This window comes from Agelaius phoeniceus, chromosome 3 (genome assembly GCF_051311805.1).
Source record: "Agelaius phoeniceus isolate bAgePho1 chromosome 3, bAgePho1.hap1, whole genome shotgun sequence".
NCBI classification, from domain to species: Eukaryota; Metazoa; Chordata; class Aves; order Passeriformes; family Icteridae; genus Agelaius; species Agelaius phoeniceus.
The window spans coordinates 108,970,099-109,042,187 of record NC_135267.1 but is presented as its reverse complement, the minus strand read 5'-3'; the positions used below and the strand labels follow the sequence as shown (position 1 = coordinate 109,042,187).

Below are 72,089 nucleotides of genomic sequence, written 5' to 3'. Positions count from 1 at the left end.
AGTTTTATTTCCCTCTGCAGATTTCTGACAGTCTGGCAGTTCTGATAAAACAGCCCTTCATTTCTTAAAGAATATTGTGTTCTTTTAATTATTTAAAAAATATGAGAATTAATAAGAAACAAGTTGAAGGCTGTAAACTGTATGCACTAAGGGCTCAAGAAAACTGATCAACAGATTGACTTCAAGATACTGAAGTACCAAACAGTTTTGCCTTTAAAAAATTCACTTTGCTGGATCATCACTTAGGTGAGGGGGTAGTAACATCTGATTATTTCAACTCAGTTTTTGCTTTATTAATGGCATCTTGAACTTCCTGTGGCTGGAAGTGTCTCCCCACAAGGGAGAGACATACTACAGACATTTTTGAAAGAAGTTAATGAACTCATGTACTGCTGGCTTTACCCAGCATTGCTGTGGAACAGTTTTCACGAAAAATTAATGTTCACCTCTCAGCTGCAAGGTTTCAATGCTGCAATGAGTGCCTTCCAGTCAGATTTTGATGCCTCATGAACCCAGGAGATAACAAGAATTTGATGGCTTTGATGTCACGTCCCGCTTCATTACAGCACCAAATGTGCATGTGCTGATTATGCTTATTTTTAAATTTTGACCTGCACATGCCAAGGTATTTACAATGCAGATAGAGACTAAAAAATCATGCAGTTTTCAAGCAGACATGCATTTTATTTCTCCATATAGTTTCTCAATTTAGTTTCTCCATATTTTTTTTTGCTGGCAATTAAAAAAATTAAGCATTTTGATTGACCATTGGTTGGATTTCTTACAGTGATTCCTTATAGTATTTGGTCAGTTCAGTCCTTAATAAATCATTGATTATTTTTTTTACTTTGACCTGTCAGTTTTGATCCTTGTGCCTAAACAATAGGCAGTTTTTAACCATGTTTCTAGTCAAGAAAAATGAATGGTGTCTTCAGTCTTCCCCAGTTTTCCTTCCTATTTTAGCTCTCCCATCTTGCTATGCTGTACAAGTTAATGAAATGAGTGAGGCAGAGTCATGCCCTCTGTATTTCCCAATGATGTTACACCTCAGGCTTTAGCAGAATGAGCCTGGGGTGTAGCTGGAAGAAGTCTGTCCCTGTAACAGCTGATTCTTGGCAGAGATATGAGATATCACTGTTAGAGGTATTAATAACTTCTGCATGGCTACCGCCACCAGAGCTGCTTCTGTATCAGGAAAATGTTTTACCTATATAGAATTATTGGTGTACATGCCCTCTCAAGGCATGATTGAAGTATTTTTGGATCTGGCTGGTGTGGGAAAAGAGTTCATTACTTGTCATTTGGAGCTTGACACTTCCACAGATGAGCTAACTCTGCCCTGATCAATTCTGGGGCACAGTTGGTTGTTGGATTGCTTTGAACCATCTGTTCAGTACTAAACAGAGTGAAGAACATGCAGGTGATGTCTGAAAGGGTGTTGATTGTGGGAGTATGAGCTCCTGTTTGAGTGGCAAGAAGTGGTGAGGAAAGAGCAGCACTTTGGTCTCTCAGGAAGTGAGGGGATCAAGGAGGAGAGGTTTGAAGGGTCAGCACAGCTTTCAGCTGTCTCAGCAGCCAATTCTCAAAGCAATTCCCTGCAGAAACTGCTTCAGACTGTTACAAACCCAGTTTATGAAGTAATACCACAGGAAGGGAACGGGCCGCTTCTCAAAACAGGATTGTTATCAACCCTTCCAAAACAGGCTAAAATTCCACATTAATGCTGCATCACGATCCAGCAAAACTAAAATTCCACATTAATGTTACATCAGGATCCAGCAAATCTAAAATTCCACATTAATGCTACTTCAGGATCCAGCAAAACTACAATTCCACATTAATGCTGCATCAGGATCCAGCAAAACTACAATTCCACATTAATGCTACTTCAGGATCCAGCAAAACTAAAATTCCACATTAATGCTGCATCAGGATCCAGCAAACCTCTTCAGGACAGGGTGAAATTTAAGGTATGGTCATGCTTGCATATCTTACACTTTATCTTTAATCCAGGGACCTGCTGCCACTGTGGATATACCCAGAACTAAAGAAGACTCTGTGAGTTTGGAGGATATCCCAGAAGACAAGCTCTCTCTCTCCTTCCATTTCCTAATTTCAAGGGCCCTAAATTGTGGATCCTAGAGAAATAGGATAAGGAAACTGAGCCCAGGGGATCAGCTAAGTTTGCAGCCTCATAAAATTATATTCAGCTGTTGTTTCCTTAACTCCTACAGGAATGAACAAACCTGGCAAGACTTAGTACACTGAATTTTAAATCCCAGACAAAAGACACTGTAGCCAATGATTAAGCCTCTTGCAATTTGAATGTGAAGCAAGGCAAGACCTTCACCTCTATTTTCTCTACTTCAGATACTTTCCTTTTACATAATATACAACAGCAACTGACACTTCATGCAGATTTATTCTTCTATGAACTGTGTTAACATCACTGAAAATGTAATATGCAACAAAATTTCAGTGGACCATTCTGAATTTAAGTTTTTGCCTTCAATAGCTCCCAAGATTTAGAATAGAATGCATTTTTTTTTTCCCCTAGAGAGAAGCTATTGGGACATCAGTCCTTTTTTTAGTGGGAAGTGGGAGTATTTACTTTTGTGAGACACGGGTAGGAAGCTGGTAACATGTGAAATGAAGATGATGGAGATGGAAATCCTGGAAAATCCTGAAAAATCAAACCACTTTCTCCTATTGCACATCTGTCTCCTGTCCACCACGAAGACCAAATCAGAGGAAGGAGGGAGCAGCTCCTCCTTGACACTTTTAACCAGGTGTCAGCAGAGAGCAGCATTTGCAAGAGGTGGATACAGAACAGGCTGGGGTTTGCACACACTGAGCCAGATCCTACCCCCACTTTTATAGATGCTGATTTGCAGCAATCTATTTTGATCTATTTTTTTAATCTCATATATAGTTGCAGTTCATAATGAAGTTTATAACACTTGACAGGTTTACCAGGTTATCTGTTATCATGGCTGGGTGGGCTTTGATGATGCTGTGATTTTGAAGCATGTTAAGGAAATGGAAAAGGGAGACCTAAACTGGGAAACTGAGACCTAGACTAAGAAAATCTGAAATCTCAGTGATACTTGCAAATCAGGATTGAAAACCTCTGTTATTTCTTGGTTTTCAATGCTTTTTTCCCTCTGTATTAATATTTTGGTGGTTAAAAAATACAATGGTATTTTTACAGTTCATACAGTTCAGGTCTTGCTGAACTGTATTTTTTAGATTACTATTTTTGTCTGGATTTAGGATTTAAAAAAAATCCTCAAAATATCTTTTCATGCTCCTTTATACTTTCCATCGATAGTGTATATAAAATATAAGGATTAAAATGCTCAGAAATTCTTGCTTTTTCTCGTTGACCTCCTTACAAAAATGTGTGGTTTTTTTATCTAAATTGTGCTTATTGCAGTAAGTGCACTTGCCTTTATAGTTTCCCATGATTAATTTTTTCAAAGCAGATAAATGCTTAATTTGCCACTTAGTGCACAATTAACTGTTTTTAATTTGTCAACTACTTTTAATTTGCAACGCTGCAGAAGCAAATACCCAAACACCACCTGATTTCTAATGAGGCATGCTGATCTCAGGGATGCAGCTCACACTGAGGGCATGGTGGCAAGACATTGCTGCAGATTTAATTCAATAATTGGGTTTCTTTTACTGTCAGGATGAAGGATATCCTCCTAGCTGTAGTTCCATTATCCTAAAAGTCTGACTGAGAGTTTACTGTTACAATTATACACTGTGCAAGTAAAGTTAAACACAAAAGTGTGTTCTTGAATCCTTGCTAAATCCAGGAGCCCAGAAGTCCAAAATCAGACCATTAAAACTTGTGGCCAGATTTCTGCTAATTCTGGAGGAGCAGGTTAGCTCCTGGACTAACAAATTAAAGAAATAAATTAAAAATAAATGAAAGAAAGTGCTGCTGCATGTGCAGTTCTGGGCAGATCTCTGGGCCTGGGCAATGCAGCACCTCAGAGAGGTTAGAGGTGATGCAGGAGTGGTCCAAACCCAAAATATTGTAGTAGAGTATGGGAGCCTGTGGAGACTCTCTTCAAGTGTTAAAAGTTGTTTTTGCATAATTTCTTTTTTGCCCTTTGGTTGGATGACTCTGGTATCCACAGGATAACCCTAGATTTACAGTATTTTTATGTAGGGCATTTTAAATTTTTTTTTTAGGCTGACTTCTGCCTGGAAAGGTGTTACATGAGTACATTTTGATTACATATTTAATACCTGTACAGTGGTGGGAGTGAAAGTCATCCTCCTAGGAATCTTGTAAGGAAAACTTGAAAGGCTGCTGCCTTTTATTGTGAGGCCTTTTCCTGCAGGAACAAGAATACTCAGTAACAAAAGATGGGAATTTAGAAGAAAAGTGGTTTTGCTTAAAAGCCAACTACAGACCTGCTATTGTTGGTGCTTTCTGACAGAACACCTGATTTTTTTTAGATTGGGTTAAAACCATATATATGGTATTTTAGTGCAAATTCTCTACTTTAACATTTGAAGTTTCTATGTAATGAATTTTGAACTAATTGATCCCTTGCATCTAAACTTACATGAAAGCTGTAGATATGAACTTCTCAGCTTGTGAAAAATGAGGTTTTGTGGAACGGAACCTCAATTTTTATCTGCTCTGAGCCATGAGAATGGACTGCATCCCATACATCATAAAGTATTTGATCAGTAAGGACCTGAATTCTGCCTTGAATCACAATACTTGCTGCTAATAGTCTTGTCTAATAATAGGTGACTTGAGAGGAAGCTGAGAGGAGGAATCCAAGCATGGAAATTGAAGATGGAAGTATTTCTGGGGAGTGATTAGGCTGTATTAAAGCACAGTTTAGGAAACAGACAATCTTCATTATTTTCAGTAGAACTTATTTAGTATTTGTGTATTTTGCTCTCTCACCTCTTTTTGGAAAGCAAAGCTCTTTTTAGCACAGAACTGTGCCATCCACTTCTACAGTCTCCTTCTCTACTCCTTTTTTTAGGTTTTTCTGACAAGTTTCTGTAAGAACTCCACTCTCAGTGTGAGACTGTGAAGAAAGGGTTTATGGAACAGTTAGCTCCTACTCCCAAAACCAACCTGTATCTTTGGTGATAAATTCTCCATTCATAGACTCAAATACAAGAGAATTTTTAAATACCACAGTCCTTCTTTCCAGGCAGGTTTGCAGGGGTCTTATAACTTGGAATAACTTTTCATATTGGATGGAATGTTATCACACGGAAAATAGAATTAAAAATGTGTAATAATGTATAATAATTCAATATTCAAAATATAATTCATAATGAGGGCTGCTACTGAGGAAGATTCTACTGACCTACTGGGCTAAGTAAGATGACAGCAGACCAGTGGTGCAGTGCTAGGTCTGAGATCAAGAATAAATTAGTTTTTAAAAAAAGCAAAAAAAGCTGTGCAGTTTTGACCCAGGGAAGGGTAAACATGCAAACATCAAGCTTTATTCTAGTGCAAACAATGTAATTTCTAGGACCACGTTAACATTTGGCCAATTTATCCTTCCTCCAAGGATTCCAGATCTGAGTTTCTCAGTGTGACAGTCTCATGATGGAGATGAGGACTTGCTTGTCTATTCTGGGCTGTGTTGTTTCTGCATCTATGAACTGCTGTGGGACAAATTTGTCCCAGATATGTGCAAGGAAGTGACTGTGGTCTCTGCCAGATAATCAGTAAATTTATTGATATCTAGATAGTAATTGCACACTGTTATCTAGGCAGTAGGTAATCACTGCTCTGTTATCAGCTCCTCCCTCACTTTCTCCCATCTTCCTGAAAAGTGGCTGCTGGTCCTGTTCTTTTTGATTAGTCCCTGAATAAAAACATGGAAAGTTCCTGGACAGCTTGGAGGCTGAATGTCTCTGAAAGAGCCACGCTGAGAATGCTGAGGTAGCTGTGACATCTGGCTCAGACTGCTGGCATGCCAGCCAGGAAATCTGCTTTTTTTTGGTCAAAGACCTGAAATCACCCTGCAAAAGAACAGGCTGCTAAATGTGCATGTACCAGGAGAAAGAAATTATGGCAAATAATTACCAGGAGAAGAAGGAAGATGAGGAATAGAGTGACTTTTTTTGCTATGTATTTTTTACATGACCAGTGCTCCCCCTGTCCTTCCTTTTGAGCAATGGAATTCTGGCCTGGAAGAGAAACTTCCTGAATTGTGTATTGATCTTTCCTGCCCCTGTAGGAAGTGCATTTATAGCCTGAGTCTGCTGCTAGAAGGTGGAGCAACAAGAAGGTGGCAGAGATGCAGAGACTTGTGAACAAAACTCTAAGCATGCTGCATCAGAACTCACAAGACAGCAGCTCCAACCATTCCCTGATCAAAATATTTGTCCTTATGGAAGTTTGGCACTACTGTTCTGCTCTCTTTGTCATTTTAACTAAATGGCATTATCATTCCTTTATTCAAGCTTTAGTCAAACTTCAGAGTGTCAGTGTGAAATTCATAGGAATTAATTTCTTTCTCAGTTTGCAGGTACCAGCAGCACAGAAAATGCCCTCAGAATTGGACAACCTTGTCAACCTTGTGGTCAGCTCAGCTGGCAAACCATTTCCTGCTGGCAACTGGAAGGCTGCCTAAACATTATACAGAGATTAGCAACAATTAGCACATAATATGGTAACTCTTAATAAAAAAAAAAAATTAAAAATAAGAAAAGGGGGAGGGGGGGAAGCCATGTATACTGTGATTTTCAAATAAGCACCACTTAGTGATCTTAAGAATCTATATGAACATTTTCCATTTTATGAGAGCTGAGCTTTTGCCCTAAAAGGCAGAAAATTCCAATTCTTTTAAAATAAACTCTTATGGCTTTTGATGGCCTTGCCTTGTGCAGGATTCATTTTGTCTTCTGAGTTTCATTTAAGATGTATCCACAAATGCTGATGTGCATCAGCTCTGCAGACCTGAAACTCGGTTTCTAGTGATCTGCAGGGCAAGTCTAAGGATATACTTCAAACAGTATTAACAAAAGGAGAAAGATGAGTTTGATTTTCTTTAAAAGCATGGATTTCACATTCTTTGCTAGACAAACTGCTAATGTTGGACTCCACTAAAATGTTCTGTGTTGCAATTTTTGAAAAAGCCAGAAGAAAGAAGCACATATTGGCAACAAAGCTGCAGTCAGGTCTCTGGACCAGCTCTAGGGATTTTTTGTTTCAGAAAATGAATGTGTTCCATGTAACACACTGAAATTCTTCACAGGAAAGTATTTTGCCAACATATTGGGAAAATGTTGTTGGTCCACAGCTGACTATGGCTTTCTTTATTACTGAAACATGTTTAAAACAGCAAATAAAAGCAGACAGCTTTCATTCCACAGAAGTTCAAGAGGCTCTGAAAGAGCAAAACTAGGAAGAATATTCAGGAGAAGAGGAAAATTTAGTAAGTTGCTATGCCAGGAATTTATTTTGAGCAGACAGTATTGTAATCCTCCCATGGATGGTTATGGAGCTATTTGCCTCTATCTCTCAGCAACTCCAGGGAAATCAATAGCTGTCAGAAAATGCCCTTTGCCATCTGTCATTACAGGTTATTCATAAACCTGATGCAATGCTGAGGAAGAGACTGGGCAATCAGATGACTAAATGCCTGGTGCCTTGAATAGAAATATTAAATAATAATTAAAACTGTCAGCCATTAATGCATCAATACAAACATGCTCATAGAATTTTTTTTCTCATTTTCATTTCCAGATCTCTGGAAGAATATTGAGCTGACAAAGACATATACCACTGATTGATTATTCATGCCCATCAATGTCCTCATTTCTCTGGGCTGGAAGACTCAAGCTGAAAGCAGCATAATGAATAATTTTTATATTCATAGAGCAAACTGTGTATTTGTAATCCAGTAAAAGGTTGCTGCTGTTGGAATAGATCATCCACAGGGAAAGGGAAGGATCCAAGGGTACCTTGCTTTTATTGTCCACACATTTGCCTCAGCTCTGCTCCCTTTCCCCCACAGTATTCAGTGGAGCTGATGGACAGGAAAGTTCCCCTTAAGAGTATCCAGGAGACACCAGCAACATTCCTCATGCAAGGTGATGAAGAATAAACACCCCCACACGTTCCCTCAGGCAGAAACACTCGTGCATGCACAGGGCAGCACCAACAGCCTCATCCTGCTCCCCTCCCTTCCTCCCATCAGGAGGAAGTTCCATTAATGGAAAATACAAACATGCACGTCCATCATGGCCCCAGCAGCTGGGCCTTGGATTCTTCCAGCCCCATTTCCCCCCACAGAGAGAAACAGACAACAAACTGGTGCCAGTCAGCCCCAGACCCTGGGCTCTCACTGGAAGCTGGCTTGGACCTCCTGGTGGCTGCAGTAGCCACCTTGTGATGCTGATCTCTGCAGTACATGACCCAGACTCACAGCCACCTCATTGCTATGGTAAAATCAGGGAGCCCCTGATGTCTGGGAGTGATTGGCATCTGACTCTAAGGCTTTGGAATGCTGAACTCTCACTTTATTAAAACTATATTATATTACATTATACTATACTATATCATACTACAAAGAATACTAAAGAATACTAAAGAAAACTTGTGACTGTTCCAGACAGCCAGGACACAGCTTTGAGTGATTGGCCAAGGAAACAAAACAATCCTCAGCAGAATCCAATTGACAAATCACTTCAGGTAAACAATCCTCCTAACACATTCCACGTGTGCAAAAACAACAGGAGCAGCAAATGAGAAAAGAATTGTTTTGATCATTCTTTTCTCTGCTTCTCTCTGTTCAGAGAGCATGTGAATACCTCACATTGCCAGGCTCCCGAGCCCTTGGTCCTGCTTGAGAGCTGCTGGTGATCACACCTGGCACGTGCACCCAGGCAGCAGCTGTGGGCCCCCATCCCTTCCACTGGACACAAAGATCCCTGTTGTGACCCATGGTCCCCACCTGAGCTGCTGGCACTGAAATGCACACACACAAACACAGAACACAGTGCCCTCCCTCAGCACAATAGGCAGAGATGGAGTTTAGTGTCTGTAATGTGTCACAACCCTCCCAGGAAATAACCTCTGAGTTGTTTGGGTGTCCCTGTCATATTTTCTGAAAAATCTCTTTGCCAGGATTTGTTCTCCTGGGAAGCTGAGAGGCCTCAAAGAAAAATGCAAACAATAATTATCTGATTGCTTCTCCTGTGTTTTGCTGCTTTGGAATGTGGTTGGAGATTGTTTATCCAACATGTGAATTGTTTTGACTTAGTGACCAATCCCTGTCCAGCTGTGTCAGGACTCTGGAAGCAGTCACGAGTTTTCATGATCGTACTTTGTAACCTTCTGTCTGTATCCTTTCTCTATTCTTTAGTATAGTTTTAGCATAGCATTCTTTAATATAATGTAAGTACATAAAATAATAAATTAGCCTTCTAAGAACATGGAGTCAGATTCAACCATTCCTCCTTTATCTTGGGGACCCCAAAAATACCACATCTGGGCTTCCCCATCTGCCATGGTGCTTCTGTGCTTTGTTGTGCCATAGACATGAGCCTTGGATCACAAACCCCTAGACAACCTGCTTAAAGAACCCCAAAAGTTCATTATGTTCATTATGTTCAATACATTATGATTAATGTATTGAGTAAATTCTTACTAGAATGTTAATGATTTATAGCTGCTTACTCTAGAAGATGTATATAAAGGTCACTTCCTGAGATAGAGTTATTTTCATGTAGAAATCTGACAGGTTCTCCCTGATATTACAGGTGTATTCTTAAAGGATTTCACCATTTGAAATCAATATAAAGGACAAGGAAAGGGGGGTTTTAATATCAGGAAGTAATCCCTGAATTAGCAAAACAGACCAGTTCTGCATAAAATCACCCAGCAAGCGAGTGATCAGGGACTTACTTTTCTCATCTCCCAGGAACACAGTTTATTTAATTTCTTTTGCTGACAATTTTTTAGTTAAATCCTGTCTGGGTCGCCTCTTTTCCAGTCTTGATAATTACTATGGGCATTTCTAATATAAATTACATCCTAAATTGTTGAATGCAATTTCAAACTGTTGGTGTAATTAAGGAGCTTCAGACTCACAAAACATTAATTAATCATGGAGTATCTGGGCAGTGTGTGTGTGTGTGTGTATGTTCATGCTCAAAATAAAGCAGCTAGAAAATCTTTCCTTGGTAGCTGTGGTTTCTAGACAATTCATTACAATGATCACCAGTTCCTGAGTGCAAAAGGCATTGTTTTCCTGGCAAGTTTGCCCAGACCAAAAAAAAAAAAAAAAAACAAAAATACACCAAAGTGCTTTGCAGCATCACATTCCCATTCCCAAGAGCCAGCAGGAGAGCAGCTTTGTGAGGTGGGAATGCTTTGTTCCTCACCCAGTGCACGGCTTCACACACACAGACACACTCACACACGATATCAAACACAGCAGGACCTGCCCTCTTCCCCTCCTTCAGCAGAATAACAGCTCTCATCTCCCTGCAATCCTGGGAATAAGGGAATTCTTTGCTCTGGCTGCATCACAGCACCCTGCAAGTACAAATTTCTCCAATGACTAAGGGCTGTCTCATCAGCCTCCAGTAACGTACAGCAGAAAAAGCAAAATGTATGAGAAAATTTATGAACTGTAAGGCTGGAGGAAAAAAGAAAAAAAAAGATTTGGTATGAAAAAACTGCCTCCAGGCTAAGTTAAGCAGAAAAACATGAGGGTCTTTCTGGCAGTAGAAATAGAAAAGTAAATTTTCTAGGCTGACCTGGACATATTTAACAAAGCCACAATGCTTATTGGAGAAGACTACAGGAGATGTGGTCAAGCTGAAAGTGATGAAACTGAAGTTGTACCTAATTTTGTAATTTACTGTTGTTATTCATTGAAAATGATAGGTTTCTCATCCAAAATATCACCCTTATTTTATTGTGATATTGCTCACAAAGAGGACAATATATTACTGCAAATATGCAATTAATCTTCATTCAAGATGATTAAAGTGGTTCAACAGCATGTTTTTCTTTGAAAAACAAGAAAGTTGAGTGCAAGCTATAACAAATGATTTGTTTCACAAACACTAGTTAGACAGAGACCACATTAATTAAAACAATGCAGAGGCCTGTACTCACATCTCATATATAAATTGGTTTAAGCCAACTGAAATTGATATCTCAGTGCAGTCCAGTGCCAATTAAAATATGAACATGAACATGCAGAGCAGTAGCGGGGGTGTGACAGCCTCTGTGTTAATGAATTCTAAGAGCAAAGGCTATTTTTTACTTGAAGGACCCTTTGTAGTTAAGAGAGAATGTATCATATGAAACCCATAAAATATGCCAGACCACTGTGAAACCACTGTATTTCTCACAGACCCTCACAAATTCTTATCAGCCCTTTTCCCATCAAACAGCTTTTGATAACAAAACAGCACCAAGTGCAGAGTAAGGAACTGCAGACCTGGCGTGAGGAACAGGACAAGGGGGATTGTTTTTAAACTGAAAGAAGGTAGGTTCAGGTGAGATATTAGGATGAAATTATTTGCTGGGAGGGAGGTGAGGCACTGGAACAGGTTTCCCAAAGAAGTTGTGGATGCCCCATCCCTGGAAGTGCTCAAGGCCAGGTTGGGTGGGGCTCTGAGCAACCTGGTCTAGGAAAAAGTGCTCCGAGTTGGAAATGGATGATCTTAAAGGTTCCAATACAAACCATCCTGTGATTAATATTAGGAAATAGTTTTTATGACAAATGACCATTTTATGTAAAGCTAATTTCAATTAGTTTATGTGTCAGGATATATTTTGCTGGTAAAAGAAAAAAAGGGAGTTTTAACAAGCCACATAAGCATCATCAGTTTTGATAGTTCGCATTTTGTGGTGGGGAAAAAAGATATCAAAACTGCAAGAAGAATAAAACAATTCTAAGTCAGTCTGGGCAAAAAGAACAATAATATGCAAAAGGTAAATTAGTTGGCTCAACACCGCCTCTAGGAACATAATTCTGCATTTTTAACAAAAGGGAAATCTAGAATATTAAGGCTTCTCCTCAAGAAGGTAAGAAATGGTAGCATCTAGTTGTCACTGATGCACAGAAGCACAAACCCCTCCAAGAAGTGACCACTTTCACTGCTGAGTCCCTTTAATTCTTTATGTAAAATTCAGGCTATGTGGAAATTAATGAACATAAAAACAAAGGAAGAAAAAAGAATAGTCCAAAAAAAAAACCCAAAAACACCACAAAAAACCCAGAGGCCCAAGTCTGAGCAGTGGCAGAGCTGAGCCTCATTTGGTTCTCTGAATTGTTCTTCTGCCCCAAACTTCCATCTACAGATCCTTCTCAAGCAGGGAAAGAACTTGTGAGGAGCTTGTGCCTGCATGATTTCTGTACAGCCTCTGAGCTGTTAAACCTGAAATCAGAAACACAATCCCCTAAGGCTGGAAATCCTGATAATTTTGGTCCTGTTGCAGGTATTCAGATGCTCTGCACCAGTGGCTGTATGATTGCCTCCATAAATAGCTAATCAGACCCATTACACTTAATAAAAACAAGTCAAAGTTTAAGTCACTGTGGAATACCCAGCCCTTGGCTTCAATGCATGAATGAGTTTGAAAGGAGCAGGCTGTTACAATAAAAATAACAGATTTAGCTACTAGCTGGTTTTTCCTGGGAAGAAAGCATGACAGATCAGTTTGGGCCTAGAATTTTTGATGGATTAAAAGAACAACTTTGGGTCTTATCTTCGATGTCATGTAATGTGGGATTTATAAGCAAATTTAATTAAATAACAGATACAGAATGATCAGACTTCAGTCATGACAGCAACAAGCTCCTGCAGTGCTCATAATTATCATTTATTCTGTGCCATGCACAGGTCTGATTAGAAATTGAAATGAGCAAGCTCCAGTTCAGCACTCGGCACGATTATTTCGCTCCTGTGCTCTGAATAATTGCAATCTTCCCAGTCTCCACACTTGGAATTGTGTTTTCTTGGAACTCAGATGAGCAGTGAGAAACATATAATGGACAGACAGAACAGATTTATTTATGATTTCAAATTCCCTTTGCTACCTGTCTGCCCTTCTCCATTATCAAGTGGATTTTTGCCCCTCTTCCATCAATTAATTTTGCCTGATTACCTGCCTGCTTTTCTCCCCACCTTTACTCTTCCCTCCTGATTCCAGAGCACAGATGCTGAATAAATGCCTTTATCACCAGGTCCTTCTAGTTCAGTGAGACAATATGAAGACCCACCAAATATTTATGAGTTCTACTCAGCTGTTGTGGTAATACATAAGTGAGACAGCAGCTCTTGGAAGCAGCAACTGCTGACCCTTGCCAGGCAACTCTGAATTCCACTTAGGCAGCTTTACATGCCAAGAAATAAGTCACAGTCTGTTGCACACGTTGGTTTGTGTACAGATTTTGCCATTCACACAAGTGTTCTATCTAACAGTTAACTCCCTGTATACAGCTGCATTTAGGCATCCACTTAATACAGACCACAAACTTAATTCCATTTCATGTGTGTTATTTCCTAAATAATAAAAAAAGGACCCTTTGTAGTTCTCCTCCCAGCAAACTCTGATGTTTTGTTAAACATGTTTCCTCTTATTTGATTTACATTATAATAAAGCTGTCAATGTTAGTGCAGCACTTGAAAGGTCTCCTGATCCCTCCTCCTCCTGGAAGCCTCAGTCTGGAATATGAAGCACAGCATCTGATTTAGTATTCACTGTGTGCATGGAAACATTGACCTTGTGCCTCAAGTGGTTTTAATATTTCAGAGACATGAGGATTAAACTCCATGGGAACATAGAATGGAAATAGTGGCAGGGCAAGAAGTGATGAATTAAAAAAGGTAAAAAAAAATAATGTCCTATGTGATCAGACATCTAAATTAAAGTAATTTTACTGTCAAAACAATCAGTTAACTATGCAAGTGATTAGGCAAATGGTGTCATTATTCTTTAAATCTCTCTGAGAATGTTTGATGTGCTTAGTGGATAGCTGATAGTGATAGAATGATAGTGATAGCTCAGGGCAAAGCTGATGGCTTTGTTCAGCTCCTCCACAACCTGCTGCTCAATGCCCAGTGTGCCAAATGTCAGCACTTCTCGTGATGACCTGGATCATCACCGTCCTCAAGCAGGCAGCAAATGCCTCAGCAGTGAGGTGGAATTTTTAAAGAAGTTGGAGGGACGTATTTTGAAGTTCAGAGTTTGCCTTCTTGAATCTCCATCATGAAGCAGGGATGAGACCCAGTGTGTGGTGTGGCAGAGACCAGCCCTGCTCCTGTGTGTCCCATCTCTGGCACAACACCAACACAGGCTGGAAGGCCCTGAGATCCTATGAAGTCTTGTACAGCACATGGTGGGTTGTGGTGTTTCAAGCCATTTTTGATGTTTTAGTGGGTTTTAGCATGTTTTGTCAGGTTTATCAGAGCATTTATAGCTTTTTTGTGTTTGGGGGTTCTTTTGTGCGTGTGTGTTTTTTACCTTTTTTCCCATTTTTCAGTGGTTTTAGCAGTACAGCTTCTTCCTTTTGCTTTTCCCAAGCTTCTTAGAGGCAATAAAAACAGCAGGGAAGTGAAAGTGTCCTCTGGCTACATCAGGCTAATCATCAATTAACTCCTATGTGAAGATGAGCCAGCATATTTTCCCCAAGATACTACCAAAGCAACAAAGAAAAGTAGAGAAAAACATTTTCAAGAACTGCATATCTTTTAAATTTATGAACAGAAATTTACATTTGTTTCTTATTTTTTACCTCTTGTCTCTAGCAAGTGTTCATAAACTTTTCCCTCTTCAAATGACTGGAAGCAACTTGGAAACAAGAAAGGCAAGTTAGGACCTAGGCAGAATATTCTCAAATTACAAATAACCCAATGAAGAGTTCAATCTCATTGCGAAAACAAAATTGTTTTGTCTGAGAACAGAGATACAAAATTGAGCTGTTTGGGATCCATCACAGCTTGGGCTCAGACAGTAAATTTAATGTAGAAAATGAAGAGTAATTCTACTCTTACAACTCTTTCAGAGAACAAGATAAGATAGTGAAAGTTTATAGATATTGCCTTGAAATAATTGCTGCTATGGAGATAGGAAGTGACTTGCAAGTCCTACAATAAAAGAAAATAAAAGAAATCCAAACCAAATCAAATTTAACTCAATTACATTCTTTACCCTAGGATTTTAAAGAGCTCTGGAAATTCATGCTTTAGCACAGCACTGGTGGGAATCACCCAGTCCCACCCTGGGAGCTGCAGTTCAAAATTCAGAGAACAGAACTAGAACATCTCCTTATGGACTTGTCAAGAGTTAAGCCAAACTTTCTGATAGCATAATAAATAGCCAGTATGTCATGGGTTTTTTGTTTTTAACTGCAAATTTTTTTAGCTAGAAATATAATGGAATTGCTATACCACTGTGCAAGCCTAACTTGTCTAATAAATTAAATACTCCAAATGAAAATTAATGGATTTTTGATCCACTACAAGAGATTGTTTCTGTAAGCCAGAACTCAACCTGCTGTGCTGCTGAGAGCAAAAAGTGCACTTTGGTAATTGAGATGACTGATCACTTGTCAGGCATCAATATTGGTTGTGTGAGTTTTCATTCTCAGATCCTCCAGGGAATTGATTTCCCCAGCCTGAATTACAGGATTACAGGAGCACTGTTTTACAGAGGGTCTTTGTCTCCCCCTTCACTTGATGACCATGAATAAACCGAGGTAACTCCAAGAGCCAGCCAAGCATTATAACCCTGGGAGCCATCCTGTGCTCAGACTTGGAAAACTTCCTTGCCCTGTGGCACAACCCATGTGGCTGTGGACTGCTCAGAGCACCAACAAAATGCACTGGTTTTCTTGCAAGCAGGATTTGAGCAGATGAACTTGCTGGGCTATTATGCAAATAAGGACTTACAATTTCTTAAAAACAATGCCATCATTTTCACAGTGCCATTTTTAAGACTTCTGCTGCCAAGGCAGTTTTCATAAGAAGACATGCAATTTGTTAACCATTCAAAATCCTCTGAAGGGTACACAGCACTTGTGAGCTGTGATAATGTGCTTTCCTCTCTGGTATTCTCCATCTGGAAATTTCCTTATGCATTACAAAGCAGGATGTTTCAACACTCAACCAAATTTGGAGAGAGGGGAAAATCAGTGCTCTTTAAAATGAAGTGATGCCTCCATGGCAATAAGTCACTAGGGTAATCAGAAATAAATTGAGACTCCCCTGTCAAGTATTTGAAATATTAAAATATGCTGCCTCTCTTCATTAGAAAAGGATTTCTTTTATTAGTGAAATGTGCCACACTTGATGCATTCAAATTCTTTTACAAGCTATAGATAAACCTGACAATGTGGTGTCGAGACACTGCATTTTAATCTCCACAGCAGGGATGAAATAACAGCAGCATAGAAATTTTAGGCCACCTGGCCATCATCACACACTGAGCCTGTGTCAGAGTACAATAGCTCATCTGCTCCTCACATTTGCAGAAATGACACAAAAAATCTACCCCAACAAAGGTTTGGTGGACCTGTTCAGATGACCACCTACCCATAACATTGATTATTAAAACAAAGCAGCCTCCTCAGATTGGGGGAACAGAACTGGCTGTTTGGGAAGAACAGATGTTTTGCTTTTGTCATACTGTCCTGCTTCCCTCCAAGGTTAATTTTCTTCATCCACTTCTGTGTTCCCTCTCTCCTCTCCCTCTTACAAATCTGCCTCTCCTGGCTTGAGAAATTGGGATGAGCAATATTTCCATTTGGGGGTGTACTTGTCTGCTTCTGCAGAATCAGAGGCCAGAGCAGAGATTGCAAGGTATTTCAGTTTTAAAAGTAGCTGTTTTGAATTCCAAATCCAAGTAAGGAATTGGTCCAGCTGGACCAATCTCAGTTCAATCTGCCCAGCTGGATATCTGCCCAACTGGCTATCAGAGTTGGAGAGCTCAGGGAAGACTCCTGGATGACAGCTGCAATTTAAATATAAAAAAAAAGAAAACCACGCACAGTTGCATGTGAAGTAGAACAATGAATAACACAGAGAATTCAAAAATGTTGTTCATATCACCCCAGCTAAAAATATACTCAGCTGTGGCATCACAGAAAGAGAGATGAGGCATAAAAAAATAGGTGTAGAAGCACACAGAATTCTGGTATTGCTCACTAACAAAAGATGTTGTTATTCATCACAGAATTGATAATGAATATTGTAAAGGTGATACACCAGCATCTTCAATCTTGCCAATCTCACAGCCAGATTACAAAGACTGACCTGTGAGAGCTTTCTGAACATTCTGGAGAAACTGCAGACTCAAAGTCAGGCTTAGAAGAGGACATAACACTCCCAGAATCATTTGGTCACCTCTTTCACCCACCACTGATGAAGAAGTTTCCCTGATATATTCACCTCTGCACATAAAATCTTAAGTCATCAGTGACTGAAACTGAAATATTCATATTTGGGTAGAACTGATAAATACCTGCCTGCCCTGAGAGGATTTAAGGAGTCTGTAGCCTCACCACCAACCAGCAGAAACCCACTAAACAACATGTATATTTTTGCTGCACCTCTCCAGTGTCGCTCTATCCCTTTGACACATTGCTGAACCGAACCATTGGAGAAACACAGAACTGGCAGAGTAGCCCATCATTTAACAGGGTAAGAGAGCTGATCTCAGCCTGGCCAGCAGCTCCCCCTTGGGAACCATTCCAGCTGCCAGAATCAGCAAGGCAGGATGGAGTCCAACCAAGAGCACACGGCCCCCAGTCATTGGCAAGGACGTGGCAAAGCAGCTCTGCTCCATTTGGGCTTCGCAGAGCGCCGGGAATCTTTTGTAGATTGGTTGCTCTGTCTTTTTGAAAGGCTTGAAACAGCCATGCTGATGTGCCTTAATTCTGGAGAGAAACTACATCCAGAGTTTCTGCAAGTCGTAAAGTCTCAGGGCAAACTCCTTTTAAAAGGACAAGTTATTTTTGTAGCCAACAATGCTGGTGACTGCAAAGGTTGTCTCAACAGTAAACAAATTTCCAGGTCTTTGAGTGCTCAGTAGTTCTGACTCTACCCTCTAGCACAGCAAGGCACAAAAACAGGATGACAAAACAAGAAATGACAAAAGTAATCTCCTCATTTGAGAACACACTCTTTATCTCTGATAAAATCTGCACTCTTATCTGCAGTGTGATAATCATTCTTATCTACATGGAAGTGTGTTTCATGGGTGTCAAAACATGCTGCAGAGAGAAAACAGAGCCCTACAATCCAATGGAAAGAAGCATCATCAATTCATAATTGCTCCCAGTGCTCCTGGATAAGAGATTGTCTCTAGATACTATCAACAGATTTATTATATATATATATATATATATATATATATATTTAAAGGGATCTCTGTGGTCTGGCAGCTTTTATTGGGATTTCTCTGGAAAATACACTTGTAATGTATGGTACATAGGTTTTCATTTACACCAGAAACACAGGGGCAAGACTTTCTAATCTGGTGATTTATCAGTGCTGGGCTGAGGGCTCATAGATTAAAAAAAAGTAGATACAGTCATAGCAAATTACTTCTGAACTTCTTTAAAGCTTATAAAACTGCTATTACAATCCAAAGGAAGCGTGACAAGGTTCATCAAAGATTCATTGCTTGTTGTTGTAGACCTCAAATGATGAATGAGAGAGGGTACATTAAAATTCTGCTGCTGCCACTAGCACTTCAGGAAGCTTTTGGAGGATAAATACTGCTTCTACTTAAAGGCAACAGGTTTTGAAAGAATGAGTCATATTTTCCAATACAACTTATTAATCTTGTTTAATAATTAACATAAAGGGGCACTGGCTGCTCTCATCAGGCAAACACATGCCAGAAAATACAACAGATTCCTCCACAGGTATTCAAAGCCAAAGCATTGCATGCTGCTGGGATTATGGCAGTGCTCTGGGTGACAGGCAGGACTGATCAGCTTTTGTTTTCTCCTGCAGACCTTGCTAACTGCATCTAGGTTTTCAAGGCCAAAAAGTCAGAGGAAGAGCACATTCAGGGAATATCTTTGACATCCCTTGAAAAAAGGCTCTCAAATGACCTGAGGTGGCATGGCTTACAACGACCCCACAGCAGCAACTCTGAACCTGCCAGCAGCACTTGTCAAAAATGTACTCTAAATTAACATGTTAGAAATACAGCTTCCTTTTCTTGTTTAGTATAACCCCATAAGTGATGTTACTGTTTGGACCTGCTTTATGTGGCAGATAAAACACAAAGATAACAGAAGAGCACTTCCTTTTTTCATTATATTAACAGACAAGGATTTATTCAGCTTTTAGATGGCCTGTGTGGGTATGTGCATATCAAGGAGCACATAATTAAATACTGAAGTATTTAAAAGCCTATAAACAGACAATAAAGGGGATACAAAACCCACTTTATATTCCTTTAGAGTTCATCTCATGCAATGTCTCAGACAATATAAACATGTATCAATATGTATTTAAAATAGCCTGCTTGAGGGCTGAATTTGAGGACCTAGAACCAAAATGTTAGGCGGCAAAATTCAAGGGTGATATAATCTGTAGTGGATGAAATAAGGGGTTAAAACAGGCCAAATGCCCCCCAGCAACCTGCACAACTCCCCACCATGGAAGGTGACACCAGTGCCTGTAAATGGGACAGGTTCCCCCTGTGAACACAGCTCTGCTGCTCTGCAGCCTACAAAAATTTATCATCCTTTGCCAGATTGAGGCAACTTCTATGCTGCTGATCTAGGCTAATAACAAATGTGTGCTATTGCACATTTAAACATCAAACTCCTGTAGGAATGAGGCTTTCTTCATTTTCCAGGATGAAAGGGTGTCTATCAAAATAGCTAATTTCCATTTGTACCTAGTTAGAACCAAACTAGAATAACTTTATTCTCAAATAAATGTCCACAAGCAGATGAAGGATTTGCATTAGTGCCACTGTTTTTTAGTCTGAGCTTGCACTGGGTTTGCTTTAAATGCAGCACTGAAAGATGCATGAAACAGGATCCAATGGGTGATAAAGAAAGAGGATAAATGGGTAAAGCCAAAACAAATTAGAAGGGTGCAAAACACTGACATGGGGAGCAGTTTTGATCACTATTCTTTACATTTTAGTGCTTTCTGGCAGCATCACATTACAGCACACATGCATTCAGAGGCTGGAGCACACTTCAGTTTGTCAGTAGGCCCTGAGGCACAGCACCAGCCCAGGTCAAGTACCCATCTTGGTGGCAGTGGAACAAATGCATTTTGACTAATTCCACTGAATTCCATTGTTTCCTCCTATGAGAAAAAGTACTCATTATTTAGGATTATAATACCATCTAGATGTGTAATTCCTGATTTCAGCTCTGCAGTACCAGGCACTACTCAGAGAGAGAAATGCCTCCATCTCCCAAGAGCTCATAAAACACAGAACAAATCCTGCTTTGCTTGTTCTACAAGACTTGTACTATGCTTTACTTGTACTATTATGTGCTTGGTTACTTTACATTACTATGCACAGGTGAGAGCCATTCCATAAGACTGGATGACTTCTGTGCTATTTAAAATGTTTCCATAAATCTTGGGGTGCTCTGTAAAAGTTGTTTTTTTCCAGTCAGCATTTCACACTGATGATCAGTGGCTGCAAATCTGTTTAAAAAGACTGAAACTGTCAGAACAGTGGGACAGACAAATTTCTTCAGGTCTGTCAGGAGACTGGTGATATTAGGGAAAATTTGTAGGAAAAAAGGAGCAACATCTCTTTGAGATTTAGACTAAACAAGGTATTTTGTCTTTTAATGCTTTATTCTGTTGCCATAACACAGTACTCAAATATGGGGTTTCATTATTAGGAAATAAAAAATTAAAAAGCACTTTACATTCCTCAGAGTTTTACTGAGAGTTTGACTTCACTAAAATTCATGGAGCTGGGCCACAGGAGCATATTTTCTCTTACATGGGAAGTTGGCCAGCAATTAGAGGTAATAAAATAACTAATTCAAGTGTGCAAGCACTAAAAAATATTTCTAGACCTGTGGTTTATTAAATTGCATCAGAATATTGTCTGCAGCGAAGAACCTCATTCTTTGGTTGAGGTGTATCATTGCAACACATCATCAGAATTTTGTTACAGCATGTTCACATGTTTTCTGGGAGAAAATAAGGGGAATATTGTATTTCATGGGAGAGTTTTCCCTCCTTCCCACCTGCAACTGCGTTACTGAGCAGAACAAAAATAAATCAGAACAATGTGTTCATGAGCAATGGATGATGGAAAAACTCACCAGAGCAGGAATCTGGACTGAGATCACCAATGTAAAGTTCAGTGGAGCATGGATGGCAGCCTAGTACTTGCTGCTTCCCAAAGAATGAAGAACTCTTGGTTTCTTTTGACCTTTTCATCTCCTGCTCTATTTGTAGCAACTCAAGCTTTATCTAACATCCAATAACATTTTTGATGAACTAAACTTACTGTCTTTGTTTGGGTTTTCTTCTATTTTTAATTTCCACCAACCTCTTGGTAGAAATTGTGCACTGTTAATGGGGGCTCACATGAAACAGAAGGCACGATTTCCATCAACTTCCATGTAGCCAGATTTTTACCAAGCTGGTATAGCTTCCTGTGGTAGCTTAACATGAGCACTGAAATTTTACCCTTATCCCTCAAAAATGCAGGTTCCCTTTCCATTAACATAATTCAGTTTAATGGATGTGGTATCAAGATCTAAAGAATCCTACCAACAAAAGCCTAGAGACTTTCCAGTGTGAACCCATTCCCCACGTAGAGGGAATGGGCATTAAATGGAAACAACAAATAATAATTTACCTTCAGTAAATTCAAGAATTTTGGATCATGCACTGTGATTTTTGGTTTTGGTTTTTTTTTTTTTGGCAAAAATACCTGTGTGGAGATGGAATGGAGAAAGGGAAAGCAACAGATTGCTAATACCCTTGCTAACAATGTAGGATTACTCATGACCCCAACAGCATTGCCAGATCATAACAACCTCAGAGCAGTTTCTGTAAGGTGTAGGTTGAAGAACTTTTTCTTTCTCTTCGAGGGGCTTAGTGCAAAAGGAAGAATATGGCTCAAGGAAGCAGATGGAAAAACATTTCTGACAGCTTAAGTACAGTTAATTATTTGTAGGCGAAGCATTCTGCTATCAGCACTGATTTGCTGTACTTGAAACTGAAACAGTCAGAGCAGCAACAATTTTATTCAGCATCACTGCAATTACCTGACTATAAATAGGAGACCTTGCCTTTCATCCCTTCCAGGAACAGGCAGCTAAAGGCCAGCACACTGTGTAGATGCCTCTTTGGTAAGCAGCTCATCCAAGTCTCATCCTCTCCCATTTTTTTCCACCTCTTACCTTTTTCTTTTAAGCAGATTCAACAGTTACTGGAAAAAGAAAAAAAAAAAAAAAGAGTACAACATGTATGGGAAGAGTTCACAAGGTAAGTATCACCTCTTTCACTTCACAGATAGTGGAGCTGAGGAAAATGAATACTCATTTAAGAGCATGTTCATTTCACATCTGCTCCTGAAGGAGCAAAGGGTGATGATGTGTTTTCTTGTGTCTTCTGGGATTTATCATCAAATAAATCCCAGAAGATTCTTCTCTCTGTGAGAGACGAGAACTCTGCTCCTAAATAATAACATTCAGCCTTCTGGGAAAAGAAACAGGAAGAAAGTAGGCTTGCAGAGGAAATCTCCAGCCTCCACTAACCAACAAGGAGGAACTGGAGACAAAAAGCATAACACAGATTATTTCTCCCTCAAAAGTGTGACATGGGGAAGACACTTCCTTGTGACCAAAGATCTCAGTATTCTTTTCTATTCTTCCCTGGCTTTGGTAAAAGCAGAATCACAGAATCTCCTGAGCTGGAAGGGACCCACAAGGATCATCAAGTCCAACTCCTGGCTCTGCAGACTGAATTCAATGAAAGGGAACATAATCAGTTTTTCCATCAGCTTTAAGATTTATATAAAAGAGAAACAAAATGCTATTGAGAGCTGTGTGATTACTTTTTTGAATAAGTATTATTGGAAAGAACGGAGACTGTTAGCTTTCATTGTCCACTCACAGCAAGGACTAATTAGAGTAAGACACTCTCCAGAATACTCTGAACAGCTGTGATTATTCACTCTTAAGAAAGATTAATTTGACTCGAAAGACAACAGAGAAACCCTTTAAAGAAGACATGGAGAATAGAGTTTTCTATGGGAGGACAGGAGACAGCTCACTTTTAACAGAATGGAGGGTGAAAAGGACTTCTTTCTCTATATATTGAAATCTTAAGCAGCATGAGAGAAAGTGTACTTAGGCTAATGTTGGCTCAAAAGCAAGTGGAATAAATTATCTAAGAATAAATTTATTCTGGAAACGCAAAAAAAATATATATATAATTTCAAGTACCAGAGCAGTGAAATCCTGGAAACACACACTCAAAGCAGAAGTAGGACCAAATGAAGTGTTCTGCTTTCCAGTGGAGCTTGGTAAGTGTATTGATGAAGTTGCCTGCAATAGAGAACCTCTTTCAAATGACCAAGCATATCCTGGACTGCATATATAACTGCAGTCCTTGAAGTCCCCTGAGGTTACATTCAGAAGACCCACATAAACAACTGCTTTTTGTGCAAAGTCAAGAATTACAGCTCAAGGCCAGCTACAAAAACTCACAGAGCTTCTACTCAGCCCTGCAGGCAAATAATTGACCTCCTGCCAGTCCAGCTCATCCCTGAACCTCAGGATCTGAAAACTGTGTGTTTTCAGGCAAGAAGCCATCATACTTTCACCCATCCAACCTCACAAAATTCCAAGCCTTTCAATGAAACTGACTTGAAAGCATGTATTTGGAATATAGGGAACCTGAAGTAATTTCTTTTCATCTCCTATGAAATCCTAGGAGATGCATGGAACGATTCAGTCACCTGCTCAGAGCTCAGAGATGAAAGTTTTATGAGGTAGCAAGACATCTACAAGTTATTCACTGTGACTTGTTCCTGTGAATCTGGTTCCTATACTGCTGTAGAACTAGATGATTTAGTCAGGATGCAGAGATGAAATTCAGTTCCAGACAGCCATCAGTTTTTCATGGGTTGTGCATTAATTATTCCTCTGCAGCAGAGCTCCATCAGTTGGCTCTGTAATGGTGCAGTGAAGTTCCTTAGCACAGGCTCACTCCAAGAGAACATATCTGTATTGCCAGCAGGGTCAATGTGATTTCAAGAGCAGTTCAGCCACCTCTGTGGTGGGTGCAATCCAAACCTGTGAACCATCAGAGTCCAAATCAGCTTCCCAACATCTGATTTGGCAGCCTTATGCTTCTAGAACTGGGTATACTACATTGTATGAAGATAAAATGCACCAAATAAAAACAAACTACTGTAAATTAAAGAATGTCAGCCCTTGGGAGAACTTCATATAAATATTGTTAGAATGATCCCAGTATAATGCTTGCACAGGCCAGCTAGCCCCATTCCAAGCAATGCCCAGGCAGGATCTGGGAGCTGGCATGGCCCAGGAGCAGAGTTATCATGCAGCCACTGTGCTTTGCTGGTTAACAGGATTTAATTTTGCTACTGCACAGACCAAACCAGAGTGAGTCCTGGCACTGCAGGCACACAGTAACTCCAGCTCCACAGGGAACATGCCAGACATGGGATGACTCAGCAGCCATGGTGAGACTGCATCTCTCCAGCTGAACTGCTGTGCCCAGCCTAAAGACACCTCAGAGCTGGGTACAGGATCAGTCTGCTGGCCCTCAATAGCCAGACCAAGGGTGGTGATCAGTGAGCTCCTGCTAACAGGACCAGCTGTGAACAAGCCAGGGGACAGACGGGCCTCTCCACACTGTTCTCTGCCAATCTCTGGTAGAAACCCACCTTATGCAAGAGCTAAGCAGTGTCTGTGAAGGCTCTGGTGTTAGTCTCGAGTTTACAGCCTTGCTACTACCCACAGCACCAGTGACTTTGAGGGAATGAGTCTGGGTTCACCTGGATCAGCATTGAAATATATTTAGCAGCAGTTCTGGAGACTTGATGCCTTTGACCTGTCAAACAGATGGACCTAAAATGTAAATAGATTGTATTTATGTAGATATGTATTTTTGTATACATACATATGTATAAAGATATGCAGCCCATATAAAGGAATTCAAATGAGAATTCTATGACAAAATTTTAAAAGCTTTAAATTATAAAAAACTGAACATCTTTCAATAGGAACCTCATACAAGACAAAGACATTTTGTGTATTTGTTCCAGCTTAAATTTTACAGCAGAAGTAAAACTGCAAAACAGAAATACAGACCACAATTAGCTGGTCCAGTATTTGCCATCCAGCATTGTGATGAATATAATAGCTATGTTACAATCCTCTTAAAATAGATGCAGCTTTTACCTGGTTTGGGTTTTTTTTTCCAGTCAGAGGAACACTATTCTGATAAGTGCTTGGCCTGATTAGGTTAAACCCAATGTATTGGTTAATTGGTTTACCCAATTAACATCTCACTGAATGGTGTTGGTGCATCACAAATGAAGTACAGAAATATACTGGATGTTCACCTGCAGGAATAGCATATAGTTAGAATACAGAACACTGAAACTGCAAATTCTTTTGGTATTGTTGTTTTGGTGGGGAAAAAAACAACCAACAAACCAAAACCACTGAAGCAGTTCCATGAGACTTGACATCCCTGTTTGACTAGTGTCATGAGAATAGCCCTGCAGTTCAGTCACATATCCATCCAAAGTCCACTCACTGCTTGTTTTCAGAATGTTGTACAGCTCTTCTTTCTGTATAAGATCATCTTGTCCTGTGCTTCCTCAGTCCAGAACAGTCCTTAAGAAAAGGAATGTTGCTTCCTGGAAGACAGCAGGAACTACAGGCATTAAGGTTTTAATGAATCCACTAAACCAAGCAGCATTATCCCTGGAAAGGTGAATAGTTGTATAATTTGGCCCACATTGTTGCAATTTTTTTTTGTTTGCTTGGGTTTTGAAAATCATTTGCTGCAATACATTGAGAAACAGGAGACAGAATTAACTCAGCCATTCTCCCATGGTATTCTGCTTGATCTCTCTCTCATGTACCGTATTTACTGCTTGGGTTCAAAGTTTTCCTCTTTGCTGTTTTTAATCATGCATCCCTTGGTTCACTCGTCCTTGCACCTCCAGCCTTTGTTGTTTTCAGTCCTTAGTGATGATCTTTCAGTTAAGAGCTCACCAGAGTGTAGATCATGCTGAATGTAAAAGAAAGACACAATATGAAAGTATCCCTTTGAAGCATGCAGAGCACTTTGATTTTTATAACCCTTTGCTGTCTGTTCCTCAGGTCTGGCTGTAATGGCCTGTGCTTTCCTTTGCATTCCTTCTATCTCTCTGAAGCATCTTAATTATGGTGCATTCAAGATGGGTATCAAAAGGCACTCAAGAAATAACAAATTCATTATCCACATCCTACTGCACCACAAGCTGAGTTTGAGCTTTTTAAAGCTCAGTCTGATGTCTGGATTTGAACAGCAAAGAAACAAAACCATTTTGCTTTAGCATGTTTGATCTTTCAAACTTCAACCAGCAACTCTCGGCAGGGCAGGCAAGGTTTTCTATGAAATTGCATTGTTTTGTTTCCTTTGGAAAAAAACCTCTGTGCACTAGAAGGAACATAAAATGCAGCCACCAGCTGGACTGAATCCATACATATTAAATGCAACTCGGAAAAGCAGAGAAAATAGTATATATTGCCACAGCTCCATTTTGCTACAATTCTAATTCTGCCAATACCCAGGAAAGCATTGGAAAAATGTCTGTAATTTATACTATTTTATCTAGCACCAGGCAGTGGATTTTGGAAGGTGGCCATGTTTTAGATTGAAGGGCTCAGAGGAAGCTGCACAGCAGTAAAGTCTCAGGAGAAACGCTACACCACACTGCTGAGCTGACTTTGATCCCAACACAAAAACGTGGAGTTAAAAAATGCTTTTTTCCCCCAAATCTCAACAGCATTTAAAAGGAATATTGAGAAACAACAACGTGCAGCAGTGACCCCTCAAGATGTGGTGAACAGCAGAACAGGTCAGACACCAATAATCAGAGGAGAAAAACACACTTTTCTTCTACCAGCACACCTCTTCCTTGCAGAGGGATGACACGCAAGACTGGCTTGAAGAGGCAACTCTATGCAAATACATCATGGAGGAAGGAGTAGAAGAAAGACAGCTAAAGCATCGTCTCCATTTAAAGTGTGCTAGAGTTTGTTGTCCAGTAGTTTTTATGGTGTGATTAAAAGCACTGGGATCCTGGCAAGGCCTTACCTTAAATGATCCTGACATATTTTTGCATTGGGCATTTGTGCCTGTGCACTGAGGACGTGTGACAGCTGAAAGGGGCAGGGGGACAATGCCCAATTGGTGGGCATATCTCCATGAATATACCTTATTTAGGGGTTTGGATCATGCTCAGGCTTTGCCCTGTCATGAAAGGGAGCCTGTAGGAATGACCAGGGGCATGGTGCATCCCATGCTCCCACCCAAAATCTACCTACCCATTTATTTACCATCTTGAGTATTACTATACCAAAGGTATAGTATTTTCCTTATGATCCTCTTGAATCATAAGGTATTACAGTTTTTTTTTGGTGTCATGCCATTAGCACAATATTCACTATTTTACCATCCCAAAAGATCATGCAGAGAAGCAAAATTTATTTCCTTTGGTTGGTGTTGCATCCTGGCTCAGGCCTTAGGTCAACACTAAATATTCTGTACTGAAGTGCCAGCAGTCAGCAGGAGTGCTTCCCTGAATCAACAGCAGAAGCAACCTTTTATGAGACTAAGGAAATTGTCCAATTGATTCCAGTCATTCCTGAATGCAATTCCACAAATGACATGAAAAGCAGCTTAGTGAAATGGCCAGACTTACCAGTAGAGATAATAGAAGAAGGAGAGGAGGTAGAAGGCCAGCTTACACCAGGCCTCTTTCTGGCAGTAACTCAAGGTGTCTGCGTTCATGACTGCAGGTGGATCATAGGCCAGCTCTGAGCTGTCTGCTGGGCAACGAAAATACCTGAAAGAGCAGGACAAGACACCTGGAATGACTCTCTAGTAATCTGTATTAAGTATGTGCAGATACACATCTGACTACCATCTTCCATGATAAAGAAGGAATTCCTCTTTTTTTCCCAAGTCTCTACTTCCAGACACCGTAAAAATGAGGATGCTGGATCATCTCCTTTCTTACAGAACCAAGCAATTAATGAATGTGGATTTACTGTGGTCTATTAATTCTTCAGATGAAAACATTTCCCCTTCCTACAGAGTTATTTATGGCTTATGCACTCATAACTCACACATTGTGAGTGACAATATATGGTGGTTTGTGATCACACAGAAGGATTACAGGGCTTTTATTGCACCTACACAACTGATTTCAGACATGATGAAAGGTGACAGTCCCAACCAACTGGTAGCTAAGTTCCTCCAACTCTGAAAAGGAAAAAAGCCAATATCGAGTAATGTAAGAAGCGGCTGACCAATATTTTCTACATGTGGCACTGCTCAAAAATTTATCATCCAAATAATTTTCTTCAAAAAATATTTTTCTTCTTACACAGGACAAATTTCTAATTATTCTCAGCAATGACTGAGTGAGAAAATCATGGCAGAAGAACTTTTTTGGCAAAGGAGCTTTTGTCTCAGGTAGTTTGCAGTAAAAAGCAAAAGCAAAACAAACAAAAAAAAAGAAGTCCTCAACAAAGTTAAGGAACTGCTCTAAGATCAGCACAAATCAGAGGAAATATTGTTATTTCTGCTGCTTTGACAAAGTAAGCAGAAGATTGCTGATTGCTTACAGATGGATAGACAGAAAGGAAGACATAAAAACACCAAGCAAGCGACCAGCAGCAAACTTTCAAACGAGATGTTCTCAAAATAACTTTGCCTTTCTCCCTTCCAGTGTTAGTCACATCCACTTACAACCTCTAATAAGATTGCAAGTTCTTTTATGGAGAACCACAGGTGGGATCTTGCTTAATTCTCTTCATTTGGATGAAGACATTACACAGTGTCTTCCCATGGTTCTGTGCAGAACTTTACACAATGAACCCAAAACTGCCTGTGGTTAAAGTAGAAGTAATAATGGAGTATCTATAGCAAAGCATATGAAGAATCATAGGAAAAAAAAAAAAGAGAATTAAAAATTTTCTCCAAAGGTTGATATCATTACTTAGAATCAGATCATTTTCCCCTTGGAAAGAAAAAAATTGCTTTTAGAAATTTTTCTAATGGGTCTCATTGTCACACTAAGGGTTGTTAACCCTTAGGAAAAGAGCAGCATAAAACATTATCATTTTTATTGCAGCAAAACAATAGAGAGAAAAGCATTTCTTTTAAAATAAAGCTCATTTAATTTAGCTTTCTCAGAACTATACTGGCACTCTAATTTCTGAATAATACACTTTATCATGCATTACCACTGAGCTTTTGCAGGAAAAAAATGTAAAAAAGTTCCTGGTTGAGATGATGATTTTGACTTCTTTACAGAATTATTCTTCTGCTACCATATGTACCTTTGTAACACAAAGAGACCCTGACAGACAAAAATCATCTGTGCTTTTACAAACACTGTGAAAATGAGAAACTAAGGAAGTCTCCAGACTGACAACCACAAAAACTGATGTCTCTTGGTTATTTTCAGAAGCAACAGAAGGCTGATCCTCCACTAGAATGCAGAGGGAGATGCAGCAGCAGCAGCTGCACTGCCTGCCTGGAAAACAACAGCAGTCTTGTGTGATCAGGTCTGGAAGCCCCTTGGTCAATATAAACACAATTCAGAGTTCCAGAGTGGGAACACTCCCCATTTCTTCATATGGGCAGTGTGAAGAAACAGTTCTTCATCTGCTCCAATCCCTACTCCACGAGTCTCTAAAAGAGGATTCCCTTGCAGAACAGAAATTCCCTACTGTACAGAAAGAAAAAACTTACTTTACACTGAAAAAAAAAATCCAAAAGCTGCCAAAGAAGATGAGACACAAAAATCTGTCAGCTTTCCCAGTCTGTTTCACAACTACAATGGAAAGGTTTCCTTGCTAGGGCTGAATGAAGAGGTCCAAGCTCTTTCAGATATGAACAGTCTTGCAACTCCCCATCTGTGAAGTATTTAGAGCCTCACTAAGCTCCACATTCAGATCCCAGCCTATTTCACTTCCATGTTTTCACTTGTGATGAGTGCATCCTGACACCCTTCAGAATATCCATCCAAGTAACTGAAAGCCACATTGTATTATCATATGTTCTCCTCCTTAGCCATTCTAAATCATGAAAAATTTCCTTTTTCTCTGGAAATGTAAGTTTCAGTGGCTTATAGGCAAGAGCCTCTAGGCAAGAGGTGCTCACCCCCACTCCTATCACTGTCCTTCATTGTCCACAAAACCTGCATGTGTGCTGAGCTGACAACCAAGGCTAACAAGCAGTCAGCATATAAAAGAAGGGCTTACCTCCAGAAGTGATAAAAAAGCAAAGGAACATTTAGCCCCAGTGTGAGCCACTCCTGAGCACATAAAAACATTATGCAGAAAAGGCTGTGGATGGAGTACTCCGGCAGCACCAGCTGAAAGGAAAGGAACAGAAAGAACAGAAGTCAGTAAAACAAACACCTCTTTGATTTTAGTCACCTAGGTAGTTTTTCAGAGAACAAATCAGCTCTGCAAGTCTTGCAAGTCTCCTGTGTGTCTGTCCCTAGACACACCTCAGCTGGCAGAGAGCATGGCTTTGAGCAAGGAGCACAGAACCCAGGGCCAGGTTTGTTAAGGCTCTACCCAAGTTTGTACTCCAAGACATGGGACAAATCACTTAATGTCTCATCTGGTGTTCCAGATCTATGTCTACAAAATATACATTATATTAATGCCTCCCTCACAAAAGCATTTTGAGACTAAATGAATGCCAGTAAAAGAGTTTTCAAAGAATGAAGTTTTATTACTGAAGCATTCAGAAAGGAAACAAAGCTACTCCTGAAGTTTTGCTCCTACATTGGAGGAGTGTCTCTGGAAAAACAAAGTGCTGCTTCTACCATTTTGATATGTTATATACACCATAAAGAGATCAAATCCATTACCAAGTCAGTCTTGCAAGCACAAACCCACTAAGACAGGAAACTCACTTCCTAAGAAAATCCAAGGCTCCCTACATTTGTTGTTTCAGAACCATGACGATTCTTTCTATTAAAAGAGAAAATGAGTGGGCAGCTGGCAGAAGCAGAAATGTATGTGATGTTGATTCAGAGTAGTTATTTCAAAAGGCACTTTGCTTTCTTCACTGCTTTCCCATTTCTTAGCTGTCTTTCTTCTTTTGTTTTCTTCCCATGTCTTTTCTCAGAAATCCCTGATTATTTTCTTCAAGTCACAGAAAAGACTAGTTTCCAGCAGTGCATATTTCTCAAAGCTAGACAAACTCACACACAACTCATCTGCATCCACTGCTTCATATTGGAGATATATCAACCAAAATTAAATCACAAAAGGCATTTGGGGGCTTTTTTTGATGACAATTCATTATCATCTGTCAAATAATTAAAGCGAGCCCTATTTTTTTTAAAAACAAGGTAAAATTTACTACACAGTTTTTCCAAATAACTATTCCCATAGAGCTGTGCTGCAAGGAATTCCATCATCTTGGCTCTAGGAGTCTTTCCACCTCACATGGAACACACTGTTTAAATGCATTTCACTTCAGCACTTGAAGAACTTAACAGATTTGGGCATCTCCGTGACTGTGCCTTCAACTTAAACATTCTCAAGGGCTTATTTTATGTGGATGAGAAATCATAATACAATTATATACTTCAGATTCCAGATGGTACTTATTTATCACTGCTGGATCTTTTTTTTTCTTCAGTTTGAGAATGTGATTTACAACATGACTATAACCTTTCCCCAAAGAATGATTCATCTTCATAACAAATTGTAGACAAGAAAGGTCTTCATGATGTACATCTGCCCACTGAACATCACAACACTCAAAAGCATATTACATTCATTTTCACATATTTGATTGCTGGTTCCAACACAATACACAAACTTAGCTAGACTGCAACCCTGGTGCCTGGTCAGTGGGCTGGCTGGTAATAACAGGGAAGGAAACCCACGGTGAATATTTATGCAGACAGAGCTTGAAAAACAAACCAAAAATCTGCAGTGAAATTAGAAAGGAAACAAAGGAAGCTGAGGACTCTCAGAAGTAGGCTCACTTTCCAGTCACAATTTCTGGTGTAAATTAAATCTGTCTATACTTGTGGTAGAACAGTAAAAGGGTCATTGATGTCTCTTCAACCTTTTCTTGGAGTGGTATTTTCCTGTAGACATAAATAAGAAAGTATTGTTGCTAATCACTGTTTCTGGAGAGAATTTGTGCAAAGAAGCAAACAAAGCCCAGCCTGCAAAGCCAGTTACATTCAGCTGATGTACTTCAGAGATCAAATCTAAAAGGAGGTGAGAGACTTGGAAGCATAAAGTATAGAAAGGCACTAACTAGCAGCAAGGCTTATGAGGTCAAGTAAATAACTAAAATAAAACACTGCCTCAGTTCTTGGCTGTAAGAATCATCCTGCAATTTGACACTATATCCTCTGAAAACAACGAAAACTGGAAATCAACTTTAGCAAACATGGGATTCAGCTCCTGGAGAGAAGAAAGCTGGCTGAGAAACAAGCAGCAGTCAATCCTTGTAGTTCCTGCTGAGGTACTCAACTGAAAAGCAACTTCAGTGATACAGATAACTGCAACAGGAACTAAGCCAATGTCTTTAATTCATTCCTGTGAGAGCATAGGAAGCTGTCAGATGGTAAACATGTTAGGATATAAATAGTACACTTCTATTTTGAACCAGGAACATCCTGATTCAGATAACGACCTCTGCTTTCTGACACAGCTCAAGATAAAGCTTGTGATGGTTATGAAACATGGAGGAGAAGGAGAAACTGGCATAGCAGCACAACTCTCAAGGGAGGCAACTTGGTCACTTTGAGTCCCAAGCTCAAATGGCACCACAAATTTACCACCAGAAATTCACATGGCTGATACTTCACTGTGGAAAACCACAGGAAAACCTGAAAAGGAAGTCAGTTTCTGGACAAAAAAAAATGCTGCTAATCAGAAATGCCACAACATAAGCAAGGGAAAATGAAACCACTCTAACTTTGTTAGTGTTGTTCTGATATAACTGCATAGTTAAGTAAATGTCCACATCAGTAAACCCTTATTCACAATTTATCACTCACATTTAAAATGTAAAACCTTAGGTGGGTATCATGCTCATTACCATTTCACCACAAGAAATGCACTCTCATACAAAGTAGTACACACACACTGCACATGGAGATTGATCCTTCTCTAATTCCATAGAAAATAAAGCAGGCTTTGCTATGGACAGACACCTAGGCTTGGCTGAACTAAAGAGCAGGAAAACAAGCACTGAATTTAAGCACCTATCAGCAGCTTCTTTCTGTTTATAGGAATACAAAGAGCCCTTTAGAGAAGCTCAGTCCTAAATAACATTCTTCTGTTTCCCATTTCCTACATCTGTTCTGTTGTTCTTATACAAAAGATAAACTTGTCTTTTTCTGTCTGTATCTCTCCTCCTTGTTCTGTTTATTACAGATGGATACCTCCTTCTCAAATGTAATTTTGATTTTACAGGACACTAAATCATTTTTACATGGAATGACTCTTACAGTTTTGTCTCACCAGTGAACAGGGTCCATAAAATACCTCATAGAAAACAGAACTGGAAAGATATTATGGAAGGAATAATAATATCCCTTCATCAGTGCTATTAAATTCTCACAAATCTCAAACGGTTTTCCCACTCTTAAGCCACTGAAATGTCAAGATTCTTCTTTCCAGCACTTTGCTTAGACCAATGCTCCTGAGTGTTCCACACTAATAATAATAATAATTCTCACAGAATTGCTGTTCCTTCCCCAAAACACCCAAGAGTCTCCATCAGTCTCCATCTGTGCCTGTCAACCTCCACACTGCAACCACAGATTTTACACTGTACCCAGAAATTGCCAGCCATCACACACTCCACCCTACCAGAGCTTCTGAGAGTCTTCATTACACTGTTGGAGGCTGAAACAACTTCCCTTCTTAATGCCTGCCCTCTCCTCCTACAGATGGCAGGAAAACCCTGCAGAGAAGTGGGGGTTGAATCTCCTTCTGGTGATTACCCCAGTGCAAACATGTTGTTCACCTTAAAATCACACCAGCCCCTTTCCATCCACCTGAAAGCAACAGAAAACTTCAAGCATCGTGCATGTGTGGAATCACAGGGCCAGATGAGGTCTGATCTAAGTGCACTCTGCTTTATTGCAGTGGTTATTGCTACTGCATCTGCCTGCACTAGAGGATGGCTGCAGCTTGTCACTATGGGGCTCATTTGCTGCTTTTTCCACCACATCCCTCAAAAAAGCTGACAGAATCAGTCCTCATCAATAGCAGGGGAAAGAGGGGGTGGAGGTGTACCCAAGGTTTTCAGGACACGGGAGTTATTTCAATAGCACTTTAAAGCGCATCCCTACAGAGCCTGCCAGAGCTAACCTGGGTTACTGGGGAGAGTGTCAGCTGAGTTAAAGACACTGTGAGATCAAAGGGAGGTTATTTAATGACTCCAAAATTCCCCCAACTGAACAGCACAGACTGGCAAAATCAGAAGTGTAGTGCAAGAAAGGGAAAAAAAGAAAGCAAAACCATACAGAAAAATAGTAGCAGCATGTGCCTTAGCCCAGACTGTGTGTGTATGTGGAATGTACATACTCTGAAACAAATCATCTGTTTCCTCCTGCTGCTGCACAAACCAAAGAAGAAGGGTCAACTATGTGTAATTTAAATACACAGACCATACATCTTAATAATTCCAACAGTTTTAAACATACTGTCTGCTCTGATCAAACAGACGAAACACTAAATTTTACTCTTGAAATATAAGAAGTCTTCCCACTTTTCTAATCTACTTTAAATGATTTGGGTTACTTGACTTCCAAAACCTCTTCTGAAAGGCTGCCCTAGAGCCCAGTACAATGCTGTCACAGTAAATATACTAAGGTTTTCTGTCCAAATATTCAGGTCCAATTTATTTCAATTCTCCTGTTAAAATCCACACTTGCTTGTGTCTCTACAGACTGTTTGCTAGTTCCTAATTCAGTAGCATCAAATTGTTAGAACACAAACATGTAACAAAACCATTTTAAGTAATTCAAAACCATGTTTTACAAACCTCTAGAAGTATTTAGCAGTTTGGTAGGTAGATTTGTGCATGTAGTTCAGAAGAAAATTCTTGGGAAATGGATTCCAGATCATCAAAAGGACAATGTGCAGCTGAACCTACTAAATTAATATATGCAGCTTTACATTTTATCTGGGGGAGAGGAGCAGCACACACATGCAAGACTTAATGGTACCAACAAAATGCAGAGCAGAAATTAAAAAAAAAAAAAAGGATAACACATCTGTGTTTTCACCCCTCCACTCACTGCTCGGGATCACAATGAAACAAAGCAGCAAAAAGCCAGTGCTTTGTGAAGGTAATTTAATTATTCTAAAGAGCTATTGGAATTTCTTTAGACATTTCTCTTAAGTGGAATGTGAACATAAGTCACTCCACAGCACAAATACCAGACAATGAAATGAGTAACACAAAGAGCCTAATTACTATTCTCACTCCATATCCATCTCAGACACAGTACAAGATCTAATATTAAAAGACAGGATTTCTGGATGCTCTTTCCATCTCAGCTACTAAACACATTTATATTTAGGCCTATCATTTCACTTCTCATTGTCTCTCTCTCTCTCTTCTGCTACATGGGGATAATTATATTCAATTCTATATATTCCACTGGAGCTAGTTTATGACTAGAATATTTAAGCTTTTTCTTAAGACCAGTAATAACTTCAACAGGAGTGAGAGATGAGAATCAGGTCTTCACAGGACACTCATCAGGAGTATCCATAAATATTCTGGTATTGCAGAGCCCGTGGAAGGTCACAGCAGACAACAGGTAAAAAGGTTATGAAACGGATTTAAAAAAAGACTGAAAGGTCTGCAGGGCACCAGCACAATCCAAGAAGTGCCCCATGCTTGGCAGGCACGTCATTAGGGCAGATGTGCTGTGATCTTACAAGTGCATCTCCTCTGCAAACTGTTCTTTTCCACTCAGCAGGGATCAGGAGACATCTTTATGACCTTCCTTTTTCTAACGCTAATTCCGAACCAGCAACAGAAGCTGGGATGGCAACCCCGGAGCGCCAACTCCTCTAATTCCCACAGTGCTGGCAGAAAACAGGGTAATAAACCTCTCCTTGCCCTACCTCACTTTGGTATTTCAGGCACAAGCAGCCAGGACACCCCGCAGCTGGGCTGCTCCAAGAGCTCCTGCCGCCTTTGTCTGCTGCTCCCCCAAAAGTGGGGAGAGCGGCAATTAGCGCAGCAGCTGCTCGTTAGGAGCTACAAAACCAACCCCCGGCTCACAGGCAGGGCTATGAATGCACAAACCTCAGGGATGATCAAAATGAACTTCAGCCATCTGCAGGGCTCAGGAAGGGCCCTCAGGCCTTCTCCTGGGGGTCTGCCCAAGATTGACACTTCCATAAATGCTGAAAACGAAGTGTTTGCAAGAGGGCTGTTTGTGTGTGAAGAGTGGCAGTCTGAGGAAGCAGATTTGGTGCAGTGCAGGCGTGGCAAAGACATTTCCCTCCCTGGAACTACAACAGCTTTATAGAAAGCATCAGCAACGAGATGCAAGGCAGGACATTTAACTCTCAGCAGAAAAAAAAACCTGCATCCATAAACAAGCATGGGGTGAAATCATCATGGCAAAGACATTTCCCTCCCTGGCACTACAACAGCTTTATAGAAAACATCGGCAACGAGATGCAAGGCAGGACATTTAACTCTCAGCAGAAGAAAAACCTGCATCCATAAACAGGTATGGGGTGAAATCATCGTGGCAAAGACATTTCCCTCCCTGGCACTACAACAGCTTTATAGAAAGCATCAGCAACGAGATGCAAGGCAGGACATTTAACTCTCAGCAGAAAAAAAAACCTGCATCCATAAACAGGCATGGGGTGGAATCACTGTGCTCTACATTCAGGAATTATACTGCTTTTTGTAATTGCACAGTAGCTTTATAAGGTGTGATCCCAACTTAAAGCCACCCTGAACATTCTGCCAAACATAACAGTGACCTCTGGTTTAACTTCCTTCGTTTTATTAAAATGCAAATACTTACTTTATTGCATACTGAATTAGAGCAAATATAGGCCATTAGCAAGTCAAATTCTGCCAATATTTCAACACAGCTCTGAGGAACAGATGCATAAATTGCATCACCCCAAGTGGCTGAGAAGTACACTGCTCTCAGGAGCACAGCACAGACAACATTACTCATCTACATTTTTGCTGCATCTTCAGCTTATTCCACTGTTACTTGTGGTGTTCTCCCACTGCAAGGACTTATGTTTACAAGCCCTCGAGAAGAGGACTGGGAGAAGCTGAATTGTAGAGCAAGAGGTCATCAGTTACAGAGTGACACTTTGTTTGGCACTTTGATTATTGGCTAAACACTTAGAGATGAGATTAGCAGCAAAATGTAGTAGTTAAACTGAAATAGTTTCATACAGAAATATTTTCATGAGTAATAACACTGTGAATATCTCCCTTTAAAGGATATTCCAGTTTTCATCAGGCATCACTCTGGCAAATCCTACTTCCCCCCTGGAGCAGAAGATGAATAAGGACCAAACTGTGACTGAGTCAAAAGTTTGAACTCTTCACTCTTGCAATAGTTTTCCTAACTTTTCCCATTACAAGCTCCCCCTGCTATGAGCACCTGGCAGACACAGCAGGATCTATCTTCTCATTATCCCTAGGTAAGCACACAGACATCCTTAGGCAATTATTGCTAAAAATAACAATTGTTATGTTCTAACTTTTCAAAAGTGCTGAATTCAGGAACTTGTAAAATTGACTAAAAATAGTGTTGGCACAATTCACTTAATCAATGAGTGTCAGTAGTGAATGAATTGCCTGCCAGAAGTACTACACTTCCTCTCAGTCCTTTAGTCCTATTTTAAGGGCTTTCTTTCCAGATATGATACTGTATCGAAAGAAAGGACAAGAGGGATTATATTCAGTATTTTTACTGCAATAGTAATACTTTGTTTAGTAAATATGAATACAACCTCTTTAAAATAAAACAGCAAGTGTGAAGAAGAGATGCACTATCTCTAGTCAAACAACATTTATGGGATAATTTGTGTACAAAGTATAAATACTGCCAGCTCTTTGATCCCAATTCTACTATCAGTTCTGCAAAATAGCTTCTGGGCCAAGTTCCATTCTTTCTGATGAAATTCAAACTATGTGGGTGCCCAAAAGACTAACTGAATAGGGAATGCCCAATTTTATCCCTTTCCACACTTCATAGATAACAAATAAGTAGGCAGAAAAGAGTGAAGAGAGGGAAAGAGGGAAGCTTTTAGATTATCTGTGCTGAATTTTCTGTCAGAGTGCAGCATTGAAAAAGGCAGCTTGGTAACAAAGGTACTGAAGGCCTGGAAATCTATTACAAGATTCAGGGAAAATCATTATGTCCTTCATCCTTCTGGTGCAAACAAAACCTCTACCAAGTGTGAATCACTGTGAATATATTAACTCCCTCCTCATTTAGGCAAGCTGCAGAAAACAATTAAACCAACACAGAGCTAGTGAAAGTGTGTCATACTTCAGCTACAAATATTTTACTTGCTTTTCTTGTATCTCCACTTCTCCTGTCATAATTCTTCTTTCTTTCTTTCCCTTGTACAACCTAAGGACAGCCTCACTGTTTACATGAACAGAAGATTTAGAATTTATCTATCATATTTCTGTATGAAACTAGTGAGGGATGCTGTGTGAAAGTTGTCTAAAAAGAACTCCACCGTAAGTCATGATTTTCATAAACTCAAAATTGTGTACTAATACATTTTTAGCTAACTTCACATTTTACCCTTGAAGTGCAAAAAATACGCTCTCCTAATGTAAAAATATCTTGTCAGAGCCACTCTGAAGGCCAGAATAAAGTTGGCTTTATCATGCAATAGAAGTTTAGCAGTACCTTTCAAGTAAGAATGGAGTACTGAAATACAGACCAGTTTCGGGTTTCTCACACATGTTTAGAATCTAATGCATTTTAAAAAGTTTTGGGGCACTTCAAACAATGGAGAACTTCAATGAATTTAGTTTAAGAAGCATGCTGCAATCACAGTCCAAATCCTAATGGAAAGAATATGCAGAGCATGGCAAGCTGACACCCTACAAAATCTGCAGGTATAATTAATGCCTCTGAAACAGCAATATCCTTTATTCCAGTGGCTACATGCAAACCCTGGAATTTCTTCTGAGGCAGTTTGGAAGCAGTTTGGAATTTTGTGTGTGCATGTATAGCAGAGGGGTGTAGCTCCCACTCAGTGTGATACTGACAGAGATCTAGCTCATCTTATTGCCCCTGTTCATTAGTATTTCTGTAGAGCAAACATCCCAAGCCTGCAAGCGTACAATACCAGATTATTTCATTCCCAGCAATATGAAATGTGACCACAGCAGTTTGGGTCTGACTCCAAACTGGGCTGGATTTGAACAGCTTCTGTAGAGATCCAAGACCTCATGCAATTATTGAACCAACAAAACATCAGACCCCTCAAAAACAGCAAGGAATTTTTTACCTTTGGTCAAAAATAAAAGATTCAAGCTCTGCCTGCAAACAAGAAAACCAAGTAGATCTCCAAAAACAAGATTTCTATCATCAGAACAACTGTGCAACCTTTCCTTTCCTGTTGTGTGCATGTCTGGTGTAAACAAATGTTCTTCATATTTATTACCATGTGGTTTTTGTAGCATCTGGCACAACCAGGCTTTACTCTTTACCTGAGACCAAAAGCACTGCTGTAACAAACACCAACACAAACATTATAGAAAAGGAGAGCCAAGTCTTGCTGAAAGTCATCTCTCAACACAACCTTTAAAAGATCAAAGTATCCAACTAAGAGAACAGAATGCAAAATTCAAAAAGTGGCAAAATGTAAGACAACAGAACATCCACCTAAAGACAACAAAAGCAGAGTTGTATTACATTTTCTTCCAAAAAGGAGAATGTGTACTAAAACTACCCTTTTGACTTAAGACAGTTTTAAAACATGAAGTTTTCATCTGATAATGTTAATTCAGAATATCACTGTAGTCCCAATAACAGATCATCTGTTTAAACCTGTAAAGAAAGGATTAATGAACATCCGTTTCAGATTCACATTGCTTATCAGGCCAGTTAATCGCAAGTTCAGATCATGACAAAACTATCTCATGGAATCCAATCAAAAGCATTCAACTCTGTTCTGAACCACTGAAATTGCAGTGCAAAGAGTGAGGAGGAAAAAAAGTAAAGGCTTTTGAGATTATAAAAACAATCTTTAAAATACATAGTAATTACTTAAATAGTTTTATACACTGCCTGGGTATAACCTTCTGTGTTGCCCTGAGTCACAGGGAGACATTGAATGACAGCCTGGGTATCTGCAGTATTTTTTCTACCCACAGAATTTTATATTCCCTCTTCTGAAGATACCCACATTGTCTCTTGATTGGGGATTATGCTCCCAGTCACTCTGTGGGAAGGGTCTCCTGACAGTTTTCCTGCTGCCCAGAAGATTACTCAAAACTCAGCAGTTTCATCACACTGATGAGGTGTGAAAAGAGAGAGTATTAGATACATCAAGAAACATGACATGTACTGAGAAGCCAGCAGCAATGATGAACTCTTTGGTCTCTAATGAGAGTGGACAAAGTTCATGTGCTCCATCATTGTAACAATCGCTGCTAACAGCAAAAATGTCACACGCTGCCATTTTTTGTTCCCTTTTGTGATCTTTGTTTGAGCAGCAGTTTATCAGAACTCTGGAAACATCATCCTCTTTCTCCTGTAAGGCAGAATACCACTGCCATTTCCACAGCCCAAAAATGCCTAATGATTAGACTAAAAATTCTGTTTTCCTCTTAGATAACACAAGCACCTAAGCTTCAAAGACTAGTCCACTACCAGGTAAGAGGAAACCTGGGATATATTAACCCTGCAGACTTATCCCTCTAAGTGTGGCTATGCTGCAACATTTTCTTTTTCTGTTAAGTCCAACTTGAAGAGGAATTAAAACACATTTATTGAGGTTGTAAAAAATGTAGAGCACTACCAAAGTAAAACCATTGCTGCTATTCCCAGTTTCACAACAAACTAATTGTCTTGCTGCTGGAGTTTCCACTTAGAGGAGATTTCTCAGCCCCAGGGAGAAAGTGTGATTCCCTCTTACAATATGGATGGTTATACACCACTTTCAAAATTCCTTGTGATTATGCATCACATTTGCTAAATTTGCTTATATAAGCTCACATTAAGCATTTTAATGAGCCATGCTATAGGCTTACAGAAGGGCTCTGCTAATGACCATCAGCCTGCAGACTGGGTAAAAGAATGCTACACACCCATAAATCCCTAAATGCATGATGAAGCAATCAACACACAGACCCAAACCCACACTCTTAAAATCCATCACATTATCTCAGGCTTGCCAGTGACCATGAGGCAGAACAACAGAGAGAGTGATCCTGGCAATAACTAGCAAATTTATCAAGAAGAAAAGAATGTGATCAGTCGTTGAAATGAGCTACTGGGACACCTGACACTCCTCAAAGGAGAGTGGCCACTGGAGATGCTGCAAGCAGGGAATGCTAGGAGCCACTGGAAGGTGAAGGTCTGGAGCCTATCAAGGTCCAAGTAAAAAAAAAAAAAATATTTTATATGGCAATTACTCCAGTGCATATTGGTCAGTCTCCTCCAGCCAAAATATGGGAGAAAAAAAAAGTCAACTGGATAAGGGTAAAAAAGGAAAGATAGAGCTTTTTAACAAGGTTGTTTTCACATAATATTTAGAGACCTTTAAAGGAAAAGAAGCTCTGTACTCAAATAATCTTCTTCTGCTATTAAGGAAAAGCCTAAAAGCTAACTTTCCCTGTTAGCTGATCCAAGGAGCTCAGTAATGTTTCACTGGACATATTGTGCGGTTTTGTCCAAACTTTGGGAGTCTGCTTTCACTGCTGACAAACAGGCATGACACAGACACAGGACCAAGCCTTATCTCCATCCTCAGAATGCTCTGTCCACAGCTGAACCTGTGGTGTTAGCCCAAAACCCTTCAAGCTCCTGCTTGCTCTGGATGTCTCTGGATTACTGTTACTTGCACACATGGGAGTAATTTTAACTTTTTTTACAGAATATGTAAATATTGAAATGTACTGAAACAAAACTGTACAGACAGTGTGTGTCTGGAATCCTGTATTACACTCACTAGGTTTTACATTTTATTTACACTGTCTCAATGTGAACAGAATGGCAATTCTACAATCACTCTTTGAGGTCCTGTGGGTTTTGGTTATTTACCAAAACCTGTAAATACAGTAAAACATAACTATCACAGGTATTAGGACATATAAAATGAAATATAAATTTAAGATAGACATTTATTTTACTTTTGCAAAGTGGTAAAAACCAGAATTGAACCTTGTAAACACCAGAACTACTGAATACAGAATAAATTTCCACCATTACCACAGCAGATCCAGCTCCACTGGAAACCACACTGACAGAGGCAAAAGACCAGACCAAGCACTGGCACTGCCCAACCACCTGACTAAAACATTAAAATTTGCTTCAAAAATGGTTTTTAGCTTTGTTTTGTTTAAAACACCCCAGCTCCTGATCCATTATCTACTATACTACTCCTGGTACTGGAGTGCTGAACTGGCTGAGCTGGGTTATTCAAACCCAGTCCCTGCAGGGGCTTTTGTCTGTGTTTTTGTATTCTTCAAGACAGTTCAAGTTCATCTGGAACATCTTTGAGATTAATGTCACCTTGCCTGTGGTTAGAATTCTTGCTGAATTTACTCTCTTCCCATCATCCCTTAAGGATTCGTAAAAGCCAAAAAACCCCAAATAAAATCAAGAAAAAGGATTGAGCTCTGGTACAGTATTTTCTTACACTTGCAGTTTTAGGAATTTTAGGCATAACTTAACTAAAATGCCGCACTACATCAGAAAAATGAGTAAAAGTCTGATCAACCTCAACTCCCTCCACACTAAGTTCCAGTTCTGATGTTCAGAAATCATTCTTACTTTAGCTTAATGGGCTTTAAAAACAAATATTTGCTGATAATTGGAGGAGAGTTACTTAAATTGTTGAGCAGTGTCTGGCATGAGCAAACTGAAACCTGAAATGTGTTCACTGAGCAAGAAGTTCAATCAACTCTCCTCCTTAGTGAGGATTTATTGAATTAATTCCAAAATTATGATGCATAACCTAATCAAAATTTAATTTAAATTTCCTCCAAGGTAAAGTAATAATATTGCAGTGCTTGATTAATGAATTTGACTGTATTTTAATCTAGGAAATTCCTAATTGTCCTTAGTGTTAACATAAGTATCAATTAGGAATTAAAAAAAATAAGGAATCAAGCTGTTAGGTGGATTTCTTAAATACAACTGCAATTGCAATTAAATAATATCGCTGTCATCAGTACCTGAACATATTTTAACAGCCCTCCCAAAATATTTGACTGTAAAAGTCATGGTAGACCTCACAGGCACATCTTGGCCCATCGCAGGCACCCCTCAGCAGGGCTGATAAGCCCAAGAAGTCTGAGCTGCTCTGTACTGCTCTGCTCCCACCCACCACCAGCTTGTGTCCTCTGGACACCACTGCAGGGAGCCATGGAATCACATCCTTAGGGAAACAAAGGCACTTGAGAGGGAAAAAAGCCTCCACAGCATTTGCTCACCCCGGTGTGTCCTGTGCAAATCGCCTGACACTTGTATGGAACCAGTGTCTGCATGATGGGATATTCCACAGGAACACAGATCCATCCCAGAAAACCCCACAGCACTGAATACAGTCAGGCACCTGCAGCCTGAGAGGACCTCACATGGTGCTGGGTTCAGAAAAGAAGCCTTCTTCTCATTTACTTCAGGGCAGGAGAGACCTGACTGTGGCTGTGAAATGTTCATATCTTCATTATGATGAATCAATCATTATTCAGTAACAAGAAAATTTAGGTTTATACAATCCTACAGCACTGTAGAAACAAGGAGCCATGTGTTCCTGCACGTCTACATGCCAGCACCATACAGACCTGCTTCACACAAACCCTGCTTGTTTTAATGATACAGAAGCATTTTCTCCAAACCAAACATCAGAAAATGCCTGGTTGCAGAACAGTTGCATCCTCCATTCTATTTTGGAAAATGTAAATAAGTTACATAAGTATATATAATAGCTGGTGAAATATCACACACCTGGTCACAGTTTCTCAATAAACTTCTCCAAGTGTTTTGGATATAAACCCAAAAACACATCGTTAAAAAGGTCTTTGCTCACTGGAATCAGATTTCTATGACATATTTAACAATTTGACAATTCCCAAGGACCCCTTCTAAAACCAGTGAATAATGAAATTGAACATACTTTTATAGCCCACCTCTAACCTCTTTAAAACAACAAATTTACATCAGCTCTTAAACATTAAGTTCTAATGTCAAAAATAGCAAGATACCACAGTTTTCAATGCCCTGTAAAAGAACTTCCTGACTTCAAAACAGGTATGCTGTTGTTTCATAAAAATAGAAACAGACCCTAAAGCCACACAATATTGAGGGATATATTTAGTACTTGCTGGAAGAATCCTAACAGCTATTTTCCTGTATCAATATAGCTGGCACTCAATTCTTTACTGTTTTTCCTCAATTTTCCTCTATGCTACATAAAACACAGCTGCTTTTAGCGGTTGTCAGATTTGAAGGCTACAAATCTCTGTAGTTATTGCACCCTCCTCTTCTTGCATATAATCTCTCAATTAAAACAAATGTCTCCCCAAAGAACTTTGAAGAAGAGGCTGAATTAACAAACCATTTAAGTGAAACAGAAGCAAGCCAATCCCTCATGAATACAGAGTCTGCAATTAGCCAAAACGCTCCATTTTGCCGTTCACAACAAGGCCAATGTGCAATAAAAATTAAACATTGATGCAGGCAAGGCATTCCCATGGGGCTCACATATATTAAACCATTACCACTCAACAGTTGCTTTATGACCAAGAAACTGGGACACAGCTTGAGACTGGCTGGCTGCCTGTTTGATAAAGAGGAAAGCTATTGGTAATAAGTATTTTCCTTTCTTTTTGTGTCCGACGTGGCATAACCAGGCTCAGGAAGTACTCAGATGTGGCTCTGAGCAGCCACATGCTCACAGGGGTGCCAAACAGACAGGACTCAGGTTCTGACTGAGCAGAGGATGGCAGCCCAGAGGTTCTGCATGGAGGCACAGCTATGCCTTTGGGTCAGCTCACAGTGATAATCCCCAGCACTGGCTTTCCCAAAACCTCTGAGGATGATGTTTGTTAAAACCCTATCTGAATTTAGGTCTTAGCTTGATTAGGTTGTGTTCAGCAGTCCCCACTGCAGTGATGACCTTTTTAAGGAAAAATGCAGGATTTAGGTGGCTTTGTTACCACTCTGCAGAACAAAATGTATAGAACTTTGAACACAGAATAAAATTGTTTGGAACCATGATTATTTTTACTTCAATGGGACACAGTCAGGAAAAACAAAGATTGCTTATGAAAATCCTATTTGAAGCCACAAATAGGTAACCCACAATCTATCAGCTCCTTCAAATGTCTCAGAAGCTGAGGCACTCAGCATCTCACCTGTGTCAAGCTGAAATACATACTGTTACCAACTTTTCTATTCCATCAACCAGAAACCTTGAACATTAGATAGGTAACTAATAAAAATGTTCAGCATGTCAAATACTAAGCCAGTGTTCAAAAAGAAAGGGTATTTTTAAAGCCTGTACTACAACTGTAACAGCAGTTTAATAGGACTATAAAAGAAGCTCCAGCTGTAAAAGGACTTGCTACCTTGGAAAAGCTCGTTCCAAAATAAATGGCCTGATGTTCTGAAGTTCAGTTTTATCCAGACAACCTCTATTATGTCAACCTTTCACAATTTGTCTTGCTCTGTCCTTACAAGGTCATCCTGACATTCACTTCTCAGTTGAATCCAGCTTTCCATCATCAGAGTATGAGGATCAAAGAGAAAATAAATGCACATTGCCACAGGAGGGCTTTAATTCTCATAAACTTCACAAATCCTTGGCTGGTTCACACTCACCTTTCGCAGGAGGAAGCAAATCCGCTCAATATTCCTCAGCCTCTCCCTCTGTCAAGAGAAAGTGGGGGAAAGGCAGGAGATTAGCTGGTGTCACAAATGAAGACAATATATCACAATTACAAGGGGTCAATGTTTTAATTAATGGCTGCAGTGAAGCAGCACATGTTATTAATCTGGATTGACAGCACTCACTTCTTATCCACTGCTTGCACACACAATGATTTTCCCATTTCTAAGCCCCAGTGAGTTATTTCTCATTTGTTACTGGGTGTAACAATATCAGCTGGGGATTCAAGCCTGTGTTAGCCTTCAGCCAGAGGCTGCAACTCTTTTAAGTCATCATTTGTGGCTCTATCCAATTGTGCCAGTTGATACCACAGAGACCTGGTCTTGCATTTTCAGGCACCCAACCTCTGGCTTCAAGATAAATCTGAGTGGGAAAAACAATGAAGTTTGCATGGCAGCTCTTTCTCTATCACTAAGATGGTGCCTGAACATGTGATACTAGAATTTAACACATTTGTTACTGTCACATTTTCTGAAAAAGCCCTTCACCGAGGATTTTTCTCCTGGGAAGCTGAGAAGCCTCAGAGAAAAGGAAAACAATTCTTATCTCATTTGCTTCTCCTGTGTTGTGCTCATGTGGAATGTGTTTGGAGATTGTTTACCCACAGGTGATTGTTTCATTGGATTCTGGCGTGAGTTGTTTTGACTCTTTGGCCAACTGGGGCCAAGCTGTGTCAGGACTCTGGAAAGAGTCACGAGTTTTCATTATTATCTTTTTAGCATTTAGCAAGTATCCTTTCTGTATACTTTAGTATAGTTTAGTATTCTTTAATATAACATCATAAAATAACAAATTAGCCTTCTGAGAACATGGAGTCAGATTCATCATTCCTTCCTTCATTGGGGCACCCAGCAAATACAATACACATTAGTGAAAAATATCTGAAATGGCCTAGAAATGCCACTTGAAACAACAGATGCATTCAAAAATACTGAGAATCACTGTAATTAAGCATTGTGACTCAAAACATGTTCTAAAAACTCAACTCAGAGAAAGAAGACAAATCAAAGCCAGGCTTTCTTTTCAATGGCTCATAATGAGAAGCTAACCAGCAAAACCAAATTTCACTGCATAGCCCCTTGGCTGGAGTTACTGTGAAAGATTCTACTTAGTGTTAGTTACACTGCAAAAGGCAGAGTGGGCTTGCTGTCCTCAGAAGATTACCTGATATTTTCATTTAGATATGGCAAAATATTCCAAACAATTAATGTTTTTAAACAGGTAATGTACTATAACAATGTGAGAAGCCAACTCTCCCTAAGCCTTTTGCTTTTCAAATGTTTTAAAACTCAAGGTTGTGGCAAATTTAATTCTAATCTCCAAATAAATAGATTTTTTTCCTTTTCTGTCCCCAAGTTTAAGCCATTGAGAGCCACAGAGGCAGTGGCAACTCGATAGGCCCCAGAAAAATACTGTGCCTCTTTTTGGAGTCTTGTTAATTTTTTTTTTATCGTGGAGACCAATTCCATTACCATTTTAAAATACAATGAGATTATCTCCATAGAGCATCCCAACTTTTCGGAAGTGAACAATTTACTAGAATTTGGTACGTATAAATTCAGTGTGTAGTTCTCAGATAGGAAGTAAAAACAGATAAAGTGGATTGAAAATCAGATTACTTCCAGTAAATTCAAAACCAGATGACATCCATTGATGTCCTCTATAGGATTTCTTCATACAATTTCCTTCTTTTTTTCTCATTCTTTGATTATGTGTTAGTGAACAGTAAAAAAATATATATATATATATTCTAGGATTATAAATTTATATATTTATTTATAAATATTCCTGCTTAAAATCATCAGTGGTCTAAGCAGTACATGTCCTCAGCTGAGTTATGGAACAAGGTTAAGTGGCAAAGTACAAGCTAATGCATCTGGTTATCAGTTGTAGGCAATTCAACAACCTGATACTCTACTGTAGAGATCAAATTTAGCACCTGCCACAATCATTGTCATTCCCAGTGAGGTGATGGGGAGCCAAGTTCTGCTCTCAGTTCTGGTGGTACAAACTGGCACGTGCAGCTGTAGTCAGCTAAATCACCCTAGATTACAGCTTTAATTAACAGAGGAATTTGGATATGCTTAAATCTAGGCTGCCTTTCTGGTTCATTAGTTACAACTGAGTTTACAATCCAAGGCACTTAATGCTCTCCTATAGCAGATGCAGCAGAAAATGATATTTACTCCTAAAGCATAGGAGAGTCCAGAGGCCTGCCATGGGACAGAGAAGTTCAGGCACACAGCTCTTAACAAATTCTTTCAAGTTTTTGGCTCATTGACACAGATAGTATGGGAGAAAGTAGTCATCCCATGCTCAAACACAGAGAAAGCAAAGCGTTTCAAAAAAGGAAAACTTGTGTCACAGAATGAAAAGGTGAAAAAGAAAGCATTAGCATCATATGACATTCTTCAGCTTTTGAATTTCCAAATTACTTTCCTGCCTCCTTCAGCAAAGAGGAAAGCCATTAACATAAAAATTGCCATCTGGCTTCCTCAGGCTGGCCCAATAAATCAATTTTCCAAACCACAGCTGACTTCACAAGAGACTCCCAGTTCATTTCCACACTCATCCTTCACCAAGAGCTCTGTGCTCCCTGTTTCTGGAGCAGCCCCAGCCCCCAGGCTGTACTCACTGCATGGGCTGGGTTGCACTGGTCGATGGGGCTCTTGAAGTCTGTCCGAAGCTCATCAAAGGCAATTATCTGAAAAACAATTTTTTCAAGTCCTGTAATGAATGCTCCTTCAAACACTTATTTTCCTTAAGGGGCTAATCAGATGTATTGCCTGCCTTCCTCACTTTCCAGGGAAAATACAGGAAAATAGCTTCCCTGACACACTCCCTTTAGAAGTAAGTAGTTAAAACAAAACATGGGATACTCCTACGTATGACACCTAGAACTCATTAATCTGTCACTCTGCAAAATCATATCTATAGCCTTTTCAGTGCTGCTACTTTCCATATTTCTTCCTTCAAATCAGCAAGATTTCTTTTTTCAGATTTCCACATGACACAAAACTGCTTCACAAACGAATACATCTCCATATTTGATGGAAAAAGTCATTAGCTGCCTAAAACACAGAGATGCATCTGATATGATGTCCCAGGTTTAGTACATAAACAGCTGATTTTTATCCCTTGTTAAACCTACCTCAGATATTAATTCTGAATTAGTATCAGCTTCACCATTAAGCTGCTATTCATTAACAAGCACACTTCTCAAAAGGCAAAGCACTCTAGAGCAAACATGCCCTTCCTAAATTCTGGAGGGTTTTAGAACTTTACTTCACACCTCATTAATGGAGAGATGTCTTTTGCTCAGGTCCTGTGGTTTCCTCCATTGACAGATGGATTGAGACAATCTAGTAATCACTGGTGCTTTTAAAGTACAGCAGACAATTTGTCTATAAAAACAATAGTGTTTTATAACATTTTCTTGGAAGATCTTGAGTTAGACCTATTGAAGAGCTAGCATTTTCTTGGAAGACTCTTTTCTTGGAAAGAAACTAGCTGTAATAATCCTCAGCACACTTCATTCAAAAATCTCAAAGCATATTCTTAACTTGGTGTTTGCATTCTAGTAATACCTTTTCTGCTGCTTTTGTCTTGCTTCACCCAAGGAAGGAAAGATCCCTGACAGGCACCACATAAACAGATGTTAAAACACTGATTCCTTTTTAGACACTTTACAGCCTAAAGTGTCTGTTCTTAATAAAAGATGATGGAAGTACAAGGCAGCAGGTCTGGTAATTAGCAGATGAGTGCAACAGCCATTCCTTGATGTGTAGCAGCGTGCCTGCAGGCTGGCTGTTCAGAAAGGAGCCAACTGGGTGTCAGCACAGACCTGCTGCATAGCCAAAACACATTCATTTAACAGAGATGGAAGGCAGGAACAGAAAACCTGAAAATGGCCTGTTCTTGAATCACAATAATATGGTGAGACGCTCGAGAATAAAACCCAGAGCTACAATCCATGAATTTCAGCACCTCTCCACATCCTGCTCTAATGCTGCACTCATCCTACTGAAACACATCTCATTTAAAAATCAAAAGTGTGGCATTTTACAAGAGCACTCCACAGAATTCAATTTATTCAACTATGACAAGTCAAAGTGGCAGAATAAACCACAAAGGGAACTATAAAATGTGATTACAAGTGAAGCATTTCTCCCTACGGATGCAGTATCTTTCCAAGTTAGGAATTAGATCTACAATGGTAAAAGAACAACTGAGAGAAGCTGTGAGGGGCTTGCAGTACATTTGTGAAGAATAAGGCTCCTGACACCTCTGTATTTAATATTTCTTGGACAGGTCTTCATATCCTCCAGCTGGAGCAACTGTTAAGAGGGTTACCTGTGAGCAGGTGAGTCAGACACACCTAGAACTGGGTGTCTCTGCAACTGGATATCAGCATCAGCACTGACAGAAAGGGGGAAGGATGGAAAAGAGGTTAGCCTCAAATACACTGCACATTTATGTTTACTTATATTTTTCTTTTTTTTCCTGCTTTTTTTTTTTTTAACTTCACCAACATTCCCAGCTCTGCAGCCAAACCCCCACTCTTTATTTGCTGGCACATAATTTATGTTATGCTTGCATTATAAGTAAGTGCACTGAAACACATCTGAGAGGTATTTTAGCACATGGTTTTCACAGAACCAGTAAGTGTAAATGCAACAGTCTCACAGACAAACCTTTTGAGATGAGCCTGCAAGTTATGACAACGTTAAGAGACATTCCTGCTACACCTGAAAGAGACTGAGGTCTGCTTCCAAGCACACATGACTGGAGGAATGTTTCTTCAATGAAAGTTTCAGTGTCTCTCTGGAAGAAGGCTGACAAAAATAAATCCTCCTCAATTTATTTTTAAAAAAGTTCCATAACATTTTTATATTTTGTTAAATCTCCAGAAATAGTCTGGTGATGACATGAAAATGCCTATTTTAATTTATGAAAAAGCACATTCCTATTTCCTATTTCTCAGTTACAGTGAAAAAATACAAAGCATAGGCAGGGTCAGAATTAGAGAAATATAAAGAAACTCCCAAAGCATTTAGGGGCCATGGTTTTCTTCTGTTTTGTTATTGAGAATGGAGTGTGTTGGGGTTTTTTTCATTGTTTTTAGATCTTACAATGTGGTTTGTCCTAAATCTAAAACCACAACTGAGTAAAAGTGTAGCTTCTTAAGATTAGCAGTTGCTCACAACACACTGAGTAATTGTGCAACAAATTCTTTTATATTACTGAAAATACAGCTGGGCTGTGCTGCAGCAGAGTTTGCATAATTAATTAGGAAACATCTTCCTCTTTCAATTATAAGTCTCATTCTGTGGCAGTTTAATGGCCTGGGGCGTTGAGTGGCTGGAGCTGCCATTTTCCCACCCAAACCCCAAATAACCAAGTACTTGTTTCCATGAAGTATTTCACAGTGCTCTCAGGGGAACTGCAGTGCTCTGACCACAGCCAGAGGAACAACCTCGTGCCTGCTCCCTTTTGAGCTGGATGCAGTTCATCCTGTGTCACAGTCACACTTTCTGAAAAATCCCTTTGCCCAGGGAAGCTGAGAAGCCTCAGAGAAGAAGGAAAACAATAATTATCTGATTTGCTTCTCCTGTGTTTTGCTCATGTAGAATGTGTTTGGAGATTGTTTACCCACAGGTGATTGTTTCACTGGTTTTCTGTGAATTGTTTTGACTTTTTGGCCAATTGGGGCCAAGCTGTGTCGGGGCTCTGGAAAGAGTCACGAGTTTTCATTATTATCTTTTTAGCATTCTGTAAGTATCCATTCTGTATTCTTTAATATAATATAGTATCATAAAATAATAAATTAGCCCTCTGAGAACATGGAGTCAGATTCATCATTCCTTCCTTCATTGGGGCACCCCACAAATCCAATAATCCCGATTCCCACACATCCACTGAGCAGAGCTGCTGAGTGCTCCAGGAGAGCACCTGGACATGCTCAGGGGCTGTTTCACCTCAGAACCTGCCACACTCACAGCGTCCTGAGCTGATCACCATCACCATGAGTTCATCTCATCTCACCTTGAGACAATAAAATATATCCCAGGCAGGGCACTTCTTAAGAAATTACATTGTTTCACCCCTGTAAATGAATGTATTTTATAAAGCATTCATTATCTTTCAGCTATCCAATCTAATTTGATGGAGGGTGGCAATCAAGACCACAAATCATGCACCTGCATGGACATCAGCAACCCAATCTCTGCAAAGGCCACACAATAAAAACACTGTTCCAAAGTAAAATGACCAGCCCCTGGACACAAAGCTGAGCAGAATTTGGAAACATGTTTCCAAATGGAAACGTGAAAACTAGAGACTGGTTCTCACAAAATGGAGAGATTTATTTCTATTAGTAAACATTAATGTTGTACACAGCTTCATAGATAGAGAATAAGGACCATCTGACATTTATTTAAGAACTTGAAGGAAAAAAACCCAAAACACCAAGTTATCTGTTGACTTGCAAAGCCCTATGAGGAAAAGAAAAAGTGCATCATGTTTAGCAATATTTTTTATAATTACTGCAGAAACAGGCCAGGGATTGAATGGACAATGGATATTGCATTACCTTCTGTCTTGGGGAATTTTCCCTGTGAATCCACATTGCAAATCACTGCAGGAAGTTTGTTCTGCCTCTGCCCTAGCCATGCTTTTTCCTGGTGAGAGAAGTGTACTTGTGTGTGTTTTCCACCTAATAAAACTGAAGTTCTATAAAAATACTGCTTGCAGTCTCTGGTGATTCACACCATCTGCAAATCTCAAAGCTCCCAGTACAAGCCAGCAAGGAGTTTGCCCCAATTTATGCACATAATGCATCAATGAGATTGTGATGACAATACATGTTTCAATTGCAAGTATATTTATAAAATTTGTTTTAATTGCCTGCACTCTCTCTGCTTATCAGAGAGACCATAACAGTTCTGAATAAGGAAGTATTCACACAAGACCAAACATGAATTTTGCTTTCTTTTTATGCTTATGTACCCACCAAAATGAAAATTTACCTTGATGTTAGAAATTAGCTATGATATCTCATTTTTAGGGAAGATACTTTTTTTTTTAAAATCACTGAGCACTTACAGAAACATATTTTAATTGAGAATGTGGTGGTTTAGGGTGGCAGTGAAGTTGGTGTAGGTGTGAATGCAGTGACAGCAAAGAAGTTGGATATTATTGCCTACTGGCATCTCAGGAAAGTTAAGATAAAACAGAACTTGATGACAAGCACACCAACCACAGAACAGAACAGTAACACCTAACATATGCTTCCTTGCCACCACCCTGTCAATGCACCACCATCCCATATTGAAGGAGCTGTCTTTAATGGTTCTTTTAGACAATTTGTCTGCCCTCCACTCTCCCAGGCAGCTTTCACAGCACCCAGGCTGACTGACCCAGGTCAGCACTTGGACAGAAGGCAGGATTAGGAGCTCCTCAACTTCATGGCTGCCCAGCAATGCATCCAGAGATATTAACTGTGTTGGGAAAATGTGTTTGAATCATGAGGAAATTGGCTGAGGTACTTGGCTGGATTTTGTTGGGCAGAAGCAGCAACTGAAAAAATGTCAGTCAGGTAAGAGTCAGTCAGGGAGGAATGAAAAAGGACCTGGAAGGGAAGGGAAGTCACTGCCTGGATGTGAGGGAGCCCATAAAGAGCTACAGAGAACAGGGACAACAGCAAACTGACAGATTGATAGAATGGTTTTTTTTGCTACCCAATTCTTATAATTATATGAAATGAACGTGAACAAGAAATTTATCTGTGAGGTGTTACTCATCCCTCTTTGCTCTCTGGTTGAATTGATCTGCCTAATGCTACCAAGCATGAAAGATATTTCAAAATCGTATGAATGGAGGGGTGACCTGCCCCAAATTCCAGTGAATTTTATGCTTTTTATCATGTTGTATTTCTTATCTATATCCACTTGTTAAGCATCTCCCATTAAAAAGGGAAAGAAGTCTCCAGTCTTGGTTTTCATCATACCTCTCTATGCTACACAGCAGCTTCCCAGACCAGTGGATCTGACATGCTGGTGTTGATGAGAACATTACCAATAGAGCCAAATCAAGGGCAAAGAAAAAAGTGAGATGGAAAGTATTCCTTTCTTCTCTTCTTTTTCATTTTTTGAGTAATTAATTCACCACATATTAACAAAAGTAAACAATAATAATTAACAATGCTTTGCAGTTATAGATCTGCCTCCAAGGCAATGAAGGTCTTAACAAAGGGAAACATAATTTCTATTTTTTATACAAGGGAAAAATGAAGCTCAAAGAAATTAAATTATTTACAGAATCAGTGGCAGAAGAACCAAGCCTCTGGATTGTTGCACCATATAAAGTTTAAGGGAAAGAGAGGACACTGTCAGTACACTGATAACATGAGAAGTGAAACCATGCACTTCTGCCTGATTATTGTGCTGTTGTTCATCTCTAGAGCAGAGCACTGCTTAAAGCAGAGCCTTTTTGGATTAAGGTTGCAAATGGTTTTAAGTCACTCAAGGGTAGAAAATTGTTCTATTTGTCAGATTTCACACTAACAACTGTATGACATTTCCTTGCTCTACTTAACTTGAATTTCACATGCTGCCACCATCAAATAACTCTCCACACAGAAATCCAAAATGTGGCTCTATCCAGTGCTGCACAAACACTTGAGCACCGAGTCTATAGCCCTTTACTGAAGATCTTTTGTCTGTAAAAGGATGCTACATTTAGGACAACATGATTTAAACTTTTTAGTCTCTAACTGGAAGCTTAAGCTAATTAAAGTAATGAAAATCTTAATGTAATTTCTCCAATATTTAAGCCAGATCCTAAGGCTTTTCTAATAGAAAGTCCAGTATGCAAATTTAAAAATGCATAATCTCCATTCTGTAAACATGACTCCAAATTATTTCCTACCTACCAGTGGAAATACAGAGGTATAATTGTACTGCTGTAAGTAAATACTGATTAAAATCCATAGAGGAAGGCTCTTTTGCTGAGAGCATGTGTGCACGAACATGCCAGCCTGCACTGCTATATTTACACCTCTGTTTTTCCCTGCATAGATAAAAACTATGCAAGTGAAAAAGTAGCAAAATAAAAACCACCCCAACTTTATACAGACGGGCAAAAGCAATATTACTGCATCAGCTACACGAAATCAGATTTCCAAGCCTGCAGTGAGGTGCAAGGGAAACCACTAAAAATCAAGAATAACTGTTTGGCAGTCACTCAAAACAGTCCACACCTATTGGCACAAGCATGAAAAGCTCCATCCACACTGGGAAAAAATACAGAAATTTATTTTCAGGAATACAACCACACTGTACCAAGCTTTGGGTGCCTTGATTGGAAAGTTACTGTGTCCATGGTACCAGTTATTATTGCAACACTGCAGATCACAGTTTGGAAAAGCAACCTAATTCCTGAATGTAAAGAATTCATGTTATTAATTTTGACAAAACCACTAAAAAGCCCTCAGCAACTGCAAAATTCTGTTGTGCACACAATGCTTCCAGAAGGATGATTTGACAAGCATCTATTGACAGATTTCTACAACTCGTATAAAATGGGCTTTTAAAAATAATTTCATCTAACTGCAAGGTGAAACACTTTTTATTGGCTAACAACAGGACTCTGGTCACAGATTTCACTCACTCACCACAGATACTGAAATATCTTCCCCAGTCATCCTGAATCTGAGATGTCAACCCCCTCCTGCAGCAGAGAGACAAATGTCCCACTGATTCACCACAGACAGAGATGACCTGGGCTTTTATCACAACTTTATACCCACTCGCTGTCTTCCAGTCTACACCAGCTGAAATGCAGCCAGACAAAATTCAGCTGTGCACATATAAAGTGCATTTTGTTAAGAGAAGGAAGACAAGCAGCAAGCTGTGCAGGAGGGATGACGCTAATATAGCTGTACAGAGCCTGCTTCTAAATAGGTTAATAGTTTTGCTCCCTGCAGCTAGAACACATTTCCAAACAGACCTCAAGCAGAGGAGGAATTTTTAAGGTGTGTCCAGACTGCCATCCTTCTTTCCCTCTCAAAGGATTTCATCATTTTGTTGTCATGATTCTTCTTTTTTTTCCCTTTTTTTTTTTTTTACACCTTACTTTACTGCATTCACTACGGGGAACCAGTTCAGAAAGCAGCAGTGTTCTGTGAATCAAACACACTCCACAGCTCACCCCTCAGTGGGACACAAACACTTGCTACCAATAGGAAGAAAAAACCCCACATTTTCAATTAGCACCTGAACTGGTGAATACACCATCTGAACAGAAGGGAAGCTTTCTTGGATGTAGAGATGCAATGCTTCCATTTAATTACATTCAGTGTGGTAGAAACCATTGTTCTACCTCATTTGGCTGAAGACTCCGTGGGTCAGTGGTGAGTTAATGTCAGGGTCTGAACCAAAGGCAGCAGGTATGGTTGGCATTCCCAAGCACTTGTATGTGTGCTCTTCTCTTTTTTCCAATAAAATCTTACAGAGCATTTGACAGTGTTTCCCACCAGCCCCAAAGGCACAATATCTATGCATCATTGTAGGCTGGGGGAAATACAGGTGGAATCTCTGCAGCAATAGGGAACAGAGTATAAATCTCCCACACTCCTTGTGCTTTTGACACAAGTATGCTGCCAATATTCTCTTCATGCATATGGTCTCCTCCTCCTACATGCACTGGGGTATTTAATGTGGATTCCTTATAAAACAAACAGGTTTTTTCAATTTAGATAACAAGATCAAAACCTTTTAAACATTTCAGTCTCTAACTGCTTCTGATCTCTTCAGTTCAGCACCAAAACCCCGAGATCAGTTATTCACAGAGCACCAGTGACATCAAACTGACATGTCCTTACTGGGAATGCTGTCACTTCTTAGTTAGGTATTAACTTGATGTGATGGTCGGGACTCGAAAACAACCTGCTACAACAAGGATTCCCAGTCACAGCCACATACTCAGCAAACTAAGAAAAGGCATCACAGCATCACAGAATGGGTCAGGTTGGAAGGGACCACAGTGTGTCCAACCTCCCTGCTCAAGCAGGGTCATCCCAGAGCACACAGCACAGGACTGTGTCCACCTGGCTCTGGAATATCTCCAGTGTGGGACACTCCACACCTCCTCTGGCCATTCTGTTCCAGTGCTTGGTCACTGCACAGGAAAGTTCTTCTGAACTTCCTGTGCATCAGTTTCTGCCCATTGCCACTTGTCCTATTGACTGGCACCGCTGAGAAGAGCCAGGCTCTGTCCTCTTGGCACCCTCCCTCAGATACTGACAGACATTTGATGAGGTCCCCAATGTGTTGTCCCTTCTTGGTGCTGAACAGGCCCAGCTCCCCCAGCCTTCCCTCAGAAGGGAGATGCTCCAGTGCCTTGATCAAAGCAAAGGTCATCGGAACAAAGTCTTACAGATTTTTGCACCAGCTTTTTCTTCTGTCCTGGAAAGGATGTAAACAAGGACCACATCTGCAGATAAACTGAACAAGAATATGTATAAATTTAGGCCAAGACTTCATCCCTACTCTTGATCTCTTCAATGGGCCAAGCGGAGATGATGGGAGTTTGGATCCAAGCTTTACAGCTGAGGTGTCAAACTCAGATCTGTGGCTCTGATTGAGGGAATATCTAGTGCAGATGAATTGGTTTGCAGGTCCCCCAAGCAAGCAGGAGGAGATGAAAGCAGTGTTACTTTCTATCCATGTCCAGAAGAGGCTGCAGAACTCTGCTTTCAGCACCAGAGATAGCACTGCTTTGCCCTTGCTTCTCTTTATACTAAACTCCATATCAACTAAAAAAACACAGTAAGAAATTAACTCCAATGTCTTTCTCACAATATCACAGATGCACCACTACAGATTTGTACATCTGCTACTTGCATAGGCCAAATTCTTCACTATGCAGTTTTTTTCCACACCAAACTGGGGACAGGCTAGACATGAGTTGGTGAAACACCTGTACAAGAGGCTGGCCAGGTGCACAAGGGAGCAGGAAAGGTGGCCTGCTTACAGTGGACCAATAGCTGCTTTATTCTGGTTTATTCTGTATGGAAGCAAGATAACTGCCTACCTATGGAGGTGAGGGTTTATTCTTCTGCCCTTGCTTTTCCTCAAAATTACAAATAATCTCTAATCTATCTCACTTCAAATGCAGTGTGCTCCCAGGCAATGTTTCTACTCATCTTTTAGTTGTCATCAGAATTATAGTATATGCAAGGAGAAACACACAGATGCATTACAGCCACAAAGCTCCATCTTCATAAATTATTCTCAAAGTGAACCGAAGCACTTTTTCTATTACTTAACAGCTCAAAGCTGAAAATCCAAAGCTCGGAATAAACAGACTGCTTCTGCAGAATAAATTCAGGGAAGGGTAGTAAACAGATGGGAAAATGTACCAAAATAGGTACAACTAGAAAAAAATATTTGCCCCAAAGAAGATGGTAAGAGAATGAGATCAAAAGAGAAGATTCTTTTCAGTATCAGTAGATAAAAGTCATGGGTGAGAGACTGGCCAGCTGGCTGGTTCTGTCTCTAAGCAAGTATCCAGTCTTATCACCACAACACAATTTGTTCTTTTCTTGAGCTTCCAAAGACTCCTACACATTGCTACAAGTTATTATTTTGATATTTTAAAGTTCTGTTATGCTGATACATGCTTGGGAGAAGCATTGCCTTCCTTTCCCCCACACACTCCTTAGTTTTCCTCTCATTGCTGCTGATACTTTTCCCTCCCTCTCCCGTGTTCTCCATTCCTACGAGCAGCAATTTATGCACATTCACAAAAACCCAGGAGTCACATAAAGGAATCTGGGTTCTGTCACTAAAAAATCTGTTCAAGCATGTCACACATTACACCATACCCACACAGAAGACTCATAACATGGGCTGTCCAAAAACATCCACTACCTGAATTAACCACACCTTCTGGCTTCAGGCAGCCTCTTCTGCCCAAATAATTGCCTCCCAAATGAGAATGAGAACACAGAAATCTTCCCTCTTGTTAGTCCCCTTGCTCATACGTGGATTTTCTTCCTCTCATTTCCTCTTTCCTTCACATCTTTCTCCCTGAAGTCTTCCCTCCCCCAGTTCCATTTTCTCCCTTCCCACATCATTTTTATTCCCCGTTACCCACTCAGCAGTGGGGTTCTACTAAAGCTGTCTCAGGAAGAAGCCCGTGGGAGGCAGAAATTCTGCTGGATCTGTGCTTCCTGACTTTCAGGGGCACAGCAGGAGCCCAGCTGGACCAGCAAGAGGCAGGACAACGGAACAGGGGCTCTTCTAAATGCAGGCAGCACCAGGCAGGGATGACAACATTAAAGACCTTCCCAAGTTTTCTTTCTTGGCCAAAAAGAGGCCAGGCAGAACTTGGAGGAAATAACTCCAAGGCCAAGACACACACATAGACACATGTGAAATGGCCCTCAGCTACACAGCTGTGTTTGCAGGGCTAAAGCAAGGGGAAGCAATAAAGCAGCACTGGAGCTGTGGTTGCAGAAAAGAGGCAAGGGCAAGGGACACAACAACGTGTAAAAGTCATCAAAAACTGAGATTAAAAGAACAACACCCAAAAACATCCTCATCTGTTCAGCCATGTTCTCATAAAACTCCTTAGTTTAATTACAAAAGCATGATTAAGGATAAAGATACATTTCAGCATAGCTCCAAACAGGCCTGTCACTTGGATGATCAGCAAATCAATTTTCTAAAGGATCTACTAATAGTGTTTATATAATACTGAGGGATGAACAACTCTGAAGCACATGCAATCAAATTGATTTCAATGGAGCCTTCATTATGTTTGCTTATAAATGCCCATTCTGTGAATGTATAAAGAAGTTTCTAGTTAGATGGTAATACAATGCGAACTATTTAGCCCAAACTCATAGCATGATAAAATAATAATGCAACAGAAGATTGACTAAACAATTACACACTTGAAACTGTGACTCACACACAGCGTGAAGATGGTTGGCATTTAAATGCATTTAAAAAATCAAATGTCATTCTATTAAAAAAATGGTGCTTGTATCAACAATGCCTGGCACTTGCACACTATCTGGTATGAGATAATTGCAAGGGCTATAAGTTACTAATTATTACCATTTTACTGTCAGTTTCCTTAATTCTTTAAGATTTGGTTTCTCCAGCAATGTGCTTAGACTTCTGGACGTATTTAAAAAAGCCCAACCTATATTTGACAGCTAGAATATGACATGACCTGCAAAAGCATAGAAATACAAAAGGATCCAAGACCAACTCAGATTTTTCATGACTTGTTACATTGGTGAGGGAGTTGCAAACTGTGTACAATGGGAGAACCCAGCGATGGCACTACCTCTTCATCTGCCCTACGTTCTGCTTCATGTGCTCACATTATCAAAACTGCAGCCACAAGTTCAGCACTCCTGCAGTATCTTGCTGAGAAAACCTACTTCCATTGTAAATGTTTTGTGATTTTAATGTAACTTTCCACAATGACAATCCTAAAATAAATCCTTGCTTTATAGCAATACCTTTTGAATGGGAAGCTGAGAAAAATGTAAAGACTTTTGTCCTAACTTCACAAAGTGCACTGACGGCTCTCTGAATTTAAACTGATCCTCTGTTCAAAGCCATTCCCTCTTGTTCTGTTCCTTGTAAAAAGTCCCTCTCCAGCTCTCTTGTAGGCCCCATTCCAGTACTGAAAGGTGCTGTAAGGTCTCCCTGGAGCCTTCTCTTCTCCAGGCTGAACAATTCCAATTCTTTCAGCCTTCTCGGGGTGCTCCAAATCTTGTGGAACTACTCTGGACACACTCCAACGGGTCTTCTTATGTTAGGGATTCCAGAGCTGGGCACAGCACTCCAGGTGGGATGTCAGGAGAGCAGAGTGGAGGAGGAGAATCCCCTCCCTTGACCTGCTGGTCACACCTCCTTTGATGCAGCCCAGGACATGTCTGGCTTTCTGGGCTGTGAGCACACATTGCCAGGTCATGCTGAGCTTCTCATCAACCAACACCCCCCAGTCCTGCTCAGGGCTGTTCTCCATCCATTCTCCACCCTGGCTGTGTTTGTGCTTGGGGTTACCCTGACCCAGGTGCAGGATCTGGTCCTTGGCCTTGTTGAATGTCACAAGGCTCACACAGGCCCACCTCTGTTGCCCTGTTCTTCTAAAGCTCTTCTAAGCCTTCTGATGTTTACATTTTTGTAATGGAGTTTCTCACGCGCTTTCACGTAAATAATGATTGTTTTGCATTCCCTTCTGGAGGAAGAGAGAATTGATGAACCAGTGTGGTTGGAGAAGTGGCAATTTCATCCTCCAATCCACGGTCACTTTTAGAATTCTATAAATATGGAGGTCCAGAAATGGCCTTTTTTTGCCTTGGACATCTCAGCATGCAAGTGTCGTTCATTTTCGTGCCTTATTGCAACACACAGCTGTCTCCAGCTGTCAAGGTCCCTCTGGATGGCATCCCTTCCCTCCCACGTGTTGATCACACCCCATGGCCTGGTGTCATTAAACACACCAAGGGTGACCTTGGTCCCACCCTTATGTCACCAGAGAGGTTTGGCAGCGCTGGTTCCAATTCCAACCCCCAAGGAACACTGCTTGTCACTGGTCTCAACAATCGAGCTGCTGACCACAGCTCTGAGAGTGCAACTGTCCAGCTGATTCCATTGAGTTATCCATCTGTCCAATCCATGTCTCTCCAGTTTAGAGGCAAGGATGCCACTCAGGACAGTGTCAAATGCTTTGCACAAGTCCAGGCAGATGACATCTGTTGCTCCTCCCTCATCCATCAACACAGTTGTAAAAGGTCACCAAATTTCTCAGTGTGATTTGCCCTTAGTGAGGCTGTGTTGGCTGTCACCAACCATTTCTTTCTTTTCCACGTGCCTTAGCATGGCATCTAGGAGGATTTTCTCCATGACCTTGCATTCAGTTTCGTGGGGTGGGTTCCATAGAAGTTAGCACAAAACTTTTCTCAGGGGAATGCACCATGAGGATGACATAAAAGTCAGAAGCTGCACCTGTGGATCAGGTTGGAAGGGACCACAGTGGTTTTCCTGGTCCAACCTCCTGCTCAAGCAAGGTCATCCCAGAGCACATGGCACTGGATTGTGTCCACATGGTTCTGGAATATCTCCAGTGAGGGACACTCCACAACTTCTCTGGGCAATCTGTCCCAGTGCTCAATTACCTGCAAGTACAGAATTTCTCCTTCATCTTCAGGTGGAACTTCCCGTGCATCAGTTTCTGCCCATTGCCTCCTGTCCTATTGACTGGCACCACTCTAGAAGAGCCTGGTCCAACCTCTGCCACTCTCCCTTCAGATACTGACATTGATGAGGTTCCCTCTCAAGGCAGAACAGACCCAGCTCCCTCAGCCTTTCCTCAGAAGGGAGAAGCTCCAGTCCCTTGATCACCTTTGCAGCCTCCACTGGACCTGCTCCAGCAGCTCCACATCTCTCTTGTACTGAGGAGCCCAGAGATGGGCACAGCTCTCCAGATGTGCCTCACCAGGGCTGAGCAGAGGGGCAGGATCATGGGCCTCGACCTGCTGGCAACAGTTTTCCTAATGCATCCCTGGATACCATTTGTCTTCTTGGCCACAAGGACAAACTGCTGGCTCAGGGACAGCTTGCTGCCCAACCAAACCCTCAGGTCCCTCTCCACAGAGCTGCTCTCCAGCAGGTTGGACCCCAGCCTGCACAGGGGCCTGGGGTTATTCCTCCACAGGTGCAGGACCCGGAATTTGCCCTTGCTGAACTTCAGGCAGTTCTTCTCTGCCCATCTCTCCATCCTGCTGAGGTCCTTCTGAAGGCTGCAGAACCCTCTGGGGTATCAGCCACTCCTCCCAGCCTGGTGCCACCAGTGAACTTGGCTGAGGACGCATTTGCCCCTTCATCCAAGTCATGGATGGGTAAGCCAAACAACACTGGGCTCAGTATCAACCCTTAGGGGACACCACTCTCCTGTGCCACGGGTTACAGCGCTCTGAGATCTGGCATTCAGCCAGCTCCAAATCCACCTCACTGTCCACTCATCCACTCCACACTTCCTGAGTTTGCCTGCGAGGATGTTGTGGGAGACAGTGAGGAAAGCCTTGCTGAAGTCGAGGTGGACAATATCCACAGCTCTCCCCTCATCCATCCAGGCAGTGTTCCATCTCTCCACCCATGGAGAGTTCATAAGTGGTCTGGACAAGACCTTCAGCAGCCTGGCCTAACTTTGAAATTAGGCCTGCCTTGAAGAAGAGATTTGACTGCATGATTTCCTAGATTTCTTCCAATCAAAAATATTCTATGAACCTTTTACCATTTCTTTTAACAGGAACAAGACATTTCTGAAGTTGTAACTACTATCAAGGAATACAGGAACCACTCAGTTAATAAAATTGCTTCTTGCTCTCTGCACACCATCACGGTCACAAGTTGAATTTTTAACGGGGAACTTCCAACTGTGAAACCCTGGAAGGTGACCTAGTAAATCAAACAGTATTTGACATTCTTCTGCCTTTACCCCATCAGCTGACTCTGCCCTGTGACTTTAAGTGACTCTTTTCAGAGTGGAAGTAACAACAATTCTTACCTGTTTCATGTGGGAGAGACACTTTGTTTCCACAGAAATTGGAAGTGTTTTCCAAACTATCATCACCAGAAGAGTAAGCCTGCCAGTATCCCCAGTTTACAACTTAAATGAGACCTAGTTCCATTGCCTGGTAGAGTCACCTCCAGCTGTCAGCAGCCACACTAGTTACAAATGAGGGGCATGTCTGACAAAGAGGAATGGGTCAAAGAGATGTCTGTTATCTGTATGGAAAACATTCTCTGCTGAGCTTCCTCCTCCTTCTGAAAAATACTTTGCTAAAAGGATATTTATGTTGGGGTGAGGGTAATCCACTAAGCCAGAGGTCTGAAGGCTGAATTCAATGTTTTAAATTTGATTTAATGTAGTATGTGGTGGCTGAATAAACAAACACATGTAATGAGCTATAAACTCATGCCTCCAACTCAGTCTAAGAGTTTTACTCATGGTCTAATAAAATATGACAGCTATATTGCCTTGCTTATTAACAAGCATAGCAGTTACTTAAAAGCACTAGAAATACATTCTTTACCAATTTAGATATAAATCCCTTTAGTAAGTAGATTTTACAACTAATCCTAAGACCAAAAACCCCTCGGATATGTGACAACCAAATAAGATTTAAATAGCTCTCTGCACATATTGTGGGAGGCACAAGACTCCACAGAATAATTTATTTTACACAGATAATGGAGTCACTGTGACTTGTGAGGCATCCAGAATTACAGCCAGTGGCAAACACACACAATTTAAAATCTTTCTCCAAATAAATCTCATCATGACAGTTCAAGCATACACAGAGATGCTGCTTAAGTCTGTGCTGGAACCCACAGACTGACTTCTATGATCTTTTTAATTATTATTTAAGCATGGCAAGGTTAATAAACTGAGATATACCTCTTTTCCAATATAAAAGATACAGTTTGCTCCACAGCCTGTGCTGCCTGGCCTAATATCTGTCTGTCAGCATTAATGTGACAAACTTCTGAAAGAAAAGTTGTAAGGGAACTGTCAAGCTATGTTACATCCAGGGCAATCTGGCTGTGCTCTGTCTTTAAAAAGAGTGGAAACATCAGACTCATTCCTTAAACTGTCCTGACTATAAAACCTTGAGGGACAATGTGCTTAGCTGCTTAGGCAAGAAAAGACATTTTCAAGAAATATGTATAACACACAGCAATAGCATTTGTGCTCCCCTTCATCAAGCCTTAATCTGATTTTATTTTTAAGCACATAATTATCCAACATTCTCAGAGAAATGCATTAATGACTCATTAGAGAACAGAACTGAACTTCAATGTCTGAAAAGAATTCAGGCTTGACCAGAAGTCTGCAAAGAGATTACAGACTTTCTTTTCTAGAAAGGCTCTAAAGCATTGCAGAGAGGTTAAATTGAGATGATTGACAGCCTTCACCAGAGAGAGGCACAGGTTCGAGTCAGATCACAGACCTCTTTACAGCTTTCAGGTAGGGCACATCTCTCCTCCAAACCTAAGCTACAGAAACAATAAGACACAGATACACAGAGAACATTGATAAGTTTGTGACCAAAGTGTTTTGCTCAACTGAATTTGCTATCAAGCCAAGCTTATGTGCTTTCTATGTATCTTCAAAATTAAGGCTGTACAATTTATCAAAAATTAAACTAGGAATTTTATGAAGAAGCCTAAGTAAGTCAGAAACCAAATACTCATCAAATTCTGCATCCGCAACTCTTTGAGAGCTTTTGAATTTTTTACCTGAGCTATTGAAACTTGAGTGCTAATAAAACACAGTCCACACCACCAGGATGCTACAGTGACAAAAACCAGAAGTGGCAACATTTTACATGTGTATAGCGCCTTCTGTCAGAAAGCAAAGACATTTTAAGAATTGTCTTAAATAAAGTGACAGGCAGTACTTGCAGTTTAGTTCTCACACTTTGCAAATGAGAAAACAAGGCATAGATAACTCAAGGTATCTGATAAACATAACACATAAAGCCATTAGCAGAAACAACACTGAATACAGATCACAAGGGCTTCATTCCCTGGTGTTTGCAAGAAAAAAAAGGATGCTTTGATTAAAACTACAAGTCAATCTTAGCCTAAATTACTCTGTTCAGTCACAGCCTGCCACTGTTTTTAATTATACTTGTGAACTTGTAACTGTTAAGTGAAGCCAAAGTTATATTAAGTAGTTTATCAAGATTAATACTATCCAAAAGAAAAATAAGGTGGTGTGGGGGGCGTAAACCAAGAAAGCTCCATCCTCTGCTGTTTTATTCTCCTTATGCTTGGCTCAAGTAGCTGCCATCACTTTGAACACACCCTGCTCTTGTTGTGCCAAAGGGCTGCTCCTGGATTCATCTGTGTTCTCCACTATATCAAAATACTCCAAAAAGCATCCAGTGTGGCACAACTTCTCACACTGGCACTGCCAATTTTTTCACTGGCATGATACCCCTGAAACTTTCTGGCAATCCTTAGGTTATGAAGCAGTCACATGCAAAGATTTGCTTGTACAACTTGAAAAAGAGATGGCCCACCACAGAAATTCTTTTCTTTTTAACAGTAATGTTCTTGGTACTTATGAATTGCTTTGCCATGGACCACTTTGAAAAGCTGTTTTCTTAAAGCTTTCCTTTAAATAACAAATCTCAAAGCAAGTCTTTTCATCTTAAAACATCACCAGGAGGGAAGGACTCAGATTACTCAAAACCAATATGCTTTAAGGGAGCATAGTGCTGCAGGACTCAACACAAGCATATCCCTTTTTAACTGAGGAGAAATAAGGCACAACTTGGTCAACTTCAGTTAACTTCACTTGAGACACAACTCAGTGGAGCTACACTAGAAATGAATGTGGTGTGTCAAGTCTTGTTGGGAGTTCAAACAGACTTGATCCAGCTCGGTTCAATGTTGGCAAGAAGCTAAAATCTCAGCTCAATATCATTTAGGAATAGAATAAAACTGATCAGTAAAAAGTTGTATATGGAGAAGAAAAAGAGCTGAGGACAGCAAAACAAAGTGCCTGTGATGGTTAGTAGGAGGACTAACACTGTTCTTGAGCTTCCAACAAGATCAGATGAGAATATCAAATTATGTTGTTAGTAGAGCAAATTCTGCTGTTAGTTGTATCACACACTTCTATAGGGTGTTTCTAATACTGTGACATTGCACCCAGAGGTAATGTGGTCACTGAACAACCTAAATGCTGTAAAAATTCCTGCACCACAGAGTGTCACATTGGTTTAATGCAGTACATGAAGATTTTCAAGCCTTTTTCTTCCATTTAATATATATGAGTGAAATTCCAGCAATAATACAGTAAGATAATTCTTGTTCAGAGCTTTAAAAATGTTTCTGATAATATCTAATTTGGTTTTGTTGGGAGGTTTTTTTATGACAGACTCCTTTGGCTACCTATACAAGAAAATCACTCAGAGGCAGGAAAAACATTACAATATATTCCAGGTATCTGGATTGTGTGCATTTTGTTCACAATTCCTTTAAAATGCTCTGAGCAGCTTCATTCTATCTGCTTCCAAAGAGTAAGGAGCATGGGAATGTACAGACAGTCTAACTTCTCAGAGGAAAGGCACCAGAAAAGCACAGTGTCCAAAAATAAAAGTCCTCATCTTACTCTCTTGTTTTGGTTGTACAGTTTTTATTATACTTCTTAGATCAATATGAATGAAACTCATAATTCATCTGACTTGCCAGCAGGAAGAAAATGAAGTTTTACTTAATCTGCTGTTAAATCATTCCAGATATATGCCCAAACCTCATTCAGCTTCGGGTTAGAACAATATCAAGTCCAAATGCTACAGTTTTTTTCTTATCCTTTAAAATAATTTGCAAAATATAAATTCTTATTTTCAGAAATCTTCCAAAGTGATGGGACACTCAGCTTATTCTTAGCAGCAGAATGTCTTAAAAAAATAAACAGAACAACACAATCACTGGAACACTCCTCTGCCATTATTAGAACCTATGTGCAATATATTTACTGTCCCTTACCAGTATATTACAGTGGAAGAAAAATCAGGTCACAGGGAAGGAGTAGGAGTTTTGTTTCTTGGGAAGATTTTCACTACTGAGATGTTTAAGGTGAAAGAAACTCCTATGACTCAATACATAACTTAGAGAAGAAACCAGACTGTACCAGTTCATAGAGAAAGGATAATAAAAATGCTTGTGTTCTGTGTATGTGGATAACATGGACACCTAAAAGTTTATTTTGGCAGGGTGTTAAATCTGTTATTCCATGACTTTCCTTCACAAACCATGTATTTTATTAGTATTTTTCTATTTACTAGAAAAGATAGTGCCAATTCTTTCTCTCTTACAACACAAGAGCATTTCCAGCCATTTTCCATTTCAATCCCTCAACAATTTTTTAACAGATGTAAGAAACATGCAGCATAAACATAAGTGTATCAAGAAAAGGTTTTCTTTCCTAGTTGCCTTTACAGAGCTCTTGTACTCAGGTATTGCTCTTCATGAGTTTATAGAATGAAAGTTTAAAAAATGTTTCAATAAGAGTAAATTTGCAGTAACTGCAGTCATTTATGGGAGAATTATTTGCTAGATTTGCTGTAAGTCCTTTATGAATTCACAGGACATCAACTCCAGACTCAAAAAAAAAGAGGACACAGTGACAGACTTAAAACACATAAAACAACCATTAAAATTGCTGCAGTTTAATTTGTAGCTAGAGATTCAAAGGAGAACACACTTCTAACTCTAAGCCCCTTGAGGAAGCTGTGGAATTCTCACTTTTGGAGACCTAAAGGTTTGCAGAAGAGGAGGAGAGAAAACATGAGTAATAATCTAAATTTTACTACTCCTTTTTTCAGAGTAGTGCAGTAGCTGGCTGCTAGAGATCCTTTCCAGCCCTGCAGTACTTGACATCACAACAGCATTTGGCAATACCATCACAGCTTTGTGGTTTCCTTAATAAAAAAATAATAAAAAAAGAACTCGTAACAGTCCCACAAAGAGTATAAAATAATTAAATTTCAAAGCATTCTTGCAACAGAAGGATTTCTTTCAGAGTGCAAATACAACTAAGCAAGCAGCTTTACTTCCATTTCAATAAAAACAAATTCTGCAGCTCCCTTGCTTGTTAGTGAAAGGAGGGTTTTTCTTTTAATCATACTCCATCAGGTAGCTGTAGAAGCATCCATGAGACTCGCTCTATATTCCAACTTACCCTGTTCCATCCTGAATGCTTACAGCACGGAGTCATCGTGTAGCACACACGAAGTGTAATTAATTCTAAAATTTGCAACAGTTGAAAAGAATTGCAAGTTACGCATTAGAATGATTTCACATCTTCAGAGTTACACGTTTACGCCTACCACAGACACCCAGAACAGTACGGAGCGAGCAGCAGCCCTGTGGAGTGCAATTAACGAAGGTGGACCACAATGTGCGTGCGGGTCGCGTATCCGAAGGACGAGAGAGTTTCTCACCCAAGTTTTTAGGAAGTTATTAAGGGAAAACACCGTATCTGCTTCATCAGACACGGGGTGGTTTCCCCGTCACAGCGCTCTGTTCGCAGGTGAGAGAAGCAGACGATGCTACCTGGAGAGCGCCGAACGCCGCCAGCACCGCGGGGCCGGGACAGCGGGGACCGAGCTGGCACAGACCCCGGGCTGCCGGAGACAAACAGACAGATCCCGGGCTGCCACAGACAGACAGACAGACAGATCCCGAGCTGCCACAGACAGACAGACAGACAGACCCCGGGCTGCCACAGACGGACAGACAGATCCCGAGCTGCCACAGACAGACAGACAGACCCCGGGCTGCCACAGACGGACAGACAGATCCCGAACTGCCACGGACAGACAGACAGACCCCGGGCTGCCACAGACAGACAGACAGACCCCGGGCTGCCACAGACAGACCCCGAGCTGCCACAGACCCCGGGCTGCCACGGACGGACAGACCCCGGGCTGCCACAGACGGACGGACGGACAGACCCTGGACTGCCACAGACGGACGGACGGACAGACCCCGGGCTGCCACAGACGGTCCCCGGGCTGCCACAGCCCCGTGGCCGCGGCTCCGTGCGCTCCCAGCGCTGTAATTGACACCGTCCCCCACACGGAGGTCTCAGGCAAGCTCCGTCCGCCCCGGCCCCACCGCGGGACGCTGCGCCCCGGCTGCCCGGGCCAGGGGCTGCTCGCCCCCGCCTCAGCCCGCCCCGCTCCCTCACGGCACCGGGACCCTCCGCGGGCCGGGGCTGGAGCCGCCTCCGGCGCGGGGGCTGCGGGGCTGGGGTACTCACATGCCAGATGGCGAAGAAGATGAGGGCGGCGCACAGCACCAGCGACAGCATGTAGCAGAAGGCGGCGAAGGTGAAGGCCATGGCGGGGAGAGCCCTCCGCGCCCCCCTCCGCCGGGCGGGAGGTGCCGGCGGGCGAGCGGCGATCCCCGGAGCGGCGGCGCGGCCGGCGGAGCGGGCAGCGCCTCACGCAGCCGGGGCCGGGCGGCCGCCGCCCCCCGCAGCCGCGCCCGGGCCCGCCCCGAGCCCCGCAACGCCCCCGGCCCGGCCCGGCCCCTCGGCCGCGATCCGCTCCCCCGGAGGCTCCACCCGGGGCGGGTCCCCGGCGGGATGCGCTGGGGGTCCGGGGCTCGGCGGAGCGCGGCTGGCCGGGGGCTCCGCTGCCGCTCGAACGTCTCTGCAGGCAGAGAGAGCCGCGTGTTCCTGACTGAAATCCTGTCACGACAGCGTGAGAGGAAGGAGCGTAGGCTGGGATCAGTTCGGGCCAAATCTTGGGAAGATAATTATGTGCCTAAACTTGAAGTGCTTTGATGGGGGTTTTTGAAGTTTTTTGGGTTTTTTTTCCTTTCAGGAACAGCTAAAGAGGGTGAAACATTCCCCAGGCTCAGACCAGCGGTGATGTCCATCCTCTGAGGCAGAGGGGACAGGAGCCCAGCCCAAGAGCTCATGAACCAAAGCAGAGCAGCTGAGCAAAGCAAGATCAGTCTGCCCTTTCTCATCAGCTGAAAAAGGCATCTACTGTTGGAGTAAATAAATAAAGCCTTTCTTAACTGCCACTGCTTTCAGGTATATGCAATATCCAAATTGCTGAAGCACATAGGTAAAATAACAAAGGAAGAGCAAGCTCCTGCCTTCTCTTATTTTTAATGGATAGATCCATTAGTGCCTTGTCTTTAACAGCATCCACAGTGTCTCCAGACACAACTTAGCTGTTTCTGTAGATCTGGTTTTGATTTACCATCAAAAGTTCTTCCACTTTGGAGCACATCAGCTAGCACAATACAGCAGGTTTGCAAGCAAAAAGTTTTCATGAGAAAATATCAGAGAACCATCAGAAATCCCATTTAAAAATATCTTGAAAACCGTGGATGAAAGTTATGTATTTGAAACATCCTTACAAAGCCAAACATTTTTTTCGTTCATTTTATGGATTAAAAGAATTCAGTAACAACACTGTTTAGAAATTTGCCAGTGGTCACCTATGAAAGTCAGGCTTCATGGCACAAGGGAACATAATTCCATCAAAGCCAAGTCAAGTGGAAGCTTTCTTTGTAAATGTTTCCAATATATTTTTGTTTAAAAGTACAGTATATTATTTGTAACATAATAACCACTTTTATCCTGAGGAAAGAGTGTTGATTTGAATCAAGAGTCAAGGCCAGTAATTAATAAACCAATCAGGAATAAACTGATGGATCTGACCTTTCATAATTGAGCTGCTCCAGACTGTACGTGTGGTCCGATGTTTTAATTAAGAATGACAGGACATGGCAAATAGAAAAGAGATTTATGTTACACAGGGATGCAGTAAACCCATTTATTGTAATTCCCTAACCTTTTAATTTTTTTGTACCTGAAATCCTGTAGAGCATGTAGTTGTGGATGTAAATAGTTTGTTCATAACCATACCTTTTGAAAAGAACAGTGAATGAGGTACAGGAGTCATCTTTGGAAATATTTATTTAATTATTTTGCCATGGTTACTTTAATATCTGGATATATATTACCCATGCTAAGATTCAACACAGAAAACACCTGATTCTTCTAAGGAAATGAAAATAAAATATTTCTTTCTGGAGCATTTATATGTATACACCTCCACGAATATATATGCATACA

The 72,089-nt window shown here is 40.6% G+C and overlaps 1 protein-coding gene across 3 annotated transcripts; it reads right to left on the bottom strand.

Moving 5' to 3' along the window:
• Nucleotides 1-20,793: 20,793 nt before the first annotated feature.
• On the bottom strand, nt 20,794-70,693 carry CNIH3 (cornichon family AMPA receptor auxiliary protein 3). 3 transcript variants are annotated; one of them, XR_013181553.1, is made up of 7 exons: nt 70,254-70,693; nt 49,018-49,086; nt 46,316-46,363; nt 30,507-30,619; nt 27,935-28,078; nt 24,899-26,256; nt 22,621-23,531 (listed from the first exon to the last, which is right to left on the bottom strand). XR_013181553.1 is itself a non-coding variant. In XM_054630001.2 (6 exons), exons 1-6 carry the CDS (start codon nt 70,332-70,334, stop codon nt 26,229-26,231), a joined length of 483 nt encoding a protein of 160 aa, XP_054485976.1. In that variant the 5' UTR covers nt 70,335-70,693; the 3' UTR covers nt 20,794-26,228. The 3 variants fall into 3 exon arrangements, 2 of the variants coding, with proteins under 2 accessions (XP_054485976.1, XP_077032235.1); XM_054630001.2 differs by having other exon boundaries at nt 20,794-26,256; XM_077176120.1 differs by lacking the exon at nt 70,254-70,693 and adding an exon at nt 69,171-69,241 and having other exon boundaries at nt 20,794-26,256.
• Nucleotides 70,694-72,089: the final 1,396 nt, after the last annotated feature.

Bases quoted from the DNA above. Each gene is read 5' to 3' on its own strand.
- CNIH3 (XM_054630001.2), bottom strand. From the start codon at position 70,334: ATGGCCTTCACCTTCGCCGCCTTCTGCTACATGCTGTCGCTGGTGCTG. The intron at 46,364-49,017 runs GTGAGTACAGCC...TTCTCTTGACAG, and splicing joins AGTGCAACCCAGCCCATGCA to AGGGAGAGGCTGAGGAATAT. The intron at 26,257-27,934 runs GTAAGTCTGGCC...TTTTACATTCAG, and splicing joins TTCTTCTATTATCTCTACTG to CATGATCTACACTCTGGTGA.